The 72,089-nt window shown below is 35.2% G+C and overlaps 2 protein-coding genes across 3 annotated transcripts; one reads left to right on the top strand and one right to left on the bottom strand.

Moving 5' to 3' along the window:
• The first annotated feature begins 25,745 nt into the window (after positions 1 to 25,745).
• LOC125662641 (mannose-binding protein C-like) lies at positions 25,746 to 57,526 on the top strand. 2 transcript variants are annotated; one of them, XM_048894927.2, is made up of 6 exons: positions 25,746 to 26,633; positions 31,920 to 32,010; positions 37,682 to 37,846; positions 39,721 to 39,788; positions 52,741 to 52,840; positions 55,972 to 57,526. In XM_048894927.2, exons 1-6 carry the CDS (start codon positions 26,256 to 26,258, stop codon positions 56,181 to 56,183), a joined length of 1,014 nt encoding a protein of 337 aa, XP_048750884.2. In that variant the 5' UTR covers positions 25,746 to 26,255; the 3' UTR covers positions 56,184 to 57,526. The 2 variants fall into 2 exon arrangements, with proteins under 2 accessions (XP_048750884.2, XP_048750885.2); XM_048894928.2 differs by lacking the exons at positions 39,721 to 39,788; positions 52,741 to 52,840.
• A 2,644-nt stretch (positions 57,527 to 60,170) lies between these two features.
• On the bottom strand, positions 60,171 to 67,588 carry LOC125662859 (perlucin-like). Its single transcript, XM_048895213.2, has 5 exons — positions 67,503 to 67,588; positions 65,577 to 65,677; positions 65,346 to 65,442; positions 61,985 to 62,207; positions 60,171 to 60,258 (listed from the first exon to the last, which is right to left on the bottom strand). The coding sequence occupies exons 1-5, from the start codon at positions 67,552 to 67,554 to the stop codon at positions 60,228 to 60,230; spliced, it is 504 nt and encodes a 167-aa protein (XP_048751170.2). The 5' UTR covers positions 67,555 to 67,588; the 3' UTR covers positions 60,171 to 60,227.
• Positions 67,589 to 72,089: the final 4,501 nt, after the last annotated feature.

Raw genomic sequence — 72,089 nt, 5'->3', positions numbered from 1 at the left:
ACGCGAAATTAAATGTGCAATGATATAAAGCTGAATTAGATATACACGAATAGAACAAGCGGTGACTAGATGTATGCTGCATTGTGTTGGAGGAGACGTTGAACACTGGTTATGTCGTGAGAACGGCAGAATGCGACATGGCTCCATTTCAATATCAAGTAAAATGTTTCTTTTCATCTAAATTGCCGTCATTTACTAAGCCCCATATCACGCAGTTCCATTTGAAGAACATCTCCAAGATCAAAAGTCGTCGCTTGTTCCGCCATGTTATCGAACTTGTAAAGCAGACGACATACACCGGGAACTTCTGTATATTTGTTTACTTCTTCTAGCAGTCAGTGTCCTACTTTATCAAGTTGACTATTCTGCCTAGTTATCACTATGTGTGTTGTTTCTTTAAATTAATCTTGTGTTTTATTTATATCTTTGGATGGACCTCCGTGGCCGAATGGTTAGAGCATCGCGCTCAAAATCACACGGCCTCTCACCTCTGGTCGGCGCGGATCCGAATCCCGCTCGCGTCGGAAAGTGAGAAAGTTTCCCAGTTTACTTTCGGTGGTCTCTTCCCGGGTACATTGTATATGGGTTTTATCGTCCACCAATAAAAACTGGGCGCCACCAGGTAACTCAAAAATTGTTGAGTGTGGCGGAAAACAGCTAAAACAATCAATATATCTTTGGTTGTGCTTATTTTTGCTTGCAGTGAAAGAAAACAACAACAAACGAATATATTTCGTTTACAATGCTAATGTGGAAAATCCAGTTCTATAAATAGCACTAAAGTTAGAACGGGGAAGACGCATTCCAGAGAAAGGTAGTCTCGTGTGCTTAGTGCAGATGAACTCCAGACAAAAACGTTTTTGAATATGAAACCAATGGAATTTGTCATCCAATCAGAATCATTGTTAAGTCATCACTTTCACAAATATGAAATGATTTCCTTGTAAAATAGGAGAAACTAAACCGTGTAATTTAAGAGATATGATATCTGTTAAAACTCAGCCCATGATAAAGATCTTTACAATGCCCTGTTACTACTATTTTATCTTAAACTTAAGACCCGATCGGTAAGCACGCCCCTTACTTCCGGTATAAGGGAAGTAACTGCCAAAATGAAGGCCATTGAGGTCGGTCCTCTGAACTGAATTTTGATATATCCGAAGTAAACTGTATTGTATTTTCTCCGCCGAAGTCGGTTTTGCTTATGGTTTGTTTTCCTCTGTAGTTAGTCGGATCACCTCGGTCGATTCCATCTAACATAGGATACGTCACCAAACTTCCCCCAGAGTTCGTTTGCTCACAAACTCTTCCAGTTAGGCATTATGGGGTGACGTCACTGTAGAATGACGAATAAACATAACGTCAAATTAAACAATTCAAAAGAAGAACGTCAACATCAAGTTCATTACTTTACGCTATAATTTGAACAGTCTCCCTACTTTTTAGTGATCTTTTGATCATTTTATGTTTGAAATAAAATTCATACTTTTATATTAATGCTCTTAATGTCAACTATATTATACAATTATATTAATTAATTGTAATTAATTATATTAATGCTCTTAATGTCGAACTAGTGTTATTTGCCCGCGTGGTAATTGCAGACTCACAATATACAAATCTGTATAACCGTATCCCTTTTTTTCGTATTATACCTCGTATGCAACACCAATATTTAAAAAAAAAGAAATTAACATGTGTTTTTATACGCCCGTCATGAGACGGGACATATTATGATATGGCGCTGTCCGTGCGTCCGTCTGGCTGGTTTTCCCTCCCGGGTCATGTTTTCTGGATTTCTTTCCGTAACGGATGCATCTACAACTTTGATATTTGGTCACAATACACCCCTCCGGCATTGTAAGAGTGAGTTTGCATTTCAGCTGGATTGGCTCTTTCTTGACCTACGTTAGGGCTATAAGTAGGTTAAACAGTTTCCCGGACTTTTTTTCGTTACAGATACAGCTATTGCCCTGAAATTTAGACAAGTTATGTTTGCATTTCAGCTGGATTTGTGTGTCCATCCGTGACCTACATTTAAACTAAAAGTAGGTCAAATAATTTTCCGGGCTTTTTTTCATTATGGACACTGATATTTAGTCATAAGCTTCATCTTGGAAGAATGCAACTTCAGTTTGTATTTCAGCTGGATTGGTCCATCCTTGACCTACTTTTTGTAAAAAAAAATATGTCAAACAGTTTTCCGGCTTTTTCATTATGGATACAGATATTGTCCTGATATTTAGCCAAAGGCTTCCTCGCAGTGAAATACAAGTTCAGTTTGCATTTCAGTTGGATTAGTCCATCATTGACCTACTTTTTGTAAAAATAAATAGGTCAAACAGTTTTCCGGCTTTTTCATTATGGATACAGATATTGTCCTGATATTTAGCCAAAGGCTTCCTCGCAGTGAAATACAAGTTCAGTTTGCATTTCAGTTGGATTAGTCCATCATTGACCTACTTTTTGTAAAAAAAAATTTAGGTCAAACAGTTTTCCGGGCTTTTTCTCATTGCCGATACAGATATTACCCTGATATTTAGTCAAAGGCTTCCTCTTGGAGGAAAACAAGTGCAGTTAACATTTCAGCTGGATTGGCGCATAATGACCTACAGTAATTTAGGGATAGGTCAAACAGTTTTCCAGATTTTTTTGTATGGTCACAGGTATTGCTCTGAAATTTAGTAACATCCTCCCTTTCAGAGAAATAAATAATCAGTTAACATTTTAAATATTTCAACTTAATTGGTGCACCATGACCTACATTAGGGCTAAAAGTAGATCAAATAGTTTCCTGGACATTTTATCATCATAGATAAATATTGCACCAACATTTGTTTTCAACCTCACTCTCGGAGAAATACATAATCAGTTCACATGCCAAATAGATTGGTGCGTCATAACCCACTTTAAGGCTCCATAATGTGTGTTGTATCAATTCAGAGTGTACAATAAGCTTCCAGGTTGAATTTCACTGTCTGGTGGGCGTATATTGTACCGTTTGCGGTACTCATGTCCTATTGATGCAACAATGTATGAAAATGTATAACAGCAATTTTTCAATTAACATAACTTTTGTCGATAAATCAATGATACTAACCGAATTTCCTGTGCCTAAATTAAATCAATTATAACATTTGGTATATACACTGTAACATCACGCAAATTTTCGAATGATTTCACCATGTGAGGTTCAGAGAACAAGAGGCCCACAGACCTTAACGGTCACCTGAGCACTAGTGAAAAAGTATCACTAATACATTTCCTGTTCTGAATATCTAAGCTAAATTCTAATGTTCAGCAACAGTATAAAACACGTGTTCTTAAAACTTCAATGTCCTCAAAAGTGCATACACTGACGAAAGTCTTTACATAATATGATAGGTTTATTAACATTAAAACATCAAAAGATGCGACTAATTTGGACCCATCCTATAGAGTCACCCCTGGGATCATCAAATTTACAAATTTGGTAAAGGAATACCTGCTCTTTCTGAATATCAATTTAATTTCAATTTAGTATCAATAATACTGCTATAGAAGATGCTATTTTGTATTGCTTATAGGAGTTATGAGATTGATCACTGTTCGTTATCTTCACCTTTCATTTAAGTGATTTACAAATAAACACTATATAAGAGGTTTGACCTAGCCCTGGGGTCACAAACCCTACCCCCAGGGATCATGGAATTTACAGTTTTGGTAGAGGACTTCCTGCTCTACATCACTATGCATCAAATTTTTCTTACACATATACAGTTGTAGAGAAGAGTTTTGAAAATTGGTCAAGTTGGGGCACTTTTTTTCCGCCCCCTAGGGACCCAGGGGTACTGGAGACCTGAAATTTACAATTTATGTCTCCCTTCTCAGAAACATATTTCATACTAAATTTGAATAGAATTAGCCTGTTAATTATGAAGAAGTTTAAGATGTTTAATTGTTAACACACGATTCGCGTCGCACGACGACGGACGACAACCAATTGCAATAGGTCACCTGAGTAAACTCAATGGACCTAAAAACTAAATGAACAAAACTTCTGCGGGAATCCGGGTTAGAATAGATCTTCAGTACCCCTTGCTTGTCGTAAGAGGCGACTAAATGGGGCGGTCCTTCGGATAAGACCGCAAAAAGCTGGTTCCCCGTGTCGCAACAGGTCTGACACGATAAAGATCCACCCCTGCCGTAAGCACCGAACATGGGCTTAAATTTTGCAACCCTTTAGCGGCTACATATAAGTGAAAAATTCTTGAGTGGGACGATAAATAATATTCGACCAACCAATATACCCATATGTAATAAAATATTCTGATCAGAAATGAAAATTGATTTTAATATGAGCAATACTTGTATCTAATTGCCTGTCTGGGTAGCGCGGTATTGATCCGCTATCAGTAGACAGGAAACTGGCCAGAGGTACATTAAGAAACTATGCATTCTTAAAATCGGATTTTGTCTGTCGTGTATTACTTGTCATTTTATACATCTGACCTTCATAATTTACAATAATTCGTATACATGTACCTCATGTAGGGTTGAATATACACGTGAACTGATGTAATAAAGTGAACTTATGAACTTAACACAAGGAGCCGTATCCCGGACACAAGACAATAAATACATCTTGCGGTTTAAACATATCCTACTGCTATATAGGGATTATAATGCCTACAAATAACATTTACAAGCATGGTATAAAATTAAGACTAAATAAAAAATTAATAGACACTTCAATTATAATCTGGATAAATTACAAGGTTGTTCTCATGTTTTTTTCTGTAGATGATTAGGGTGTACATAAATCACACGGTAGTTGAATAGAATTATATAATGAGGGGGGAAAGTCAGCAATATGCTGTAAACGTACATGTATTGTATTTGGCGTGTATGATATTTGGCGGAATTCGTTTTTTCAACAAGTTAGCGTAGATTTGATTTAGCGCATTCCTGAATTACTTTAAACTTCTAGATTTACGGATGGCATTTAGCGATGTACTTGATTTAGCGGAAGCTGCGTTCCGCCAAAGGCGCTAAATAGAATACACAGCCAAATGTGATACATTTACAGTATTTGTCCCGTGAGGTTAGAATAAGTCATCGGCACCTGTTACTTGTCGTATGAGGCGTCTAAAATGGGAAGGGGGTCCTTCGAATGAGACCGGAAAATCCGAGGCAACGTGTCACAGCAGATGTTTAACGATAAAGATCCCTCCCTGCTCAATAGCCATAAATGCCGAGCTTAGACCTAAATTTTGCAGCCCTTCACCGGCAGTGGTGACGTCTTCATATGAGTGACATATTCTCGAGTGGAACGTTAAACAATATACAATCAATCTGCGATATATTCTCCCGTCTATCATGATTTCCGGACGAGCATGTTTATTGGGTATGTTATTTATCTGTATTTTAAGGTGGACTACATACAGTTGAATTACTCCGGTGCAACATCTGAGCTGAAAGAAACATGACGAACGAAACGAAAAATATTGTGTATTGATAAATTAATGTCGGATATGTAAGCAACACAAACATCTTTTCTCGCTCGTATTCATAGATGTACACACGAACACGTTCGTTTGCAGATGTTTTCAAATTTCGCAAACTAAAAGAACATTTGGAAGAAACGTTCCAAATACACTAATGAAGTCTATTCCATAACGGAGGTATAAGGGAATTTTTTTTTTTTTTTTTTTGTGAAAGCTGATTGTAAATATCAAATGAGTTCTCACCTATTTTTCCTTTTATCAAATTTTTTTTATCTCCAGGGGCACTTCCGTCCAGAGGATTTAAAAGAGCGAAAGTCAAGTGAATTGGTCAGAATGCTGAATCAACACACATCAATCGAGGAAATTAACATGTACAACTCGTACTATACTTATGACGCAAAGTCTATAATGATCATGTGATATGTTGTCAGCCAATCGATTCAAAGGATATCCCCCAAATTAAGGACTACATATATGCATGCATAGATTCAAAATATTTGAACAATTTGGTCTGTCCTTGATTTATCTCCTACATTTTCTCTGTTTTTACTTCCGACTCATCTCATTATTTATAATTTTCAAAATGTATTGTACTGTATGAAAGGTGAACATCAATCTCACAACTCCTATGAGGAATAAAAAATAATATGGGAGGGGGAGAGGGCTACCCCAGTCCGTCCCTGCAATAATTGATGCCATGTCAAAGCATAGGTGGAGAACGTATACGTACTTTATTGAATTAAAAAGAAAAATATGAGATTAAAAATTATAACTTTGAGCTACCTGTGTATAATTTTTAACTCATTATAAGAAAAAACATGCACAATCGTAATGGACATCTTTCAAAACTCTGAAAAATTTATAAACTGAATGAAATGAAACAGGAAGTAAATTCACAGTAAAGCTGAAATAAAATCATATTACATATAGGTCAACAACCATTGCTGGTACACATATATATTGTCAACTTCAAAATGCTCTTTCCTTTGTAACCTTGTTGTCATTTTACTTTTTTAAGGATAATTTTCGGTTCAAGACACAGTTCCTTTCCTCGCAAAATAAGAATTGCGATCGATTATTCTAACTATTCTAACCCGAATCCCAACGGGATTGAAATCAAAGTATGACAAGTAATGCCTTTAACTTGGTACGGCAGAGTAACCTTGAAATGTTCACACGGACGGATTTACTCACATTCCGGTTAGAAAACCACAAGGTCCTTCCTCACTGGTTATAAAGCCGGATGTGGTCAATTATATAGGTCAATGTTACATGTGCCAAAAGCCTACTCTTATGAAAACCATCTTAAAAACACACCTTGGTAAAATGTGATCAAATCGAATACTGTCAACTAATAGTTACATGAAATACTACCACACGTTCAAGTACATGTTTAAAGGAGGATTTCTTTTTCAAACACTTTCAAGGCATTATCAGTCACCCGAGTATTAAAAGTATCACTAGTCTTAAGGGCTACGAAATCTACAAAAATTAAGTCCACAGGCCTTATCGATCACCTGGGTACTCTCTCTCTCTCTCTCTCTCTCTCTCTCTCTCTCTCTCTCTCTCTCTCTCTCTCTCATTTCTTACGAGTAAAGAAACATTTTGAAAAGAAATAATGCATTTTCACTAAATGATAATATTTGATGTATGGCTACACCCTTGCCCTGTGGGTCATGAAATTTACAATTTTGGTAGGGCCTTCCTTGTTTATCATTACTATACACTCACTTTGTCTGCTAGATGGCCAGGAGTAGAGAAGCATTTTTTAAAAAAGAAATACTGGTTTTACTGTATAACCATATATGGTCATGCCCTTACAAAATGACTCCTGTCCCGGGGTCATAAATGTATAATTTTGGTGGAGGTTTCCTTGCTTATCATAACTATATACTCAATTTGTCTGCTAGGCGTCTAAGTGTAGAGACGAAGATTCTTAAAGAAACAATGTATTTTCACTATATAACCATATATGGCCAAGGTCTTGTACAAGAACCCCTGCCCCGGGGGTCATGAAATTTACAATTTTGGTAGAAGCTTCCTTGCTCATCATTACCATATACTTTCTTTCTCTGCTGGATGTACTGGAGTAAAGAAGAAGAGTTTAAAAGAAATACATAAATTTTACAGTGGTTGCCCCAAAATTAAGGGCTTTTGGGGTGGGGGTCATGAAATTTTCATTTTCGGGTCGCCTTCACCTACAGATGTTACACACCAAATTTGGTCAATATTGGTCCAGCAGTTTCTGGACGAATTTGTTAACGGACGACGCACGACGACCAATAGCAATAGGTCACCTGAGTGACCCAGGTGACCTAAAAATCCTGTTCTGAATATCTAAGTAGCAGAATAAAAGAATTTTGGTAAATTTCTATTGATAGCCTGGCAACATTTAACCAATGCAAAATTGTTCTTTATCTCTATAGCAATTTTAGTTAGAATTTTGTTAAATTTGAATAATATTCAGAGGGAATTAATGGGTGATACTTGAGTTAAAAAGTTTAAAGATAAAAACATTTTGAGAAAAGGTGACATTCTTTATCATTAGAAAAGTTCACTTTGCCTTAGAAATACTGCATTAAATAGATAAGGGATAGTGTTAAAGGTTTTCCTTTATATTTATGTGTGATACATAACTTGTAAACAACTATGATTTAACTGTATTAAAGCTTTTACATTAAATAACAATAAACAAAAGTATCTCAAAGGTCCAGTAGCCTGCTTCGATTTAAAAACTTACCATACGCAGGACAAGCTCTTGCGTATCGAATCTGTTGAGAGATATAAACACCACATGCAGGTGATAATGGAATATTGCTACATAAATATGGGAAGTTGACGATGGGTAGTGTTCACCCAAATTATAGGGTCACCTCTCGTTGTTTTGTCAAAGAAGTCAACTGTTACAACAATTCATATAAATATCTATATTGACATACTTAAAAAAAAATAAAATGATAAATTTAAAACATTAAACAGAAAGTGGGCGGCGAAACAATACTAACTTTAAACAGGCCATTATGACCTGTGCAGATTTTGCCGGGGTAAAAAGAAGCACTCCACTAAATTTATGTGTGCATCTGAAAATGTGCCACACAATAAATAATTGTGATTTTATTCCATAGCATACACAGTATATTGAGAATGTGATCAGTCTTGTATGAAATATCTTCAGTAGTCTGTGTTTTGAGTTATATATTCCATTATCACATGCATATGGTGTTTATGTCTCTCAACTGATTCGATACGCAAAATTTAAATCAAGTCAGGTTATTGATTTGCTTAAATAAGTTGGATGTTACAGGAGTTTCAACAGTCTCGTTTAAGGTATTCAATGAATGATAATGTATATGAATGATATTTCATATCTCGTAAATCGATGGTGCAATTTCTCTGATTATGGTATCATTTGTAAGCGTTCATCAAATGAAAATAATCCACCATAGGAATTTTCATAATATGGATTACTGCATCATTTGTTTCACGTAGAATTTTACATTGAAGTCTATGGGAAGAGCATGTTTTATTAAAAAAAAAACTTAAAATCATATTTTCGCGAATATCTCTTGGTAAATACGCAGCTGTTCCTCAGTGCACTTCGTACCATATGACGTCACAATGAAAAAGTACGAGACAGCATACATGTTCAGATAGTTGTATCGTGGGGAAAATGTCATAATATTTTGTCGCTATTTACTACTGTTATCAAGTGATAATCTGTATACGTGAAAATATATCTTGTCAAATGAATATATATATATAATATATATTATTCCTTTATGATATCAAATCATTCTTCATTTTTAAGATAAAGTATGCACGAAGGGGATATTCATATTATACTGTGACCTTGAAATCGCTCCTAATCTGAATGACTGATGCGTTTAAAAATTCCCTCATGTACATAAATTATCTCATACTACAGAAACTGTGGCAAAGTTCAGGTTCATCTGCTATACAAAAAAAACAAAAAACAATATGAATCTTTCTGCTATATAATCTTGACATATTTATGCGTTTGAAAAGTGCGGGGAGCGATTTCTGACATGTATATTAACGGTATGATATATATAAGAATGTGGACAACCCCGGTAATTCGCTGATGACTGTTATTATGTTGTTAAATTACAGCATGGTTAGTTCAAGTATGCATTTGCTCCAAACACTTTTCATGTTAAGGATTTTAGTAGGTCCTCTTGCTGTTTTCCAAAAAATAAAGTGTTACGTGATATTTAAGTGACGTCACGGGAAATTACCATGGGGGAATTCACAGTAGCTTAGTCAGTCAACATATGGGTAGCATCGTTTCGGTGTTTAACCGTAACAGGTGAAATGGTACCTGTGCATTTGAGGTGCAATTTCACCCCATGATTATTGTGCATTTGACTATGGAAGCCCTTAACCTAGCTGCGTGGTTTCATTCATTTTTTTAAAATGAAATTATGAAATAAAATCAATCATTTACCGCACATATTTCTAGAAAATTTGATTGTTTTGATTTTCATAAAGGGCGAATAACTCTTCAAAAATCTCTCAAGTGCAAAGGGGTCAGCTTCTATTCATCTACCAGTCATGTGAATTCGATCTACGTCACTCGCATTACTATTTAACAATAAACATTTGTTTTGAATTAAATCATACAATGCATTTCCTACAAATCATGAAATATGTGTATCTATCTATCCATTTATTTGTCTATCTAGTATATGACATCGCAGCCTTCTAAGCATTGGTATTAAACTCATGATAGTAACTATCGTTACTATCATCCCAAGATGGCGGTAGGGAATTCTGGAAAGACCACGTTTACTTTTATACGGCTCATATGAACAGAAAATGCGTCGTTGAAAAAAACAAAATTAATGATGATAGTTATGTAAGAACTTTCGTTACTATCATCCTCGCTGTTTTTCAACGACGAATTTTTTGTTCGTATGAGCCGTATAAAAGATAGAATAACACCTGATCGTAATTGTTGCTAGTGTATGATATTTCTTAACTATATAGCATTCGCAAATAAACAAAACAAATAGATACAAGAGGTGTTTGTAAAACACATATGCCCTCCATGGAGCAAAATTGAAAAGAGTTATACACACACATTATTTAATTGATAGTAGTATCATCAATTCAAAATATTGAGCAGACAATATCTTCCTATGTCAAGAGTGAATTGACCGTGTGACCTAAAAATCAATAGGGGGCAGCTACTCCTTATGCTGTACCAGTGTACCAAGTTTGGTGTCAATCAAGCAAATAATTCTTAAAATATAGGAGACAATATATTACTATGTCCAGTTCAACAATTGTCTTTTGACCTCAAAATCAATATGGGTCATCTTCTCCTGAAAATATACCAGTGTACTAAGTTTCATGTCTGTCAAGCAAAAGGGTTCTCAAGATATTGAGCGGACATTATATTCCTATGTCCAAACTAGACTGACCTTTGATATTTGATCTTTTCACCTGAAAAACAACAGGGGTCCTCTTTTACCCATAACCAACCCACATATGAAATATCATTATCAAGTGAATGGTTCTCAAGATATTGAGCGGACAACGTGATCTACCGACCGACCGACCTACCGACAGGTGAAAACCAATAGACCCCTCTTCTTTGAAGGGGGGCATAATAATAAGAAAACGTGGTCTTTCCGGAATTTCTTTCCGCCATCTTGGGATGATAATAACGCTCGTTACTATCATCAGTTTAATACCAGTGGTAAGGGCGTTCCAAGTTTTGGGAACGCGTGCTCAATCCTTTTGTTATAACATATAGACAATAAAATACGTTCAAATCAAAATCACAGCCTTCTCTGAGAATATGCAGACCTATTCTGTACTGGAGTATGTAGCTGTAGAATATACTGCTGTCCCAGATCACGTGACAATTTGCTTCCGTCCACTTATTAATGTAAAATTCCTATTTTTTCCACAACTAAGAGCAGAGCAGACAGACAAGATTAGAGAAGAAAGCGATACATTGTATATAACGAGGTCCTACACGATATGATCATACTGTTTATGCATAGTTATTTTGTGAGTTATATTTCAATATTCGTTTATTGATGTGGAGAAGGGTTATACAAAGAGTCGTCAGATTTTCTAAAAGTGTTCTTGACTGAGACACTTATTTCAATCTGCATTGTCCCACTAATCAGTTAGCAGAGATGATCATCAGCAAGCGGGGGGGGGGGGGGGGTATCATGAATGGGGGGACATGGAAGAATTGTATAGGCATGCATCAATAGATTAATTAACGTAACAAATTTCAGACACAATATTAAAATCTTAATGATATTATTTAACCAGTTTATTGTTTCAAACCTTAACATCTTGATTGCAAACATTACGACAGATTAACGGGGGGAAATCATGGCGGAAATACCAACTTCTGTACAGGTTATTTACACTGGTATTAAATTGGTGTACGTAAATGCAGGTACATACATCCCAAGATGGCGGAAGAAGAAACGGGTAATTTTAGTCAAGTTTGTGTATTTCTTTACGCTTTTTCGTTCAGAATGGTAAAATCCGTTTGTTTCTCCTGAATGGACGAGTTAAACTCCTGTTTAAAAACACACGTGATGTATGTAACTCATTAAAATATTTTTGGTTGATGTACGTAATTTTCCTTTATGATGTACATAACTGTGTAATTCACTCGTAGTTCGACAAACCCTAAAGCTTGCTTTCTAAGCAGCTAAACAAGCAGAGTAGTAAAAATGTGCATAGATATTTGGGAGATGTTGTGGGAGATGTTTTTACCAGGTATTTCTTTAGGATACGTTTACAAATTTAACATGATTTGTTTGGTATTCTTTTGCTGCAATACTACGTAGACTCAATTACACTGCTGGAAGTAACTCTCCTGATCTTCAGAGCTCCAAAATCTGTTTTATCCGAGTACAATTAACACCAATTAATTACCTTCAATATATTATTTTAATATCATTTCACGCGATCTCCTCTGCATATGCATGATATACACAAGGGTTGTAACACGTCGAAATTTTCATATGTCTTCATATAAAATTACATTTTTTCAACAACAAAAAAAAATCTGTTGAAAGCCATTTTCATCCGATTTTTGTGAAAATTCTTATTATTTAATTCAGAAATATATCTAATTTCACTGCTTAATGTTGAAATATTTTTATTAGTAAGGCAATGAATATATATAAATTGGATTTTTTTGTTGTTGCTACATTTATATATGGATCAAAGAAAGCAAAAAGAATAGCCATATTAACAAAGTATCAATCATAGAAAAGATGAAGTGGACAAACCGATCATGCTATTACATTCATTTGATTTATCTGTTATTTTCGGTGTGTAAAAATACTTTTTGATCATTTTGCCAAGGGACCAACCATGTAAATAGCTAGGTTTTTTTTTTTTTGAAAATTTTGTTGCTGACGAGAAAAAAAAATTGGCGCAGAATTTTTTTTTTTATCTGAAACAAGGTTTTGCACTAATAGTAGACCCAGATAAATGTAATGCAAAATTAAACCGGAAAAAATTGTCGCGAAGCGTAAATTAATAAAAATTATTGTCGCCCGCTGATGTAAAAATTCTGCCCCCCCCCCCCTCCAACCAACCAAGTTGAATGAACGGTCCCTTATCCTTTTGTTACAAAAACATGGTCGATGCTGTACTTGCTCATACATTGATGAGTTTGGTTACCGTAGAAGAATATTTGTGGCGTACTTTGAATAAATTTCATCAGTGATTGTGCCATTTTTTTGATTGATTGCTCTTTATCTTATAGCGATATAGGTACTACATCATAAATAAGAAGAGCAATCCTAAATCTTCTTAAAAGAGCTTAAATTGAAAGTTTGATTTGATGAAGACATTCTATCGGGCTTTTTGAATGAACAAATGAATAAAAGTTTAATGGAGATCTTTTGAGTTACGTACATCTTTTATGTGCAAATCGGAAAGTTACGTACATCATATTGTGAAAGTTACGGACATCAATCTACGTATTTCAAATGCCGATTGCAGCAAATTCGGGACAGTATCATGAAGACTGTGGGTACAATTGTAAACTATTGATATAAATAGACATACTCTTTCGTGAAGGGTATTTCACTTTGCTTTCTAAAAGACAAAACCATCGCTATTCTAATTTACCCGTTTCTTCTTCGGCATCTTGGGATATACGTAACTGCAGTTACGTACATCAGTTTAATACCAGAGATTTAGGCCTTTTATTTTTACTGAGTTGGTTTACGGACCATCCCGTCGCACTGATTTTTTGGATGTTGGAAAAACATTAAAATGGTTTTTCACTCCTTCTTACATTTTCGACGCTGTAATTGTTCCTTTTCAAAAAAAAAAAAAAAAAGAACAAAGAAAGAAAAGAAAAAAATAGATTTCGCTGGACTGGATATTTGGACAGTCCATAATATTCATGTGTGGAATATCGGTCAACTTCAGCCGGTGCTAACACTTATTCTGCACCTAAATAACAATGTTTTTTGCTTCCAATAAGTTATCTGTTTATGAAACTAACTTCTAATTAGCATTAGTTATGCATTGCATACCATTTAGATATGTCAATCCCAAAATAAAAACAAATACTTGTTTTCAGATGACATCCATGACGTACGTTGGGTTGCACTAATCATCTAAACAAGTATAACCCTACCTGACCTTACCATGCATACATTTTGCCGAGGATACACTTTAAAATTAAATTCTTAATATATTGAAGGAGGTTGAAAACATATTTAACATTATTGAATTCATTCATTGTATAAAATTTGTTGACTACCAACAATGAATTGATCTGACCTATATGAAATTCCGAATTTTTGGGGATTAGAGACCAAAAACTTCACCTTATGCTTAATAATAACTCTCTCTCTCTCTCTCTCTCTCTCTCTCTCTCTCTCTCTCTCATATTCTAGTTTCGACATTGCGGCTTTTTTTAAAATAGGGGGGGGGGGGGGTGTGATAATAAGCAAAAATATGTATTGACCTTAAAGATTAGTATTTCATTAAGGTCGATCGATCCTCATGTGACTTATCAATAATAATGGTTAAAAGTGCGAAAACTGTATTAATTTCCATTTGATATAGTTAAAGTTAGACAATAACCATAGAAAATGTGTATGTTGCCACATTTTTAAAGATGTCAGACATAAAAAAAAAAAACAACCCAGAAGTATATGTTAACATCAGAAAATCACACATTTTCATTGTATTGAATAATTAAAATAGATAAAATCTTGTTGAAATGACAAATTTTAAATGTCAACAGTTTACGAAAACTGTTAATTCATAAATATGTATAAATTAATTGTGGAGATTAGGGATTTCATGCATAATAGAGTTATTGCCCTTGATAACTTTTTTTTTTAATGATAAAGAAATGATTATCTATAGAAAATATACACTTTTTAATATCAATAATTTTCCATTTTTCTTTTATTTTATGTAGTAGATAAAAGTCTTCTGAAGATATATTTCTTTCATGCGCAAAGTTTAATTTGATAAAGATTTTTTGCAAACACGAGGATCGATTAACCTTAATATATCATCTTGAGACCTCTAAACTATGATAAAACATTATTCTAAATTACACTGTAACATAAGTCAGGATTCGCATAGCTCTTTATGTTGCGATATCTGAATTTCTAGAACGCGGCTTTAATTTGTCTGACGTTGAAAAATATATTACCTTGAAATATAATAACGAGTGTTTTTCCTTAGACTCTTCTCCCATTCACCTCTTCGATTGTTGATATCAATTCTAGATCTGTGTCTTTTGATTGACAGTGTTTGTTGTTTAATCATGTTCTTCTGGCAATCATTATTTTTCGCTGTTTACCATATCCGAACCATCAATGGTACGGATTACCAAATATTGTTTTGAACTTAATCACTCATTATCTTCCCACCATTTTATTCCATAATCACATTGTTTTGGAAGTTTTCCCTCTAAATTTATCTGATTTCTGTAATTTTTCAAGAATAATTCTATTTTCATCCCGACCCAACCATGGTACAAACTCTCTAAACCATAGTCAGTAAACACGCTTTACAACGAAACCATCACCATTTTTTATCACTCAGTAAAACAGTGTATCACACTTGTTACCAATGCAAGGTGAAGATAACGAACAGTGATCAATCTCATAACTCCTACAAGCAATACAAAATAGATAGTTGGGCAAACACGGACCCCTGGACACACCAGAGGTGGGATCAGGTTCCCAGGAGGAGTAAGCATCCCCTGTTGACCGGTCACACCCGCCGTGAGTCCCATATCCTGATCAGGTAAACGGAGTTATCCGCAGTCAAATCAGTGTGCCAAGAACGGCTTAACAATCGGTATGAAACACATCAGACAACATTTGACCCAATGCGAGGTTTATCGATACTTGTCGTTTTTTCGTGTTATTTGTTTATGCAATATATGTCTCTTGATAAAGACGCGGGTTGCGTCAAAAAATTGAGTTTTAAATAACCAACAGTGTCATGCCCTTTTCAGTGCTTTTATGCTTTTATATATATATATATATATATATATAATCAATTAGAATAAATATGAAGTATTCAGCACGTACAAATTACTTTACAGTATTCATTAATCAGCACACGATCAACAGTACTCAGAAACCTCTTAACTATAGAACAGTACACATACACAAACACACAATTAAAAGTACTCAGTAACATACACACAATAAAAGATACTCAAAAACCAAGACACGATAAACAATACTCAGAAACCAACACAATTGATATCCTTTATTTCATCCTGCCTCATCCCCCCCCCCCACTTCTGTCAACTTGAGACGTATCTTGTTTTTGTATCAAGGGAAGGTTTCAAAATATATCAAGTGGACAGCACTATTCATTCCAACTGACAGGTGCAAAACATATTGCTTGGAGAAAACATGAATACGTGGTTGTGCAGTTCCCCTTATTCCTAGCATAAACGCATCACGTATGCTCTAAAAGTTTGGTAATTTCCCTACATTACAGTTAGGTGTATACAACATCAACTCTAACAATTCCCACAGAAGCTGCAATATTCATCGTAACGAAACGGTTATGAGAGATCGCTGAAGCTTATCAAATGTCTGTTTTGTTTTCAAGAATTACGTACTCCTTAAAAACTCAGTCACAGATGAAATATATATTGTTAACTGACATTGGTAAATCAACCGCGATGTTCAAAATGTGTTATTATTTGAATGTGCTCTGCGCTAACTTTAAATAATCCGGCAACATACAAACACAATGTGAGCTCATTAACTTACCTGATTTCTTACACGCTGTAAATATACCGGAATACGCATAACTCTTATCCTTAGACGAAATGCGCACCTGGTGTATCAAATTGGTACCGTACAAGTTTTACATAATAGCTCAATATTTAAGCCTCCCTCCAATTCTCTTACGATTCTAATTTTACTTTCACGTTATCCAGTATAACCAGATATTGCCCTGAAATCTAGTCACAGCCTTCCTCTTGATATAATACAAGTTCAGTATGCATTTCAACTAATTTGGTCCATCCTTGACGTACTTTTGGGCTAAAATCAATCAAACAGTTTCCGGGCTATTTTCAGATATTCTCGATTGAAGTCAGCATTTCGCAAGTTCTATGGTCGTTATAACGATCTAGTTCGTCAGTACAACCTCGCATTGGATCAAATGCTGTCTGACGTGTTTCATACCGATTGTTAAGCCGTTCTTGGCACACTGATTTTGACAGCGGATAACTCCGTTTACCTGATCAGGATATAGGGCTAACGGCGGGTGTGACCGGTCAATAAGGGATGCTTACTCCTCCTAGGCACCTGATCCCACCTCTGGTGTGTCCAGGGGTCCGTGTTTGCTTAACTATCTATTTTGCATTGCTTATAAGAGTTATGAGATTGATCACTGTTCGTTTTCTTCACCTTGCATATTGTCCTGATATTTAGTCAAAGGCTTCTTCTCGGAGAATCCCGTGGAGATCCGGGTTAGAATAGGTCCTCGGTATTCCCTTGTTTGTCATAAGAGGCAATTAAATGGGGCGGTCCTTCGGATGAGACCGCAAAAAACCGAGGCTCTGTGTCACTGCAGGTGTGGCACGATAAAGATCCCTCCCTGCCCAAAAGCCATAAGCGCCGAGTATAGGCCTTAATTTCGCAACCCCTCACTGGCAGTGGTTACGACTCTATGAGTTGAATATTCTCGAGAGGAACGTTAAATAATGTTCAATCGATCTTACACTTTCCCCTGCACATACACATGTAAGTACCAGGATCAGGTCATGATCTCTAATGATAGCTAACTGTATTTAGCATACCTTGTGTTACTGGCTAAGTATTCATACATCAAATATTTCTTGTTTCTTTACAAACACAATATTTTTCTGGATGGCTTCTCTATTTTCAACTCAACACCTCATTTTGACCTTATATATGTTCATAGCAATGTAAGATGTGATGTTATAAGATGTGGTTGATTTGTTGTCCATACAACCAGTTACCGTTATATGTTAAAGAACAAGGGACGTTATTGGCCAAAATTGGCCGCGCTTCAAAAACCAATCATATTTTGCAAGTAGAAAGGTGATAATTTTCTCGTTTCATTCATATATAACATGTACCATTTACTTGTTGCTGATATTGAGAAAATAACGTTACAATATTGCATTGTTAACTCTGACGCTATCTTCCGACGGTCGCTTTTTCGGAACGACGTCATCGACCTTATAGGATTTACAGTCCCCTGATTCTTCTAGAATTTTTTCTAAAAGTTACAATTTTAACTTTTTATATAAAAATACTAATTGAGATCAAAGACAATTGAAAACTGGCATGCTATGGAAAATACATAATTCATTTACATGTAACTTTATCGTGGTCATACACATTTTGCGGAAGAATCTTGTGTTAATTAGAGTGAGGAAAATAATGCGTGTATTTGTCATAAATTGTTCAGTAGAACGCAATCATATTTTCGAAGGTGCTGTTCGATGTCCTCCTATTCAAATGAAATATGAAAAATAAAATGGCTTTTGAATTTTCTTTTTCCAGGTTTTGTTTTTTTGGTCATAAATATTAACACTTTGATTATAAACGTCGATTGAGTCGGATAAAATTACTTGTTATGCCATGTACACCAAGGACTATATAACAGGTCTGCTTACATGTGTATGCAATATACATGTTACAGTACATACGTATAAAATATGCTGTGGGTATTTACAAAATATATTGAATAAAGTGTGGTAAATGTACATATACTAAACGATACAAATTTATGTTGCATGAATGGGATATCATTTTCTTGGGTACAGTAAAACACGTCAAGTAATATGCATTTAACTTCAGATGGTATATTTCATATAGCAAATGCATTTAAAAACCTCACAAAAATGCGTCCAATGTATTTAAAAGCCTCACAAAAATGTGTCCGTGTTTAATCTTTACATTCCCCTAAATGGTCAACAAAGTAGTTCCAACTCTCTCTCTCTCTCTCTCTCTCTCTCTCTCTCTCTCTCCATAAAGTGTTCATCTTTGATAAATGAAAATACATCAGTCAGTGGGCATGTCATTGCATGCACCGACATTCAGTCCAAATGTAGAACGGACTAATGGAAGTTGTTTGAGTACATGTATATACAATGTGGCATATGTAACTGCTTTTCCCAGGCACTTATTTTCATATGCGAATAAGGATATATTGAGTACCCCCCCCCCCCCCATATTCTTGATAGTAGTATTGAATGAGAAAAAAATAGGCGTAAAATTATTAATTGAACCCATGTAGCGAAGGATAACCCTCCACCCCCCGACGATTTAAGAATTCGAAGATTAGGCAGAAAGGTTTTTTTTCATTTGCTAATTAACTACCAACTTATCCTTCGACCCTCCCCCCCCCCCCCCCCCCCCCCCCCCCCCCCCCCCCCGATAAATGATGCCAAGTGTCTGTTTCCAAGAGACAGTATATGTAACTACAACAGACCTTTTATAAAAATGAATTAATAAATATCATGCATGTATTTTCGTTTTTCAATGTGCGGGCCAGGCCTATCCAGAACACCTTGATATGAGAGAGAGAGAGAGAGAGAGAGAGAGAGAGAGAGAGAGAGAGAGAAAGGTGTCTACATCACCTTACGGTTATAAACTCCAGTATTCCTAATCATGGAGGGGGCGTACGTCAATACTAATATAAACTTTTAGTAACAATCATCACAACACATATATTATATATTTTATAAGATTGATAAAAGTTGAAGTGTCATTAGGATGGTCAAGTTGTTCCCATATCAAGGGAATGGTCAACATCACACCCCCCCCCCCCCCCCCTCAAAGTGGAGGGGCAACTCCTCCTCGATACGACGGTGTCTGAATATTTATATCTATACATGCATATATACACATGTTCATCCTGCCCAATTACCTTTGTTACATATGTGTACCTGTAAATGTGCATCTATTACATATACATGTATATATGAACCCGTGGGGATCCGGGTTTGAGTAAGTCCTCAGTACTCCTTGCTTGTCGTAAGACGCGACTAAATGGGGCGGTCTTCGGATGAGACCGCAAAAACTGAGGTCCCGTGTCACAGCAAGGTGTGGCACGATAAAGATCTCTCCCTGCCCAATGGTAATAAGCGCCGAGCATAGGCCTAAATTGTGCAGCCCTTCACCGGCAGTGGTGAGGTCTCCATGAGTGAGATATTCTCAAGAGGGGCGTTAAACAATATTCAATCAATCAATCATATGCGATATAGAAAAAAAATCTGCCACCACAATGGTCGAAGTTTCAAATCGATCACAGGTTTTCGACGTTTTAAAGAAACCACATCTCGCTGGAAGATATAAATAATGATTTGCTGTTATTTTATTTTTAATTTAAACTGTTTTAAGAACCTTTGGATTCAATATCTAATTACTAATGTAGTAATATTTAATTTCAACATGCATCATATATACATACATGCATGTACGTAAAAGATGATGTAAGAAAACTGCTTTAAAAAAACCCGCATTATATTTGATATATTTGTATAAAAGATAGTTTAAAATTTATCGAAAAAAGTAACAGACATCCCAACTATTTAGCTCTTGAGATATAACGTATCAGTACCCATTTTCCGAAAATGAACAAATTTTGGTCCGATTTTTGTAAAAAGAAAATAAATTCGACTTATTAAAGGTCTATGTGTGTCTTTGATTTTATTATTTTTTTAAATGCAATTTATTCTTAAATAATCTTATTTTGAAAAGACAGGACGTCCAAACATATTCCCGTGACCTTTAAAAACGAAAGTTTTTTGATCCGCCTCCGTGACACGAAAGGCAGACATCATCTGCATTTATTGGGTGCAGATTTTTATGGCAAACTAGGTAACGCATTAATTGTTTGACTGGACATACATGTATTTATTAAATCGCAAAGAAAGTAAAAGTTTATGAGGTTAAATGATGGAACAGTTTGCTTCAGTTCTATAACATGCAAAATATTGACTTTGTGTAACGAAAACGGCCGATTTCCGCATTCATTCTTTTTTAAAATTAATATTTTTTGCAGCCAACAACCGACATCATATTGATAATGAAAGAAGAATATTAATGGATAATTAAACATGCAAAATATAAATCTGGTTGTTGCATGCAATTTTTTTTTTTCAGTTCTATAACATGCAAAATATTGACTTTGAGTATCGAAAACAGCCGATTTCGCATTCATTCTTTTTAAAAATTCATATTGTTTGCAGCCAACAACCGACACCATATTGATAATGAAAGAAGACTATTAATGGATAATTAAACATGCAAAATATAAATCTGGTTGTTGCATGCAAAAGTATTAGTTTTTGCTAAAGTTTAGTCGTAATTCATTAAGAAATTAAACTTATAATTCTTTGTTTGATGCATGTATCAAACGAAACCTTGGACGGAAAACTTCATCAATGCGCGTAGCGCATTGATGAAAAAGTTTTGCGTCCAAGGTTTCGTTTGATACATGCATCAAACAGGGAATTATAAGTTTTATTTCTTATCATTTAATTATGTTTTTAAGATAGAAAAACAATTAGTTTCTCCCATCGAAAAACTTGAATTAACGTTTTTGAAATGGCGCGTAGGAATACATATATGTAAGAATGAAACAACAACAAAACGGCATGGCTGTGCGTTTAGGTCAGGAACTGTTACTGTTCAGATTTAAATGGATTATACGCCAAATTAAAAGTACAATGGTTAAAAGCTGAATTAAATATAAAGGAAGATAACAAGTGGTGATTGGATTTCTGCTGCATTGTGTTGGAGGAGACGTTGAACACTGGTTGTGTCGTTGGACCGGTGGAATGCAACTCGGCTCCATTTCAATATCGAGTAAAAAGTTCAACACCTCTTCATCTAAAACGCACTCGTTGACTGAGCCCCATATAACGCAGTTCAATTTCATTAATATTTACCAGATCAGAAGTCGTCACTTGCTCCGTCATGTTATCGATCTCGTAAAGCAGACGATTCATACCGGGAACTCGTGTAATTTGTCTACTTCTACCAGTAAGTGGTCTACGTCATCAAGTTGACTATTCTGTCACGTCATCGCTTATGTATGTTCTTTCTTTAAATTAATTTGTATTTTATTCATATCTTTAGTTGTGCTTATTTTTGATAGCAATGAAAAACAAAAATCAAACGAATGCATGTCGTTCTATAAATGCTTGTGTGGAAATCCCGTTCTGTAAATAGCGCTAAAATTAGATCGGGGAAGACGCATTCCAGAGAAAAGTAGTCCCGCGTGCTTAGTGCAGATGAACTCCGAACGAAATTTTGACAGAGAAATCAAACGAATTTTTCAACCAATGAGCATCGTTGACAAGTCATCACTTTAAAAGTTATTAAATGATTTTCAAATCAACAGATTCCGCTAAACAGCTCATCTTTAGCGTATATTCATGACGTCATAATAAAATATTACGTCATTTTCATGTAAGTGGGATTAGAACATCCTAGTTGTGTAAATAAAAAGAATAATTAAGCATAGTATGAAAGTGGAAAAAATGAAAAAAATCTCGACGGTATATAGGCAATAACGTCCCTTGTCCTTTGAAAAGTATTTCTACTACTTGCCATGCTGACGTCGTTTCAGTCTATCAGAGATGTTTCTGAACAGAACTGAATAAGAAGATGAACATTAAAATCTGAAACGAATATGAGACTAATGCATCCCGATCCCGATGCTTAAAACATAATAATGTTTAATCCCTTAAAATTGTAAATAAATGGATAGTATTCCAGTTTCCTTATTTAGCGATCTGCTTTATAGATTTTGTTAGCTAATAGAGCGGTGTGTAAATCCCTGATATAAGTCTTATGAATGTTTGTTATCCTAAATCAACGCTATACAAAAAAAATGAGTTTGTTCTTCGAACTGCCAAAAAGGCAGAAATGGCTTGGTTCAGGATTTTCAGTTGGCCTTGACCTAGTGCTACATGAGACGGATGCGCTTGAGTCTCTCCATAACCCGTGTTTCTTCAGGGCATTGTCTGCAAATGTTTAATGAGACGATTCAAAAAGGAGAAAAATGTACATACGTGTGTTCTGAGAAAGAGAATGGGTGTGTGGTCTGCGAGAGAGGGAGAGAGATAGAGGATGTGTGGAAGAGAGGATGTGTGGGTGGTGTTTGAGAGAGTGGATGTGTGTGTTTTGTATAGAAGGATGTATCTGCATGGTGAGAGGGATAAATGTGAGAAAGTTTGTTGTATACAAGGAGGTATCTGCATGGTGAGAGGGATAATATGAGAAAGAGAGGGACATGAAAGAGAGGGGAGGATGTGTGTGTGTGAGAGAGAGAATGTATTTTGTGTGTGTGAGAGAGAGAGGAGTGTGGGAGCTATAGGATGTGTGTGTGTGAGAGGGGGTGTTGGAAGTGTGTACATATGAGAGAGTGGATGTGTGCGTGGAGAGAGAAGCAGAGGATGTGTGCTTGGTAAGAGAGATTGAGGTTTGGTAAAACTTCTTGTTTGGAAAATCGAACACACTATCTCCATCCTTCCCCTAATTCCATTGTTACAGAACTGAATGTTTATGAACATGGAATTCTGGTCCTGAATGCCGAGTAATGCCACACAAATAAATAAATGAATGTTAAAGGCGAACTCAAAAACTTGCTGGTTTTAAGCAACTTTCAGTACTGTAGAAATCGCATATCAAAACATTTATGGTCACAGAATGTTAGTAGGTTTTTTGTGTAAGCGGCAAACCTGCATATCATCATCATTGAACTTCAAAAAAGGACTGAGATGCAGGGGGTGAACCACCACACCACCCACCACCCCCAGATACATATGCAGTGTTTAGTATATTTTGTATTTCACAAATATTTAATTCTATTAGTAAAATATGAAACTATAATCAATGCATTTTTTTCATGTAAACCACGAAATTCCCCGACTCACGAAATTCAGACCCTGGATATGCTTTAAATATGGCAGTAACGTTAACTGTACATTTTCAGCCGTTTACAAATTACTCTTATGAATAATAAAATGACTTGTGTTGACAAATCTATATTCATAACAGCTACATATTTGAAAAAAATGATTTACTTCGTACTGTTGAGTTGTTGTTATTTTTAGAGAAGGGGAGGCCGCCAAATAAATGAAGTGGCAGCCGTCAGTTAAATTATATGGCGGCCGCCAGATTGAAGTGAAGATTGCGGGGTAACTTAGGTGGCGGCCTCCAGACAATGGCGAAAAATAAGTGGCGATCACCAGTTAAATCAAATGGCGGTCGACAGGTAAACTAAGTGGCGGTCGCCATATGAATTAACTATCTCCACTTTACTATATCCAATGGTCATATTCTAAATTTTCTTTCCAATCGGGATCGGAATGCAACGGTTTCGTATTCATTTTATATTCAAGTTCATCTTCATATTCGATTCAATTTCAGAAACATCTCTAATAGGATATACATCCCATTTTCAACAACATCGCATAATTTACAAATACTAGATTGTTTGTCCTCCATTTATCCAGTAATTGGTTATATTGCGTAAGGCTGTGTGTAATAATCCATTGTTAAATGATGTTACTGATTTATTAATGATACTGCCCATGTTCGCCGTGTTGATTGATTGTCGAAACTCATTGGAATTCCCTCGATCCTTTGTTTTTGATGATTGAGAATACAAATTTGTGCAGCAGTATTATATTTATATAACGTATTGCTGTCAACTGGTTCATTCTTTTCATGTAGACAGCATTTTGTTTTCTAGATTGATTGGTCTATTGTATCTTAACGTCTCGCTCGAAAAATTTTCACTCATATGGAGATTTCACCAAGACCGGTGAAGGGCTTCAAATTTAGGCCTATATTCGGAGCTTACGCCATTGAGCAGTGGAACTCATTTAGCGTGCCACACCTACTGTGACACGGGTCATCCGTTTTTAAAGTCATATCCGAGGACCCGTGACATTCACACCTGATGCCGAGCGTTTGGCGATGAACTGCCATTTTCTGTTTTACCGACTTAGGTCTGTCGCAGCCATTGTTTTGTAGACGAATCTTGTGTAAAGTGTTGGCATCAAGAAAAACACTGTTTTATCAGCCAATGTTTGTTTTCGGAATGTTTCAAATATTTCAACAATGAAAAGTGATCAATAAAGCATATTCACAAATCCAATTTGTTATAACATCAAGATATCATTGTACGTTGTAAAAATTATGTTCTTTTTATTTTCCTTCTCCTTTTAAACTACCTTTAATATACATTATCTTACTTCGTAGCGTAACAAAACGTCTTACCACTTCATGATATATCTAGGGTCCGTGCTTGCCCAAATCTCTATTTTGTATTACATATAGGAGTTATGGAATGGATCACTGTCTGTTATATTCAACTTTTATAAGAACATTTTACCATTATTAGCTGGGACAGAATATCGTTTGATGGTATATATGAGATGTTTTTGAGAAATTTCCATTTATTAGTCCCCTATTGGATTGTAAAATTGCAGGGGACTAGAGCTTTATTTTCTACTTGTTCGTTCGTCCCTTTGTTTGAGAGGGTATGGAAGTATGATCTCACGATGTGCGATATTACTGGGGTTATGCGAGATCTCTAGTGTACTGAACTGTTTCTTTAGAAAATCTATACTCGGTTTCATCGAAACTATAATTGAAATATCTATAAATCATCAGTTTATTTTGTCGTGTACCAATGTTTCTATCAAACGGACAACCATTTTGATACACTGGTAAAATGCCTTAACCCAAATCTGCAGAATGGTTAACTTTGGACAAGAATGAACCAGATGGTAACATAATTTAACCATTGGTGAAAGATCCACCAGTGGATAAGGAAGTTAACCACCGATTTAATCAATCTTTCATACACCGGTATTTGTGTCTATCATTTAAATATTACCAATATGATGACGTTCTTTATTCCAGTAGAATCCTGCTAGGAAATGTAACATATCTTGCCCATGTTTTAGATTATTTATAAGGTTTTTTTGTTATATAGCATGGTCTTTCACGATTCCAATACCTGCATGAGAGTGCAGTTTAGATAGCTTGTTTTATTCCCAAGTCACTATTCTCTTCTCATGTAACAGGAAGTCATCCATTGTAAACAAAGTACATATTTTCATAATCTAATCCATATTGGAAAACAGTTTTCTGGGTATATGATTACCCCGTGTGGTGAAACATTCAAATGGGAAAGATCAGTCGAGATGAAGCATTTTACATGCATGAATTATAACATATAGCAGAAATCGATATAATGCACCACCAGAGATACAATATAAAGCCTTTGATGCAGCAAGCGATGTTAGAATGCGCAATGGTGATACCGAAGACGTATTACATATGGTCAGTGCTGACGACTGTTATTGCCGAGTCCTGCTCAGTCAGCCTTCAGGAGGGGTACTCCAGATTACGGTATGGATACAGACTGGACAGGAAAATGATCGACTCTTTCGTAGACTACAGCATACTAGATTGTGTGGAGGACTGCTTAAGACGAAAACGCTGTAAATCTGTGAGTTATTACGGAGGTGCCAAATACTGCGAAATCAATTATGAGAACAAAACTACAGCTCCTAATAAATACCTGGAAAGTGCGGGGTGGGTTTACAGCGAGCGGGAAGACTGGGACAAGGTACATGTTCTTTTTTTTTCTTTATAGACCGGCGTATGATAAAATTTGAAAGTCGCGCGCGTTTCTGCGGGACAGATGTCCGTTATCTAAGTCTAATAAAAATGATTTTAATTTTGTTTTAACAAGGTTCATACGTTATTTATTTTTTATGGTGGCGGTTTTCTGATGGGCGGTTCATAGGTTGTGTTTTTATGGTGGCATTTTTTTAATGGGCGGTTGTTTATATTTTCATGGCGGTGGTCTTCTGATAGGCGGTTCATACATTGTCTATTTTTTTTTTATGGCGGCGGTGCGCTGTTGGATGGTTCATAGTTATTTTTTTTTTATGGCGGCGTTCTATTGATGCAGGGTTTCTTGATGGCGGTTGATATATTATTTGTTTTTTATGGTGGCGGGCTTCTGATGGGCGGATCATCTGTTATTTATTTTTATGGTGGCGGGCTTCTGATGGGCGGTTCATATGTTATTTATTTTTCATGGCGGCGGTATTCTGGTTTTGATATTTTGAGTATTGTGACTTTCCGGTGTTCTGATTTCGTGGTACTCAGTTTTGCAATTTTGCTTGTTTTAATCTTCGTATTGTTGTATATGATTCCCGGGTGTTCTAATTTCGTTTGGCTGAAGTTTGCATTCTTGTAATTCCCTGATGTTATGATTTCGTTCACTTGATTTTTGCATTGCAGTTCTATTTCACAGTTTTCATTTTTGCAGTATGATAATCCTCCATATTGTACATTGTAATTCTTTTTCGTTCTGATTTTCGTAGTGTCCAAGCTTAACACTGATCTCATTTCAACGTATTGTAATTTTTCAGTGATCTCATTTCGTAGTTCTGATTTGTGCGATAATGTAATTCTGCAATGACCTGATCTCCTGCTTTGTATTATTCAAATTATACTGTGTCCATTGTGTTGTTTTGTTTCTTCACTGTTGTAATTTTGCTGTTTTCCGGTTTTAATTTTGCAGTATTCTGGTTTTAATTCTGCAGTATTCTGGTTGTAATTTTGCTGTTTTCTGGTTTTAATTTTGCTGTTTTCCGGTTTTAATTTTGCAGTATTCTGATTTTAATTTTGCAGTATTCTGGTTTTAATTTTGCTGTTTTCTTGTTTTAATCTTGCTGTTTTCTGATTTTAATTTGGCAGTATTCTGATTGTAATTTTGCTGTTTTCTGGTTTTAATTTTGCATTATGCAGTATCCTGATTTTAATTTTGTAGTATTCTGATTTTAATTTGGCAGTATTCTGATTTTAATTTTGCAGTATTATGATTTTAATTTGGCAGTATTCTGATTTTAATTTTGCAGTATTCTGGTTTTAATTTGGCAGTATTCTGATTTTAATTTGGCAGTATTCTGATTATAATTTGGCAGTATTCTGATTTTAATTTGGCAGCATTCTGATTTTAATTTGGCAGTATTCTGATTTTAATTTGGCAGTATTCTGGTTGTAATTTTGCTGTTTTCTAGTTCTAATTTTGCATTATTCTGATTTTAATCTTGCTGTTTTCTGATTTTAATTTGGCAGTATTCTGGTTGTAATTTTGCAGTATTCTGATTTTAATTTGGCAGTATTCTGATTTTAATTTGGCAGTATTCTGATTGTAATTTTGCTGTTTTCTGGTTTTAATTTTGCATTATTCTGGTTTTAATCTTGCTATTTTCTGGTTGTAAATTTGCATTATTCTGGTTTTAATTTTGCTGTTTTCTGGTCTTAATTTTGCATTATTCTGGTTTTAATTTTGCTATTTTCTGGTTTTAATTTTGAAATATTCTGATTTTAATTTGGCAGTATTCTGATTTTAATTTGACAGTATTCTGATTTTAATTTGGCAGTATTCTGATATTAATTTTGCTGTTTTCTGGTTTTAATTTTGCATTATTCTGGTTTTAATCTTGCTGTTTTCTGATTTTAATTTTATATTATTCTGATTGTAATTTTGCTGTTTTCTGGTTTCTATTTTGCAGTATTCTGATTTTAAATTTGGCAGTATTCTGATTTTAATTTTCCAGTATTCTGATTTTAATTTGGCAGTATTCTGATTTTAATTTTGCATTATTCTGGTTGTAATTTTGTTGTTTTCTAGTTTTAATTTTGCATTATTCTGGTTTTAATTTGGCAGTACTCTGGTTTTAATCTTGCTATTTTCTGGTTTCTATTTTGCATTATTCTGATTGTAATTTTGCAGTATTCTGATTTTAAATTTGGCAGTATTCTGATTTTAATTTGTCAGTATTCTGATTTTAATTTAGCAGTATTCTGATTTTAATTTTGCAGTATTCTGGTTGTAATTTTACTGTTTTCTGGTTGTAATTTTGCAGTATTCTGGTTGTAATTTTGCTGTTTTCTGGTTGTAATTTTGCAGTATTCTGATTTTAATTTTGCAGTATACTGATTTTAAATTGGCAGTATTCTGGTTTTAATCTTGCTGTTTTCTGGTTTTAATTTTGCAGTATACTGATTTTAATTTGGCAGTATTCTGGTTCTAATTTTGCTGTTTTCTGGCTTTAATTTGGCAGTATTCTGATTGTAATTTTGCTGTTTTCTGGTTTTAATTTTGCATTATGCAGTATCCTGATTTTAATTTTGTAGTATTCTGATTTTAATTTGGCAGTATTCTGATTTTAATTTTGCAGTATTATGATTTTAATTTGGCAGTATTCTGATTTTAATTTTGCAGTATTCTGGTTTTAATTTGGCAGTATTCTGATTTTAATTTGGCAGTATTCTGATTATAATTTGGCAGTATTCTGATTTTAAATTGGCAGCATTCTGATTTTAATTTGGCAGTATTCTGATTTTAATTTGGCAGTATTCTGGTTGTAATTTTGCTGTTTTCTAGTTTTAATTTTGCATTATTCTGATTTTAATCTTGCTGTTTTCTGATTTTAATTTGGCAGTATTCTGGTTTTAATTTGGTAGTATTCTGGTTGTAATTTTGCAGTATTCTGATTTTAATTTGGCAGTATTCTGATTTTAATTTTGCTGTTTTCTGGTTTTAATTTTGCTGTTTTCTGGTTTTAATTTTGCATTATTCTGGTTTTAATCTTGCTGTTTTCTGATATTAATTTGGCAGTATTCTGATTGTAAATTTGCTGTTTTCTGGTTTTAATTTTGCTATTTTCTGGTTGTAAATTTGCATTATTCTGGTTTTAATTTTGCTGTTTTCTGGTCTTAATTTTGTTGTTTTCTGGTCTTAATTTTGCATTATTCTGGTTTTAATTTTGCTGTTTTCTGGTTTTAATTTTGCTGTTTTCTGATTTTAATTTGGCAGTATTCTGATTTTAATTTGGCAGTATTCTGATTTTAATTTTGCATTATTCTGGTTTTAATTTTGCATTATTCTGGTTTTAATCTTGCTGTTTTCTGATTTTAATTTTATATTATTCTGATTGTAATTTTGCTGTTTTCTGGTTTCTATATTGCAGTATTCTGATTTTAAATTCGGCAGTATTCTGATTTTAATTTTCCAGTATTCTGATTTTAATTTGGCAGTATTCTGATTTTAATTTTGCATTATTCTGGTTGTAATTTTGTTGTTTTCTAGTTTTAATTTTGCATTATTCTGGTTTTAATTTGGCAGTACTCTGGTTTTAATCTTGCTATTTTCTGGTTTCTATTTTGCAGTATTCTGATTGTAATTTTGCAGTATTCTGATTTTAAATTTGGCAGTATTCTGATTTTAATTTGTCAGTATTCTGATTTTAATTTAGCAGTATTCTGATTTTAATTTTGCAGTATTCTGGTTGTAATTTTACTGTTTTCTGGTTGTAATTTTGCAGTATTCTGGTTGTAATTTTGCTGTTTTCTGGTTGTAATTTTGCAGTATTCTGATTTTAATTTTGCAGTATACTGATTTTAATTTGGCAGTATTCTGGTTTTAATCTTGCTGTTTTCTGGTTTTAATTTTGCAGTATTCTGGTTGTAATTTTGCAGTATTCTGATTTTAATTTGGCAGTATTCTGATTTTAATTTTGCAGTATTCTGGTTGTAATTTTGCTGTTTTCTGGTTGTAATTTTTCAGTATTCTGGTTGTAATTTTGCTGTTTTCCGGTTGTAATTTTGCAGTATTCTGATTTTAATTTTGCAGTATACTGATTTTAATTTGGCAGTATTCTGGTTTTAATCTTGCTGTTTTCTGGTTTTAATTTTGCAGTATACTGATTTTAATTTGGCAGTATTCTGGTTCTAATTTTGCTGTTTTCTGGTTTTAATTTTGTTGTTTTTTTTGCTTTTAATTTGGCAGTATTCTGATTTTAATTTGGCAGTATTCTGATTTTAATTTTACAGTATTCTGGTTGTAATTTTACTGTTTTCTGGTTTTAAGTTTGCAATATTCTGCTTACATTGTTTTGCGGTATATCGTAAAATTGTATCAATTCCTAAAACTTTGTGGATGAACGGTGAATATAACGAACAGTGATCAATCTCATAACTCCTATAAGAAATACAAAATAGATAGTTAGGAAAACATAGATCCCTGGATACGCCAGAGAGTCAGGTAAACACGGCCCCTGGACTGACCAGAGAGTCAGGTAAACACGGTCCCTGGACTGACCAGAGAGTCAGGTAAACACGGCCCCTTTGATACACCAAAGGTGCGATCAGGTTAATCAGGTTAATCTTTCCTTTATTATTTGTCGGTACTCGGATTTCATGGATTTGCATTGTTAACCTGATCTTTCCTTTATTATTTGTCGGTAGTCGAATTTCGTGGATTTGCATTGTTAACCTGATCTTTCCTTTATTATTTGTCGGTAGTCGGATTTCGTGGATTTGCATTGTTGATCTGATATTTCCTTTATTATTTGTCGGTAGTCGGATTTCGCGGATTTGCATTGTTAATCTGATCTTTCCTTTATTATTTGTCGGTAGTCGGATTTCGTGGATTTGCATTGTTAATCTGATCTTTCCTTTATTATTTGTCGATACTCGGATTTCGTGTATCTAATCATTGCAGTGCTGTACTTTTGTGGTATTTCAATTTTGTGATTTTTGTATTATGTGTTTTTCACGATTCTTAGTTTTGCAGTGTAGTGATTTTCCCGATATTGTGGTCTCATAGCTGTAATAGGTATTTTTTATGTTACTTACACCAATTTAATTGTTTACTATACCACCGAGATCTGCAATATCAGATAATCTTTATCGCTAATCAAGGATCTCCGTGTCTAGCTTGATTACCATTCAGTCCCTCTACCCGATTAAGGTCCTTATGATGAATCCACACACCGTTCCTTTATATGCATCAATGAATCGCTTTTTTACCATTTTCCTGTATCTTCACCAGACAATAACTGGACCCTGTGCCTTTTCGAACTGTGAGATGAACCAGGCCTGTCAGCCACTACCGTTTGCGAAACATAAATGTGTCCTAACTGGTAAGTAACAAACACTTTATCATACATGGATATGTCCTAACTGTTAAGTACTCAAACACTGTATCATACAGGGGTGTGCCCTAACTATTGAGTAATCCGATACTTTATCACACAGGAATGTGTCCTAAACTATTATGTAACAAACACTTTATCATACATGGACATGTTGTAACTAGTAAGTAATCAGAAACTTTATCATACATGGGTGTGTCCTAACTGTTAAGTACTCAAACACTGTATCATACAGGGGTGTGTCCTAAATATTGAGTAATCCGATACGTTATCACACAGGAATGTGTCCTAAACTATTATGTAACAAACACTTTATCATACATGGATATGTCGTAACTAGTAAGTAATCAGACACTTAGTCATACAGGATTGTGTCCTACCTGTTACGTAATCACACACTTTATCATACAGGAATGCGTCATAACTGTTAAGTAATCAGACACTTTATCATACAGGAATGTGTCCTAACTATTAAGTAACAAACACTTTGTCAAAGTTGACCTATACTCGGCCTACGTCACAATGAAATGTAAATGCGGAAGCACGCTTCCGTTTTCCGAAATGTGATATTTTAATTATATCCATTTGATTTGTACATGGCGATACGAAATACGAATATCCGATATAAATTCCTTCCTGGGTGTTCTTATCTTCGGATTAGTCAAATGTTAAGTTGAGATTTTGTGGGGGGGGGGGGGGGGGGGGGGTTAACAAAAGGAGGGAGGTAGAGATGATTATGGCTTTAGAAAAAAATCGGTTGGAGAACAAACAACATTTTGGTGCATGAGGGTGTGTCAATTGCATTGTATATGTCCGTGAGGCATTCAGTGTACATTGACTATCCATGTATGTAAACGTTTTACTATGATCCAAATGTTCAACATATGGAATTGCGGGGCATCAGAAAGTGGGGAAGACAGATGGGGAAAAGTGGGGGGGGGGGGGGTCAGATTTCCACGAGCATTATGATAATATTTCTTTTTTGAGGATCCGGGTTAGAATAGGTTCCAAATTATCATCAACAACTACAAAGTACGCTCGTGTAAACAACAAGTTCACATTTTGCTGCTCCAGTGACTACATATATCGTAGTGGTGTTCGCTGCTACAATGTTACAGATATTGACGCAAACTTCAAAGATCAGCTGCAAATATTTTGTTTTATTTCACCGACCGTCATGAATTTGTCATTTTCCCTCATCCTCTCCCCTTTTTTCAAAATTATTGGGGCGGCATCTATTAGTTTATTTTTGAAATTGCATCTACTTAGACCGGCGTAAGCGGTGTACGTGTACATGTACATACATCCAATTTATGTACATGTAAATGATTCCATCACCTGTAGAGATTCATATAAAACGTTGTCTCAGGATATAAGATATATCACACATTACACGTATACATTAATCATATAAGCAAAGTCATCAACATTCAGTTTGTTACTTTCGTTTTACATTTACATTCTGCAAAGCCTTCTCTAGAATATGTTTTTCAGCTGAAATGTAAAATTCAATTGTAAACCACATGTATCGTATAGTAGTTATTGTTTAGCATTCAAAGTATTATCCAAGGTTGTAAATATGCTCAAACTTCACATGTCTTACGAAGATATGATAATGTATAATTTTTGTAAGATTTTAGGAGGGTGTGTGTGTACTAGTTGTAGAGCGGATAGCTTCTAAAATAATACATCAACATGATTTGCTTACTCAAATCCTTATTCTAAGATAATAATCTGTAAAATAAAAACAATTAATTCAAGGTTTAGGTCATAACAAAATTAGGGAAAAGAGCAATATTGACGTCAAATGGTATTTTCTACAGTGTTTGTTTTAACATGTTTGGGCTCCCAAAGTATACATTATGAAAATATTTATTCCAATTTATTATAATAAATGATCACATATCATTGAATAAAGGGTATATGGTCTATGTTGCTTATTACAGCCCATTTGTGTGGGGAAATAATAATTATTAAGAAAAATAAAGGAGGAGTGCATTTCCCTTAATCTTGATGGGGTGTTTACTTTTGAGAAGCAATAGCAATGAAAATAGCATCTCAACATATATATCTCTCAATGGCTATATATTACTGGAATATATATTTTTCTTGTAAAGGCAAATTTTTTTTTATGATTGAGTCCATTTAAGGACGAGTATAGATCTACCTTAAATAATCAGACACTTTATCATACAGGAATGTGGTATACATAACTGCTAAATAAGCAGGTACTTTATCATGCAGGAATATGTCATCAATGTTAAGTAATCTGACACTTTATCATACAGGAATGCGTCCTAACTGTTAAGTAATCGGGTACTTTATCATACAGGAATGCGTTCTAACTGTTCAGTAATCAGAAATACTATCCATCATATACTCATCTAGACGTATCCAGCAGATCAAACATGATATGCGGGTTATTGACATGGATAACAACCTGATTCAATTAACCTTTACATTTATCCTCCCCTGATTCAGTAAATAATTATATGTTTTGCCCTCTCATTCCTTCAATATCTACATGTATTACCAGGCCCAATAAATATGTACTAAAATTGAATCAGCAAACATTTACATGTATTATACCTGATTCAGTAAATATTCACATGAATTACCCTCTGATTCAGTCAATATTTACATGAAGTATCACCCACCCCCGTTCAATTAATATTGATATGTATTACATATGAAGTAGTAAATATTTAAATTAACGATGAAAACGAACAGTGATGAAGCTCATAATTCCTATAAGCAATACAAAATAGAGAGAAAAGTATTACCCTCTGATTCAGTCGATATATTTACATGTATTACTCCCTCATTCAGTAAATATTTAGATGTATTACCCCCTGATTCAATCAATATTTACATATAATGTTCCTTGATTAAGTAAATATTATATGTACATGTATTACTCTGATTTAGTAATCATTTACTTGTATTACTCTAATCCACGAAATGAAAGGGTTAAGCTAACACAAAAAGGCGTCACCTTTAAGGAGATATAAAATACTCATGACAATGCTTATGCATGGATCATGTAATGTTGTGGTAATAGCGGGTTTTGCATCATGTAGCAAAAAATGTAATCTTCGCATAAAAATAATTTAGGAAAAAAACACCACTAAAAGCACGTTGTACGAAGCATAACTTATAGACATATGTATGTATAAAGGAAATGTAGTTTTAGTGTATTGTAATTAAGGAGAACAAGTGTTTGCAGTTCTGAAATTAATTATGGATATATGAAAGTTGAAAATAGGGAACAGTGATCGATCTCATAATTCCTATAATCAATACAAAATACAGAATTGGGCAAACACGGACCCCTCGATATACCAGAGGTGGGGTCAGGTGCCGATGAGAAATATGCATCCCCTGTCAACCGGTGACACCCGCCGTGAGCCCTATATCTTGATCAGGTAAACGGAGGTATCCGTAGTCAAAATCAGTGTGTCATGAACGACCTAACATTCGGTATGAAACACGTCAGACAGCAATTGACCAAATGATACGTTGTATTGGTAAACTAGATCGTTATAACGTCCATAGAATTTGCGAAATGCTGACTTTCCACGAAAATGTTAGAACCCCTGCACCATCAACTTATTTGTCAGAAGCCTGCTTCGATTTACAACTGACCATAAGCAGAACAAGTTCTTCCGTATCGAACAAGTGAGATATGTAAACTCTATATACAGCGGACAATGGAATATTGTTATATCAATATGGAAAGTTAACGATGGAGAAAATGAAATCATCATGTTTGTCATAAAGTTGAGTTGTTACTTTGCAGTTAATATATACTTTCAATAACATATCTAAGTATGAAGCAGAATTAGACGACTCTGTGATGTCTTTTATTTCGAGTTCACAGAGATATATCGAATCAACATATGAATGACAATTATTGTTAATAGATAAAACGTCGTCGAATTATCTAAATGGCGAATTGAATGCCACATTAAGATATTTTGTTCTTCTCACGTAGAAGTTTTTAAATAAATTCTGCTTCATATGGATATAAAAACAGGTCAGCTAACAAAGGAGCAGAATTCATGCCAATGGGGATTCCAACAAACTGTTGGAATACCTGATCACCAAAAAACCACGAGAATAATGTCAATGAGGAACTCCAGCATATTTTGTATTTCAACTTCAGAGCACTTGTGCGTGGAATTAGAGTGGCGTTTAACAAAGTAATTATTTGGATGACTGATCAATACATAGGGATATTGCATTTTCGAATTTTGTTGAAGAAGGGACTCTCTTTGATGTCAAAAAGTCTAGTCTTGAATTTATCGTAAAAAATGGTCATGTAAAGTGTTGAAAAGTCATTGATTTGAGAAAAGTTTTGTGATGTCAAGTTTACTTAAATTTCTTTGGATTTTTTATAGAATGCACAGTTGACTTACACCACTTCTGGAACATGTAGTCGCAAATTATCCTTCACAGATGTTAATATTTTCATGAGGTGCAAAGATAAGGACTTGGTAGAACAGATATCAAGTGAAAATCAATGGGTTTTTTTTAATGAATAAATTGGAATATCTGATATGAATGCGTATGCCTACATTATGTAATGTTATGGTATTGACAGTTTTCCTTCAAGCAGCAAAAATGTAATTTTAGCATGAAATAATTCAAGAAAAAAAATTAAACACTTCTGCAGGAGTGAAAGCACGCTCTACGATATATATATATATATATATATAATTTTAGTATAAACAAATTCGGGGAAATATCCAAACTTCAGCTTGACTGAAAGCACGTTCTATGAAACTTGAATTATAGATATATATAAAGTACAAATCAATGTAGTTAGAAATGAAAGAATTACTGGTAATTTTCAAGGATATATTTATATTACAAATCACATTCTTCTCTATGAACCAACCAATTTTAGCACGCGACACAATCCGTTCATATTGACTATGAATGAATTATGAACTAGTTTAAAGAGCGCGACTGAGATAGTGTAATTATTAGACAATAATACAACATGTTATACAAAGATCTCGCAAAGTCACACCTCGGATTAAGATCGTGAAGTTATGTGGATTACCATTCCAATATTGTGATCTCCTAGCTCCAAAATACAGTACACCGTGCAATGTTAATAAAAGACAGGGTAAGACGAAGTGTGACGTCATGTACATGTTTTGACATAAGTCACAATACGACTGCGACAAAGGCTAGGAGTTCGCTTTATGCAACAGAAATATTTCCTGATTTACATAAGCAATGTAAATAATGGTGATGTAGTAAATGAATATAAATATAAGAACTGAACAGCACTTTTGAGCTGTGCATGATCAATATGAACGAATTTGGACTTGGGGACAATTTTCTGTGAATCGGTAGCGCTAGCTCAAACGTGCTGTTCATTTCTTATATAGTCAAACACTTTATAACCATAGGCACTGAAGTGATACAGACATCTTACCTAAATAAGTAAAAATTTAAAACTACAATACCCCATAAGGAAGAACAGTTACCATCTTCACAGGAGTACCTTATCCTCCCAAACGACAGTTACATCCACAATAAATCACGCCAGGACCATCTGATATTAAAATAATCTACAATAAATTTACTAATTAAATTTGAACAGATATGGAGAGTATTAGTAAAACAGGTGTGTTGTTGTTCCTAGATTGTGGTATCCCAAAAATGCATAGGGCGGACATGGACGAAGTAGGCAGATGGGACGCCATCGCTATAGGGAGGATGGTTCACCCGAGGTGTATCAATCAGGACAAACATATCGGACGACTGCTGTGTTCTAAAGAGGGTCATTGGATAGTGGATCGGAATTGTGGTAACATTTCTAATATACAAATGAAAAAATTCAGAGTAGTAGACAGTGATCAATCTCTTAAAGAACAGAACATTGAGAGTAAGGTACACACGGTCCCAAGAAACACCAGAGGTGGAATAAGGTGTCCAAAGGGAGTAATTATCATCGGTTGACGGAACACACCCGTCGTGACTCCTATATCTTGATCAGATAAACGGAGTAATCCGTAGTCAAAATTAGTATATAATGAACGACCTACATATTAGACAGCATTCGACCTAATGGCAGCTTGCATTTGGTAAATCAAATGGGTATACAGACCATAGAGTTTGCGAAATGTTGACTTCAACGAGACTGTTGAAACCCCTATAACATCAACTTACTTGTCAGTACCCTGTCTCGATATCATAACAGATCACACACAGAAGAAGCGCATGCGTATTGAATCAGTTGAGAGACATAAACACCATATGCAGTTGATAACGGGATATTATTTTACATCAATATGGAAATTTAAGGATAGAGTTAATGAAGTCCCCCGCCCGTCATAAATTCGCCATTATTATCTTTGTTCAATATAATAGAATATGTAATGCATTATATAATGTAACATAAAGTATATGTTTTAGTGTTTTTCTGATCACCCGTTGTCCGTCGCCCGCCTCTCTGTCCGTCTTTCAGACATCAAAATTGGTACATTGTATGGAGTAGATCACCCCTATTGATTTTAGGTTATATGGGCAAGGGTCTAATTGAAAATAGGAATATACTAACCGCTCAATGTCTAGAGAAACCTTTGCTTGAGAGACATCAAACTTAGTACATCTTTAGGAGAAGATAACCCCTTTTGATTTTGAGGTCACATAGTCAAAGATCAAACTGGGCATAGGCATTTACTGTCTGCTCAATGTCTTGATAAATATTTGATTACCATTCATCGAACTTGGTGCAGTGGTACATCCTAAGGAGCTGATGACCCCTACTGATGTCACATTGTCAAAGGTTAAGGGTCAAACTGGATATAGGAATATTCTGTCCGCTCAATATCTTGAAAACCCTTTGTTTGACAGACACCAAACTTAATGCACTGGCACATCTTTAGGAGAAGATAACCCTTATTGATTTGGGGGCCACGTGGTGAAAGATTAAGGGTTAACCTGGACATATTAATATATTGTCTCCTACATTTTAAGAAGTATTTACTTGTTTTTTTAAGGAGCTCACTACATTAAAGCTTATACTCTGTATGACACGACGTCAGAAGATGGCGATTTAAATGTTTTTGAAATTATTTGTATTGGTCGATTCGTTTGTCGATCATAGTAACTCAGTGGTTAAAGCATTGGGCTAGTGAACCGCAGATCTCGAGTTCAAATCTCCCGAGACTTGTGTTCATATGTGTTGATTTTTTTTTTTTTAAATTCATGTTTTTATCCAGATGTGTATACTTTTGCCTTCTTGGCATATATGCTTATTGTATATCATCATATATTTTATAATTAAATCAATTCGTACTGATTTGATAAACTGTTTCTGGGTGTAGTGGACCACCTTAATTAAATATTGACAAGGTTGGGGTCGATTAGAGATCATACGTACATCGTTATAAAACGTAGCAACGTCAAGTATATGTTTTTTTTTAAATATTGACAAGGTTGGGGTCGATTTAGAGAAATACACATCGTTATAAAACGTCAAGTTTATGGGTTTTGTTAAATATTGACAAGGATGGAGTCGATTTAGAGTTCATATACACATCGTTATTAAACCTAGCATCGTCAAGTATATGTTTTTTTTTAATATTGACAAGGTTGGGTTCGATTTAGAGATCATATACACATCGTTATTAAACCTAGCATCGTCAAGTATATGTTGTTTTTTTTAATATTGACAAGGTTGGAGTCGATTTAGAGATCATATGTACATCGTTGGTGATTCGAAGAGCGACTGGAAATCAGCTGAGGTTGGTATCAGTGAGGCGCATGTCATCTTCGTTAGTTCAGCCCTAAATCGTGCTACTACAACTCCAAAGCGTTCTGTTCTGTTCCTTGCGAACCGTTCACCGTACCACGTTCTTAGAATCTTATAGACCTGACCGTGCATGTCACCCCCCTAGGGCGTTGCAAAACACGGAATAGAAAAAGAAACGGAAGTCGGAACGCAAAAAATCTTGTAGGCAATGAAATTAAGAGAAGGTCAGCATTTTGCGAAATAAAAGGCTTATCATAAGCAATTGAGGCAAGGATAAGTTCCTATGAGTGCAGGGATACTGGGGTTTACTATTTTTGTCCCAAAGATGTTTCATACTAAATTTGGAGGGAATTGTAATGGTACTTATTAAGAAGTTAAAAAAATTATATTCACACATCCAATAACTGACCGTTTTGTCCCCACTCCCATACAAAAATCCCTACCCCTAGGATCATCAAATTGACTATTTTGGTAAAGTACTACCTGTTCTTTCTAAATATCAATTTCGGTTAAATTTAGTATCAATGACACCGAAGAATATGTTTGCTATTTCAGTATTTTACACATAAACGCTGTATACCAAATTGGGTCCCACCCTGAAGTCAGAAACTTTAACCCGGGGATCATGAAGTTTACCATTTTGGTAAAGGCCTTCGTGCTGACATACATTGATTGGTTGGGGTTTTACGCCGTTTTGGCAATATTTCAGCTATTTTAAGGTAATTAACTAATTCAAATATGTTTGGTTGTGAGTGTTTGAGTTTCCCTGACGGCCCCCAGTGAGTCAACTCTTTTTCCAGCATCAGGAAAACGATCTTTTGCGTGCCAAGGGGGTTGTGATCCTTGACACGGGACACCATTTAACGTCCCATCCGCCGGACATAAACGTTAAAAATACATGGAAATAAACAGGTTAAAAAACAAAAAAATGATTCGGGTTTATAAACAGTTGTATTATAAAAGTTTTCATTTTTTCTGTAAAAGTCGCATTCTTGTAAATATTATATAATATAATGATTGTCGATACTTGTAGAAAGTTCGTTCATTGATTGCACACTATTAAAAAGTATATTTCGTATGGGCGTAAAATCACTACATTCTAAAAGAATGTGATGTATAGTTAATGTACACTTACAATATATGTATTCAGGCTGAGGTTCTCTGTTTAGTACGTAAGAATGGGTCAATTATGAATGTCCAATGCGTATTCTTGAAATAATCATTTCGTCTTGGCGTTTCATTGCGATGTTACACGCTTTGTTTACTTTCTTTTGAATAGGATAAAGTTTGCTTGTATCACAGAAATCCCTATATATTTGCCAAACAGAATTTACATATAGTTTTATGAAATATTTAAAATCAGTGCATGGAGTGTACAATATCACATTGACGTGCATTGTTGGCCGTTTTGTCTGCTTTGGTGTTGACATGGATTCCAATGTGGCTTGGGATCCAGCAAAACTCAACTAGTTTACCTCGTTTAGTTAAAAGATAGTACCGGTGGAATATATCTAAAATATATGGATGATCAATATTCATGTTGTTTATTGAATGAAGACATGATAGGGAGTCTGATGATACAGTAAAATGTTTGTCATTAGAAGTTTGTATGTAATCAAAAACAAGCTGAATAGCCTTTGCTTCGGTGGTATGAATTCTTGCTTCATTTGCAAGTCGTGCAGAGAAAACGTCGTTTGCGATTACTGCATCAGTATCGACTTTATGTTGGTCTTTTGAACCATCTGTATAGATCTCAATTGTAGTATGTTTGGATTGTTTTATTTCGGATAGTTTTTGCTTGAAAATTGCGGACTTTGTTTAAGACTTTTTATATTCAGAAAGTGATGTGTCTACTTTGGGTTTTAGTAGTTTCCATGGTGGTATTTCAGAAGGTGAGAGGGTTTTCCGATGTCAAATGGTAAGTTACAATCACATATATGTTTTTTAACTCGTAGACCGATTGATTTTATGCACTTCTTGTTTTTGTCATATAAATATTCAAACTGCGGATGGAAAACGCCGTTAAATACAGGATTGTCAAAGTTAGCTTTTAATTTAACAATATATTGTAATATATTGTAATGTAAGTTTTATTCTACGTCGATCGAGGGGTGGTTTGTTGGCCTCAACATATAAACTATCTACAGGAGAGGTTCGGAAAGATCCTGTGCACAGTCGAAGTCATTGATGGTGAACTGCATCGAGGGCTTTGATATAGGGTGTTCTTGCAGCACCAAATACTATACAGCCGTAGTCTGGTTTATACCGGATTAGAGAGCGATACAGATGTAGAAGAGTGTTTTTAACTCCGCACCATTTTGTGTTTGCAACAACTTTAATTACATCAAGAGCTTTTGTACATTTCTCTTTGAACATTGCTATATGAAGAATAAAGTAAGTTTATTATAAAAAATTCACCTAAAAACTTTAACTCTTTGACGACTTTAATTGGAGTACCATCTAATTGCAGAAATGTATGCATGCAGTTTTAATTTTGGAAAATTTAAAACCATTTACATCAGCCCAAGTTTGAATTTTGTTTAGACATAACTGTAGTTTTCGCTCAATGGAGTTCATGTTTTTAGATTTATAACAGAGAACAAAGTCATCAACATATAAACTTCCATGGAAGTCATTTTTAAGAACATCAGTTAGACTGTTTATTTTTAGACGAAATAATGTAACCGATAAAATACTTCCTTGTGGCACGCCCATTTATCGTTCGAAATTGTCTGAAAATGTAGATCCTAGGCGAACATTGAAATGCCTATCACTTAAAAAATGATTGGTGAAGTTTGGCAAATGCCCTTTAAGGCCTATATTATGAAGATATTTCAAGATACCGTATTTCCATGTGGTATCATATGCTTTTTCTAAATCAAAACCTATAGAGACGACATGCCCTTTGTTAACAAAGCCATCTCGGATATAGGTTTCAAGTCTTACTATCTGGTCGACTGTGCTTCGATTTTTCCTGAAACCACATTGTATATCAGTTAGAATGTTATTGGTTTCGAGAAACCATACCAAGCGTTCATTGATCATTCGTTCCATGGTTTTACATACGCAGCTTGTTAAGGCTATTGGTCGATAATTATTAGGATCTGGGTGACCCTTTCCCTGTTTTGGAATAGGGATGATTGTAGCCTGTGACCAAGGAGATTACCACTTCAACATATCATGTTAAAAATTTACAGAAGACATTATTTGGTAGGTTTAGGAAGATCTTTTATGATTTGATAATGGATCTGATCCGGACCTACAGCTGTATCATGAGACTTTTCTAAAGATTTTAACAACTCATCATAAGTAAATTGTTTGTTATAACACTCATTGGTTTCAGATGTAAAATCCAGAGTTTTCTGTTCTTCTTTACTTTTGTTTGAAATAAAATGTCGGCTCGTGTTGTCTTTTGATGAGTTTTTAAAAATAGTATTAGCTATACTGTTACATATGTCTTTCTTATCTGTGACTATTTGATTCCCTACTTTTAGGTGTTGATATGCTTTACCGGAACCTTTTCCTTTTATTTTCCTTATCGCATTCCAAACTTTATTCATAGGAGAATGCGAATTTAGATTTGATACAAATGTTTTCCAGGATTTTCGTTTACTTATGTTCATGGTTCTACGAGCCTTTGCTAGATATATGTGAAAAATATTCAGATTTAAGGAAGTTGGTGATCCATTGAATAGTCTTTCTGCCTTTTCCCGAGCTTTAATTGCTTCACTACATTCTTGTGTAAACCATGATTTTTGATTTTGGTAGAATTTGTCGAGGTTTTAGGTATGCATTTATGTGCTATTTGAAATAAAGTTTCAGTAAATTTTTGAATGGGGTCTGGATGGTTTTCAAAAGTTTTAGCTGCGATACCTTGCATACAAAGAACTTCAAAACATGGCCAATCAGCTGTGTCGAGTTTTCGGTTTTTAAGAGGATTGTTTTCTGGAAGATTATTTGCTTTAACAATAATAGGGGAATGATCGCTTCCGCACAGATCATCATGTACAGACCAGTTTAAATACAAAAGTAAAGAGGGATCAGAATCGATTGAAGAATATGAATCATTGCCTGGGTGAAGATACTCGTTAGAGCCGTCGTTTAAAATACAGATATTGTGGTGAGACATTTCATCTTCCAGTTTTTTTTTTTTTTACCTTTATCTGTTATTTTGTCACTACCCCATAGCGGGTTATGGGCGTTGAAATCGCCCAGCGGTAAGAAAGGAGCTGGAAGTTGTTGTATTAAATATACAAGTTCCCGAGATTGTAGTTTATAGTTTGGAGGAATAGGGGCTGTAAGCTCGCAAACGAGATGACGCGATATTTGAGTATTTCCGGTGACAAACAAACCTTTACGGTTTGCATGAAATCATACAAGTTGGAAATATCCTGCAGTTTTTATCGTTGTTTTGGACGATGGAAAGAATTGGACGTTATGGAGAAAGTTTTGCAGGTCAGTATAAATGCATTCTAATACCGGTAGTAAACTTGATTTCCATTAGATACAATGTAAATATAAATATCTTGGTTTTGTTTGTTACCACATCTAGGGCCTTCATACCGATCATCAGTCTTTAGTTACATATACGCTCAAGTAAATATAAATAGATTTACATGTATTTATTTACAATCCACAAATCAAAATGTATACAGTTATACGTCACATGCAGTCACGCTTGAAATTGTATAAATGAAATGTTTATAGGGGAAGGGAGCCTGATTTTACGATCTATAGAGATAATTTTTACAAAAAACATTCCTAGACACAGCAGCTGTAGCACTACTAAATAGTACTCTTTCCATGACATATACAATAAAACTTCATCACTGATTTCTTATCGGCGTCGTGCGTGCATGACCTTGATTAGCTGCAATAATATATCCCTCTCCTTAAAAAAAAGGGGGGGGGGGGTCAGATTAATAAACTCGGAGAGGGCTACATTATTGCAGCTAAACCTTGATAAATGTAATATTTACACAATTTTCAAAAAGAAGTGATAGTATTTAATATTAAAAAACAATAAATTATTGTTTTTAGAAAGTGGATTCATTGAGATTCGGTTGGTACTTGTGGAAAAAAGGGGTGTGTGTGTTATAATTTGATAACATTCATGTAATATGTTATGTTTTAAGGTTCGTACAACTGTATTCACAGTTTACTGGGAATATTATTATTAAACAAACTTTCTCCATCTGCATTGAATTTTTTCTATCCTCTCTCCTAAACCAGTTTCAAATTGTATAAACACAGTTTTATGTATAGAAAAATATTAGTTTAAACTAAATTCAAGAATGTGGCATTGATTTAAGACTTACAATAATTTCCTTGAGATAAAGAGAAACGTATTGCATGAAAATGATTTCTATTTCATTTTTTTAGTCAGGTTAGATGCCATTGAAACCAGTCTCTTGAAATATTCCCGGACACCTTGATACCCACACCATGACATACATTTCCTGTAAGTGCTGACTTACCGTCAAAGCAGTGACTTGTGTAACACCTAATGGTGCAATCACTTATTTTTCAACTTTGAATAGTATACAGGATCAACATGTGCTCCACAGCAGAATTCCCACAAAACCCACGACTGGAATTAAGCACTGTTTTTTTTTTATTTGATATAATTTTCTTCATTTATTATTTTTTGCAAATCCTTTATGAATAAAATAAAACGTGTGTGTCAAATAGTTTAGTATAGATAAAAATGCACTACTGATTGTTATTGTTTTATTAAGTATATTTTATCATACATGTTGATTTTAAATCCATCCAGGAATGAAAATATTGAAAGTATAATTCTGTTAATGGTATGTGTCCATTCAGAGTCCTTTATGATCCCAGATAATTCTGCAGTCAGCTGTTCTCCAAATAATCAAGTTGCAGCAATAAAATTATATCACTTTGCAATGTTCTTTGTCCACTAAGAGTCCTTCATGATCCGGAGAATTCGCATGCAGTCGGCTGTAGTCCAAACAATCGAAACACAATGATGCATATTGCACAAAAGCTAGTCCTGTATCAGGTGATAATAAGATTGGCTGGACTTGAGGGAGAAAATACTCTTCCTGAATTCTAAATGTAAGAAAAAGTTTATATATAATGTACAATGAAGACTATAAAAATAGAATCCACAATAAAGAGGCGTCAATTATTCTCGTACAGAAGATACACATTCTACAAATTATCTACCACTGAAATTACTCTCTCTGGTATTTAACTCCTTATATCTTTAGACAAGAAGTGCCCGCCCCCCCCCCCCCCCTCCCCTGTAATTTCTTGCTAAATATTTACAAACATAATCAAGCCATAGATAATCAAGTTATCTTAATAATACTATTTTCTCCACATTGCTTAAATAATAATAAAAACCAGTGAAGTAAAGGGCAATAATATAACCATAACCCACCCCCCCCCCCCTCAATTTTAGCCACATCATAAAATTATCTACTTGAGTTACATTGTACATTTGTATGTCTAATTAATAACGATAATAGGCCTAGTTGTTTGAATTAAAATAGAAGAAGTAAGTTGAATTAACAGTACAAATGAATTGCGTAATTATCGAATAATCATTCATGAAGGTGGAAATGAACGTATACTTGCAGTTACCTGGTTGTTCTCCATCGACACTTGAACCACTGTATTGACAATATACGTCAACTTGTTAAACAGGAACATAACAAATGGTTGTGGTACACAGCGTTCTCTGATTTACGCATAAGGATTGGTTTTTCGGACGTATAGTTGGCATGGCCCAATTCTATACTCGTATATACTGAATCTGATTTGTTTGTCACCGGAAACGCTTCACCGGAAGTGACGAGAAACGAGACTTACAGCCCCTATATATACAGAACAAGGGTAATTGTTTTAACAAGGGAAAGACGGATTGCTATTGCTTGGAGATTTGTTTTCAAGTTAATTTGGCTATGAATGTAGTTGTTATGGACTGCTATTGAAAAACCACCAGAGGCTCTGTCTGTTTGAGCGTAATGGTTATGCATAGTATGTTTTTTTTTAAAATTTATCTTATATGTATCTTTCAGATGTATTTCTTGTAAACATATGGCCACCGGGTTATGGTTCTGAATGATTAACGATATTTCATTGAAATTTACTTTAGAACCTCGACAATTCCATTGAATAAATGTTAGATGATTCATGATCTCTTGTTTGTTACCGAAGATATCCCCCTTTGTTATTTTTTTGGAGAAAAACTCCGGGTTCGTGATGATGAGTGTGATGGAGTATACTCCATTTCCTCCGAAACTCCAAATTCAGTATGCATAGCGACGGGATCTTTCGCATGCCTTGGGCACCCGATCGCTATGCTGTTTTGATTTATTTTTTTAGGAGATGAGTTACGTCTCCTAGATGGTATCTACAGCTACAGGCTCCACAGACGTTGCAGCTACAGACTTTGTGTTGGTCACAACTACAACCTTAGCTGCGAACCCTAAATGTGGTGTACCTTTGTTCTTAGAAGACAAAGACACTGTTTTTGTTGACACAGAGGTCTGTGGGAATAAATCATTCTCAGAGACTTGATTCGACACTGAGGATGATTTTAACACTGTTGCATATGATGCCAGATTCGGTTTAGGAACAGTGTACATATTGAAAACTTTTTTGGCCTCGTAGTAAGTTAAGCGTTTGTCTGCTTTAATCTTTTGTATCTATTTTTCTCTAATCCAGATTGGACATTTTTTAGAGGAGGCCATGTGGTCACCTTTGCAGTTTTTGCATTTGTGTTTCTTGTTGCAACTTTTTCCACTATGTCCCTCTTCACCACACCTGAAGGAGGCTTCAGAGCCTTTACAATTTATTTGCCTATGGTCAAATCGCTGATATTTAAAACAACGCAGCGGGTTTGGTAAAACAGTTCCATTTTCATCTGGTAAAACCCGACTTTGATATTTGTTGAGAGTATTGGCATTCCAAACGTTAATAAATAAGTATTTGTTGCTTCAATGTTTTCATTCCGTTTTTTGTAAACCTTTTGACATTGATCACTCCCTGGGGTTCCAATTCTTTTTGGGTTTCCTGTTCAGGAATGTCATCTAGGTAGTGATCTCTGTCAAAAAGGATGCCTTTACTTTGATTTAGTTCATAGTGGGGTTTACCAATGACACGTATACCTGCTAGATCTTTGAAGCTCAGCAAGGAAGTAGAATGCTGGTTTTTTTTTAATTCTATAAGAAGAGCTCCATATTTCAACTTTTTGACGGATTTTGCAGTTCCAATTATTCCTTGTAGAACCGTTTTGTATAACAAAAGGCGAGACCTTTCTTAGAAGTTTTGTCTGCTCGTCTGCTATTTCTGTTTCAAATGTGATAAAACGGGTCAGTGCTCGGTAACAGGGTTAATCTGCTCATCATTTAGAGTGGTCTCTAAAGATGTTGAGAAACAACGGTTTTTTAAGTAGCCATAGTAGAATTGATAATATTTCAAATTCCTTGCTCCTCGCCCGCCTGGGAGTGCCAGCATGGACGATGTCAAGTCAAACGGACTTAATGTAAGACTGACACCAAGAGGATACAAAGAATCTATACTCAGATAAGATTTACCTGATTGACCCTGAACCACCGCTTGATATATACATATCGACATGAAAATGTTGGTGTATTTGGACAATTGCAAAAACAGGAACGCTAATTATACGGGTATTACACGTACATTACCCGCAACGTTATTCTTGACATTCATATCGTGTTCTATCGTGCGTGTATCTATCGTATCATGCGCGTATCATATCATATCGTGCGTGCATCCTATCGTATCGTGTTTTGCGTTTATCAGATTTTCCGTTTTCTATCGTGTTTTGCGTTTATCAGGTCTATCGTGTATCGTGTTTTGCGCGTATCAGGTTTTCCGTTTATCGTGAATATCGTTTATCGTGTAGCTTCGGAAAATATCGGGATTGTATATTAAATCTAATGAAAAAGTACGATACATTTCGAAAGCTTTATTTCTTTTGTTATAGAAGCTATTTTTAGGAATCGAGACAAGACAGTATATTTGAAGGAGAACATAAAGCTCTCGATTTTAAGGCTGAAGAAGAACTATTTGTCCTGAGAGAGTGAAAGTTTATTACAATTTCATTCTAAGTAATATGAAAAGTAGGCAGTGGTTTGCCGAGCAAACCGGGGACAGTAAATCTGAAAGTTCCTTCATCTGAAGTTCATAAACATTTGCTTGTTTAGAAATTTGTTTTTGTAATTAACTTTATCAGATAAATAGGACGTTCCGATTTGAAAGGAAAAATCAGTAAATTACGTTGTGTATTACATATACATGTATTTTAATAAAGGCTCTTTTTCTTCCGATTTTCCCCACCTGTGTTCTATTTATATACCCATTACTGAACTTGTGCGCGTCTGTGTATCACCCGTGTTTTGACTGCAAACATTCTCAGGGACATTGTATTTCACACATTTAGAAGATTACGTTTTAAAAGGGTGAAATGGTGTTGCATCTCCAAAAAGTCTGCTCAACTCGGCACGACTCAGTTGTTGTCGTTGTTGTTTTTTACTTGCACTTGTACTTTGTACATGTACCAATAGTCGTACGGGTAGATACTGGAAATTAATGCCGGTTTTGATGATTATTTGAATTTTGGTTTTTTTTACATACTAAACACACAATATTTTTAAGCGTTTCAAAATTGTAAATTTACAAAAAGCCGGATTTTGTTTATTTTTCCCCGTAGTTTATTTATTTTTTTTGTTATTATGATATCAATTCAAATACATATGTTCCAATTACATATGACTATCAAGTATCACTCATGGTGTAGACATATCTAACGTATGAATATTTGGTGCAGTGCAGTGGATTTTTCTAAGCGGTCATGATGAAAATAATTGTAATTGTTTAATGACCGGTGTATTTAGAGTTTGATGCAAGATAACCCCCTCCTCGCTACACACAAAATAGTACTTGGCTTTATATCACATTCAAGATAATAGACATTAGAATAAGAGAGCTACTGAAGCATGATACCACTGCATTATATTACATGTAGTTAATTCCCTGTGTTTATTATTAAACATTAGGTGACAATATAATTTTAGAATCATTGGCTGGGGAAATGCATATAAATATCAAATAATGAATTAAAAACCGTATATAGTTTAGTTTTCTGATTTTAGCTGTGATGGCGTAAAAAATTGAATTAAAAATTATTATTTTTAAAGTACGACCGTGTATTAAAGAAATTATAAGATTTAGGTGTATAATGAATATTGAAATCCTTCAGTATTATTATCAAGGTAACAAAATTTCGTTCTGTCTAAATTGCTTCTAAATTTACAACATTTCTATCAGGTTTTCCGTTTATCGTGAAAATAATTTATCGTGTTTTGCGTTTATCAGGTCTATCGTGAAGATCTTTTATCAGGTTTATCATGTATCATATATCGTGCGTGTATCCTATTCCATTGTGCGTGTATCGTGTTCTATCGTTTATCATGCCAAGAATAACGTTGCGGGTACATCAATACTATATTAAGAAGATATCATCAGATCGGCATGACCAGCCGATTGATCAATTCGGGTCAAACTTGACCTCCCGTCTAGTAGAAGTCGGGGACAAAGTGGAGTGTTGGTCAACAGACAATATCAACCCCAGTGTCTGTATACCTCGGCCACCAGCCTCCCTCTCTCCGTCCTTCGGGTTGCAAGCCACGGTAAACTGGTTGCCCCTATTTTGTCGCCTCTTACGACAGGCAAAGGGGGTGCTGAGGACCAATTCTTTTCACACCCGTGTCCACATGGTGGGCACACATACAAGGGGGATATATTGTAGAATTTAAGGTACCTGCACTCGTGGGGTCTTAGGGACGGTGGAAACGGTCAAACAATGACACATTCTCAAAACTCTTATTTCTCTACAACCGTACATGTGTAAGGTAAACTAAATGCATAGTGATATAGAGCAGGAAGGTATGTACCAATATTGTAAATTTTATGATTATTGTGGCACAAGTCTGACTTAAGGGCGGGGTCAAACTTGGTGAATAGCCTTAATGTGCAAAACATTCAAAAAACATCTTCTTTAACGCAATTGATATTAAATTGAAACTTGAAAAAAATATTTGTGAGAGCAGGTTGTAGATTTGGTGATCCCAGAGGTATCATGCTGGGGTCAAAATGGTCAGTGATGAAACATCTTGGTATCTACCATTCCAATTATTTACAAATTTGGTAAGAAGAGTCTTTATGGTAAGGATATCCTGACTCGAAGGAAGGGATAAGCATGGTATTTATAGTGTATATGTTGAAAAGGCAACTGTTTAAAATATCAAAAAGTCTAGTCTTGAAGTCGACGTGAGGAATGGTTGTGCAAAGTGTTGAAAATTCATACGTTCTGATGTTGTTGATTTGAGAAAAGTTTACTAAAAGTTCTTTAGAATTATTTAGAATCCATATTTGATTTACACCACTTCTGACCTATGTAGTCGTACAGTGCGTTTGAATGCATAGGCACCTGAGCCCACCTCTGGTGTGTCCAGGCGTCCGTGTTTGCCGAACTATCTTTTTTTGTATTGCTTGTAGGAGTTATGAGATTGATCACCGTTCGTTATCTTCACCTTTTATTTAGGAAAAGCAGAAAACTATGGACCAAAATTGTGAATTTGGCAACTCCAGGGTAATTATTCTGGTCCGAGAGTGTGCGATTGGTTGTGATGTTGCCTCGCTTTATTCTGAAAATTGTCTGATTCAAGATTAAAATCACGGATTAAAGAAATGGACAGGCATATTTGTTTATTCAACAATTATCAAAACTTATTTCTTCTATAAGATCAAAATCAAGCATCGGTAACAACTGATTAATTTCATCTCACATTATCTGAAGTTGTAAATTAAGAAAAGAAAAGACAGTTGGCTTAGATCCGCCACTTTACTCCCATTTTTTTGCAATTTTATGCTGATCATGCTGTAATCGAATCGGCCAGTCGATTCGATTGCAACATGATCAGCATAAAATTGTGGTCAGTGTTAATTATACTTATAATGGTTTTGACTAGGTCCATATTTACCATGTTATGAAGATTTATAACTATAGTACTTATATACATCTCATTCAACGAAGGACACCCACCCTCTCCCGAGACCAACGATCTGAAACATCGATATTTTCTGATATTTTGAATGTTCTTAATTTTTTCGTGATTATAAAAATCACTGTTACGACTAACTTTTAGAAATAATTTATTAACAGTGACTGATATGTACAAACATATGGATAAACACAACTTTTTAAAAATTTTGCTTGAACATGTTTTGTGTTGACACAGATCCTGAAAGTAAGTAATAAATCGAACACTGTCCAGTATGTCAGATATTGAATGTTCCGGACTAATCTGGGAAGTTTGCGACTTATATAACTTAAAACACTTTACCGAAATTAGGTGGTACACTAGATGACAATGTCCAAGAAATCAGTCCACTGTTTACAATATAATTTTTTTCCACTATTCAATATTATTTGATTTTGATTCCAGGCGTTTGTGCAGGATTTCATGTAGTTAATATATAAAACAGGAATCTTTCTCCTAGATAGCATAGGTCATGGGACAAGTGCTAGATATAACTAATATTTAGGTGACCGATACGGCATGTGGGACTCTTGTTTTAATTAGCAGCAGCTGTTTCGTGCTTAAACCACCTCCAGAACGAACCAAATGATACCCCAAAAAAAGCAAACGTACAAGCCACACCTACCGTTTACAAGGCATGCCCCCGTGTCGCGCAGACCGTTCATAAGCGGGCAGCGTTTTGTGCAAGGCGTTCATCTCCCGTGCAGAGTCGTTTCGTAAATTTCCGTGGAAGTGGAGTAGTAGCTAGACTCGGGGTCTATAAAGCATGCACATTTCCGAATCACATTGGTAGTTACATCCTCATTTTTATTACAATTTAACACAAATCGTTCATTACAGAAACAATGCCGCTCTGACGGTGGATACTTAGCAGAAATTAACTCGATTGAGGAAAATTCATGGATTCGAGATTGTATCATGAAAACAGGTTCGATAACCGGTGAGTAAACCAAACAATCACTCCTGGTAACACCCTGCATCACTGATTGGTTGTATACTTGATGAAGTTATAGGGCTCACGGCGGGTGTGACCGGTCGACAGGGGATGCTTACTCCTCCTAGACACCTGATCCCACCTCTGGTGTGTGCAGGGGATCGTGTTTGCCCAACTATCTATGTTGTATTGATTTTAGGAGTTATGAAATTGATCACTTCACCTTCCTTTTAATTACATATTGGCAGTTTTAGAAATGCTGTTTTTTTAGCGTCTGGTCATTGTCCATTGATGGTCGTACTTTTTACGTAAAATCGCCATTCGTTATTCATGAATAAAGTCCATAAGTTGTTAAAGAAAGAAATAGTTGCCCTTTCAGAAACAGGACTAGGAGTATATATTGCGTAAAGTTTAAATTAACAAATCAGATCAGTTGATAAACTGTGCAGCTGTTTGGAATTTGTCCCAACTGATTGATTCACTGTATCTTGGTTAACGTCTCTCTCGAGAATGTTTCACTCATATGGAGACGTCACTAAGATCAGTGAAGGGATTAAATGCCTTTGTGTGTCGCTTACGGCCATTGAGCAGTGAGTGTTCTTTAGCGTGCTACACCTACTGTGACACGGGGCATCCGTTTTAAGGTCATCTCCGAGGACCCGTCACATTTCCACCTGATGCCGAGCGTTTGGTGATGGAACTGTCACTACCTGTATTAACGACGTAGGTTTGTCATGGCCGGTATTCGAACCCCGGTCGTGACAGACCCAACCGCATGCGGGGCGAACGCTCCAACCTCTAGACCACCGCGGCGGTGTAATTAAAGATTGCAATATGTTATTGTTCAAAAGAAATGGGTATCAATTTAAGTTTATTATATCTATCGTATTTCAAACATTCTCTGGGTAAAATGTGTCATCTAAAAGTCGATATTTTTGACTATGCAACATCAAGATGCTTTATATTACAAAATTGATATCTCACTGGTTTGTTTGTTTACATAAAACGACTCGAGTTTTTGTTTACATAACACATAGTTAAGGTTAAAATATTGCATTTATTATCCCATCCAGAAGTGTAAAAGTTTGGCTGTTAACATTAAATGAGTTATATTTTTAATGTTTAACATCAAAAATGATATTTTTTTCAACAATCGTGAATCAATCTGTTTTTAGCATTAACAAATCTTACTAACATGGACCCATCTTAGAGTAAAAAACCTGGGCTGTGAAGTTCACCATTTTTATACATGAAAGAATATAACGAACAATTACCAATCTTAAAACTCCTAAGCAATACAAAATAGAGTGTTAGGTAAACGTGGAACCCTGGGTGGAACCCTGGACACATCAGAGGCTGGATCAGGTACCTAGGAGGAGTAAGCATCCCCTGTAGACCAATCGCATCCGTCGTGAGTCCTATATTCTGATCAGGCAACATCATTTCTTGATATTCCTAAGTATGCATTTAGATTTTATAGTGTAACAGTAAACTTAAAGAAATCCTTCACATCGGTATTCTAATTTTTGACACAACCCTGAAACCAATCCCTTACCCCCTAGAATCATGAAATTAACAATTTTGGTAAATGACTACCTATTCCTTCTAATATCCATTTAGTTTCAATTTAGTATCAATAGCACTAAAGAAGATTTTATTTGAATGTTTTACACATAAACACTATATTCTAAGTTTGATCCCAACCTAAGGTCAGAATCCCTACAATTTTCTCTACATCACAATGCATTTAGATTTTTAAAAAATGGTCTTTTTCCAAAGATCCTTCAGATCAAATTTGAAAAGAATTGGATTAGTAATTTATAATTTCAAGAAGTTAAAAAAAATTCAATTGTGAACGCAAGATGACGGACGACAACCAATTGCAATAGGTCAACTGAGTTTACTCGGGTGACCTAAAAAATAATTTCATTTTCCATTGGCAATGAGGCAGCACTATCTGATGTTTCTCTGGCTTTTTTTATGATTTTGATATTTACTGTGCCAGGAAAACGTCAGAACCGACGCCATTACGTAAACTGGAAAATTCACCGCCTCCAGCCAGAAGAGGCATTCTCGGGCTAATTTTAAATACTTGCAAGTCGAATTCAATGTTAAACTCATACCTAATCAATAAAACGATGTTTTTTTGTACCTACTAATATCGATTAAAAGAAAATATCACTCCAAAATTCGATAACAGAAGCATACAATTGTAGTCAACCGGATTTCGGGACCACAATATGGAATCAACGTTTTACATACGAATGTATAGGGAAAAGTTTTAAACAAATTTTGTTTTCAGAACCACTAGTCCAGACAAGTTCAGTGTACATGGTAGCATTGTGATGTATATATATATATATATATATATTATATATATATATATATATATATATATATATATATATATATATATATATATATATATATACATGTATAAATATATATAGTGCACGCTCATGTTAGTAAAAAGCATGGTACCGGGACAAGGTTCGTGCCACAATAGGGAATCACAATTTTACATGCGAATATACATGGGGAATTTTCAAATATGGGTCATGATGACTCAGGTGAGCGATGTGGCCAATAAGCCCCTTATTTTCATATTGTAAAACAAATGTCACATCGGGCGAGGCATTCAGACACTATGAACATATTTCTTGTGCATCTATTGTTGAAGGAAAAAACGTTAAACGTTATGCAGGCAAGTTATCATGACAAGCGTTACTCAAGTTGTTTGTACATCGATACTAAATAGAAATCCATAAACATGTTCGTGGACTTGTTACATAAAATTGGTTTAATCGGACATACCCTACTAAAAAGAATTTTATTGAAAACTTCCCTGCTTCTGTTTATCTGAGCCTCATATTATCAGCCTGGTAATATTCTTGCCAACTTCTTTTGGTGTAGATGACACATTAATTCATACAATAATGTATGTGCTTAAGTAAAGGTTATATAGTAAAAACGTTGATTGTATGATTGTTCAGAGTACTGAGGTTTCTTGTTATCATCAACATGATATTCGGTATCAGTATAAACAGTGTGTGGTAATTAACAGTATGTATATTAATTATCTACGTCTTCAGATGCGTGAATTTTCGTTAAATGCTAATATTGTTTTATTTATAAAGCTCTCTGGATTGGTGCCAATGACCTGGACAAAGAGAACGAATTTACATGGAGGTCTAGCAAAACGCCTCTGCTTTACTCGAACTGGAATAACAAGCAGCCTAATGATAGTAATGATAACCAGGTCTGTGCAGTTCTGAAAGAATCTGGGAAGTGGAATGACATAAAATGTGAAAGACAGAGGAATTTCATCTGCGAGAAGGCGTTGAAATAAAAGCATATCTTCCTTCTTGACATATCCAGAAAATATGTATAGTCTTGCTTGTGCTATAACCTGATATCCTGAAAATGAGCCGCGGTTAATATTCAGTTTTGATAAGAAGCGGAGGCTTTTTAAAAGTATTTTGTTTTCAAATCACGGTTAATTTTCAAAGAAAAAAAATCTGCATTTCTGAACTGAATTGAGAGCATTGTGTTAAAAATCGAGTTTACCAGTATCAAACATCAAACAACAAAAATCGTTTTTATGAGGAACAAATGTTTCCCCAGATCCCCAACTATGAAACCTTCTTCCCTTAATTCAATGCACTGTATGAAAGGTGAATATAACGAACTGTGATCAATCTCATAATGTCTATGAGGAATATGAAATAGAAAGTTGGGCAAACAAGGACCCCTAAATATACCAGCAGTGGAATCAGTTACCAAGGAGGAGTAAGCATCCTCTGTCGCCCGGTTATAACCATCGTGAACCTTATAACTTGATGAGGTAAACGGAATTATCCGTAGTCAAAATCAGTGAATCAAGAATGACTTAACAATTTGTATGAAATACGTCAGACAACATTTGACCCAATGGTAGGTTGCATTGGCAGACTAGATCGTAATAACAACCATATAATTTGCGAAATGCTGGTTTGAAACGCGACTGTTGGAACACCTGCATCATCAACTTGTTTGTCAGTAGCCTGCTTCGATTTCGTTTGTAACTAATTGTTAAACTAAAAACAAAGGCCTAACAATCGGTATGAAACACTTCAGACAGCATTTGACCCGATGATAGGTTGTATGGGCAAACTAGATTGTTATAACGACCATACAATTTGCAAAATTGCTGATTCCAACGACTGTTGAAACCCCTGCACCATCAACTTCTTATTCAGTAGCCTGCCTCGATTTAAAAGCTGGCTGGTGTTATATTCCCCGCTTTAAATGAATAGGCGGATCCTGTAGAACTGTTATCCTCGTATACCCCCTTTAATATTTAGATGTTAGTGGGCGTTTAGTGCTAGGAAAAATGCATAAGTGATACATATTTTGAAATGAATTATTGTTTATAATTGTTTGGTTTGAAAAACGAAGAAAAAAATCGAGGCTACATCTGACGTCACTATGCACGGTTAACGTCGGCTGGTCCTATATTCTCCGCGTCAAAGGAATAGGCGGATCCTGTAATTATCCTCATAGATATCCACCTTTGATACTGGGCGTTTAGCGCAAGGGAAATTTCATAGATAAAACATATTTTTAAATGAATTGTAATTTACCGTACTGAACAGAATTGTGACTATCACTTGGAACACGCCAATGACCATATCATGCTTCGCTCGGTCCAACGGTCAAACCATATATATATATATATATATATATATATATATATATATATATATATATATATAATTATTATTTTAAAAAACAATTACCGTATATTGGAATCTTTTTTTCTGTTTCTTCAATTTTGCGGTGGCTATGATACTTGTTGCTTATTCTGTTTAGTAATTTGTATCATTCTCTGTGGCATGCAGATTTCTTGCACCAAAATCCGCAGGATGTAAAATGTAGCTTCTTAATATCAATAAAACTTCTTTGGACATTGTTATTCGTAAAAATGAAATTAAGAACAATGAATTTTTTATATAAAAATTATGAAATCCCCTGACCCACTAAATGCAGATCCCGGACTTGTTTTGAATGCTACATTAACGTTAACTGTACTTTTTTCGCCGTTTACAAATTACTATATGAATAATTAAAAGAACCTCTGTTGATAAACTTATATAAATTGGGTATAGTATACAACGGTTCCTATACCCTCCGATTGCCCCTCCAAAATACTGGATTCGCCTCCGTCGGTAAGGTATATGTAATGATGTATATTTGAACCAGTTCGTACGGAGACCGGTAGGTACCAAGGCATATAATCAATATTAATTTAACCCAATTGCGGTCGCCACTGAATTTATCGATGACGACTGAATAATTATTTTTGAAAGAATTTAAAATAGTACGCAGACACGTAACATGGTATTCAACCGGAGGGCGAATTATCTTCTAGAATGTCGACAAGCAGAAAAGGAACCTAAAGATTTCTTTTTGCCCATAGTTCATATTCCTAATTTGAACGGAGAGGTCTTCGTACGTCTTTCAATTCATCAGTCCATTCAAGGGTACATTTCTCACCATTCATTACTAAGAACTACCAAATGAGTAGGGTTGGGGCCAATCCGACAATATATATGATGTTTCGTTAAAATAAAGGAAAATGGAGGTTGTAAAGAAAATGAAGGGGCAGTCTCTGGTTTTGCGCGCCCTGGTATGCTTGTAAATGTGTACTAGCGGAAAAAAGAAACTGCATTATAATATTTAGTATAATTTTTCTATATTTATTGTTTATATTTATAAAATCTAAACAATCTATAAAGGTGATGTTTTTTTAATAATATCGGTAGTACCCCACTCAGATGTACGGATTTTTTCATGGCTAGTGAACACATGTTGTTTACTGAAGTGTTCGTACGCACGAGTTTTACTGGCCAATACTGTTTGAAGTAAAAAGTGTTTTGTTTGGACACTATTCGTTACGGAAAACACTTTAGTTTTGACAAAATTTACCCTTCTGTCATGCCACAACTCAGCGAAAACCAACGCAATCGTGTTGTTGGGATGCTTTAAGGTGGAATGGCACAACATATCGTAGCAAGACACTTTGGAGTTCATCGGAACACCATCCAGTTATTATGGAGACGTTTTCAACAATCTGGTAACACTCGGCATCGACCACGTCCTGTGCGTTTCCGTATGACGTCGCGTCGACAAGACAACCACATTAGACTTGTGCACTTGAGAAATCGTTTCCAGACAGCAAGTTTGACAGCTCGTAGCATTCCAATCAGTCCAAGAACTGTGCATAATCGTCTGAGCGAGCACATCAGACTAAGACGTCAAGCGGTGCGACCAATACTGCTTCAACGTCATCGTATCGCTAGACTAGCGTGATGCAGACGACATCTGCGATTCAGAATACAGGACTGGGCCAATATTCTATTTACTGGTGGATCCAGATTTCATTTGGATAGCAGTGACGGCCGTTGTAGAGTGTATTGTCGCACTGGGGAGCGGTACTATGACACTTGTGTTGTGCAACGTCGACAATTCGGTGGAGGTAGCGTTATAATGTAGGGTGGAAAACAGCACGTGGAAGGACCCCTCTACAAATTGTCAATGAAATTCTCACCGGCGTACGCTATCGGAACGAAATTCAGCGCCATGAGATGCATGTACCCTTCATACAGAGATAGCAAAATGACATCACTCTGCAGCAAGACAACGCAAGGTCACATGTTGCACGTGTAGTCAGGAACATTTTTGTTCAACAGAATGTCGATGTTTTGCCTTGGTCAGCTGTTTCCACCGATTTATCGCCGATCGAGCACGTCTGGGATGAAATGGAACGACGTCTACGCCGTTTAGCAAATCAGCCAGTGACATTGGTGATTTATACCAGGCTTTAACCAACATCTGGAATAACATCCCTCTGGCTATTCTGAACACTTTAGTAGCATCAATGAGGCGCCGTTGTCAAGCATGCGTGCATGCAGATGGTGGTCACAAGCGTTATTGACTTTCTTAATTCAAGTTAGATTACCAGTGTCTTTCTAGTGTGCTAAAATTGACGTTATTCGACGTTAACAATAATGGATTATGAAATGTTTTACCGGATACATTTTTAACAGTATTACAACAACAAAAAATAAAATAAAAAATCATTGTAATCTTTTTCATATATTAAATACTGTAATGCAGTTTCTTTTTTTTCCCGCTAGTATATATCAATTACACGATGACCATTCATTTAAGAAATGAACATCACTTTTGAGCTACTCATGGTCAGTATGAACGGATTTGGATTCGAGGCAAATTTTGTGAATCGCGCTAGAAATCTCTATTAGAAACAATGCGAAATGATACACAATACAAATGCTGAATATATACCGTGTGTTTATTCCATGTACAGTGATTGCTATTAATATCGGGGAGTTCAGCCGATGATATCTGGCGGGGAACCCATTCTGAAAGAGATAAATGACGATGTAACAATCAACATCTCACTAACTTTCCCCGGATTTAGCAAAAGCGAGGGATATTTATAAAGATATATTTGTCCGCCTATCTGACCCATTTAGGCGGATTTCCGAATGACCTGAACATTAATTTATTCGTGCACATTCATAGTAAATACAAACAGAAATAGGATTCCCGGGTGATATCTCAATCATAATTCAAGCTATAGTAATACAACTTCATATGACGGCTGTTGGTGTTATAAGGACGGGAATATTGAATGGTAACACATTCGCATATTTATATGACTACATATGTGGAAATAAGAATAAAACTATTAGTGGATCTATTTTAAACAGACGTGCCTTATAATTAATATGAATTATTAATTATAAGGCTCGTCTGTTTATTTTCACAACATACAACTGATTCTGCTTCTGTTACTTTAAACATTATAATGTAAAATATATTTTGCATTGATTTCAATGATTATTAATTGGTACGATGAAATTGGTATTGCATCTCTTGTTGAAAAAATAGTATGCAGATTATGAGTCAATACATATTCTCCTTTAATTGTATAGTAATGTGAAAAATATATCGAGCAGCTTTTACATGTTCCCTGTAAAATCAATCTCGACAATTTGTATTAAATCTATTGTGGATAAGGGTTACATTGTAGTTCTGAAGAGTGATTGCTTATTGTTTAACGGACGCTCGAGAAAATTTCACTCATATGGAGACGTTACCATTGTCGGTGAAAGATTGCAAAATTTTGGCCTCTGCTCGGCGCTTACGGCCTCTGGGCAGGGAGGGTGTTTATCGTGACACTCCTGCTAAGAAACGGGTACCTCGGTTTCTGATGTCTCATCTGAAGGGCCTCATTTAGTCGCCTCTTTCAACAAGCAAGAGGGACTATTCTAAACAGGATCCCCACGGGTTTCTGAAGACTGAGACCTTTTGTCTAGAGTAAGACTTTTAGTTTAAGTCAAATTGCTAAATTACTCTATCAGCTTAAACTTTCTATATTAGCATCCATGTGTTTTTCTACGCCCTGTAAATATGTAGGGACGCCAGCAGCATAAGGTGAAGAGTAAATTCCAGATGAATTGGTTGCTCATTAGAAGAGCTCATAAACAGAATGTGACATCATATTTCAAATTAGTTTAGCTTTAGTGCATATTTGCCAACACAAAATACATGTATAGCTACGTACAGAAATATGTGTTATGTACACTGGAGCTGACCAGCATCTGTGTTGTATAATTTGTGTGAACCTCAATATGTACTATTGCTCGAACTGGAAAATTATACGTGCTAAAATCATTACAATTATTAAATAAGAATTTTATTAGTTGAATAATATTGTAGAAATATATCAGATAACGTTATGCAACCAGTTCAATGAGGGTGTTCTTTGTCATCTTGAAAATGGTAGTATATTGCAACTGATAAGATACATGTATATATTTAATTTGTTTAAATTTTAAATTTTAATAGATTGGTTAATTTATGTGTCATTGACCCAAGCATCATCTAATCGTAAGTCTGCCTGGTAATCACACACACCATTGTGCATTGTAATACACATACAAATTCATCTTCCGGTCTCTGAGAGGCCGTAAGTTGTTTTTTTATCATTGGAATGTTTGTTTGCGGAACGACCGTAAGTTTATTTTTTTTTTTTTTTATCTTTAAATCGTTTGTTTGCTGGAACGAACAAAAGGTTCTTACGATTTCTCACAGATAAACAAGTGCGAGTGATTGCAAGTTTCATCGTGCCACTTAAAGTTGCTGACTCCGCGAATCTCCACACAATCCTGTTCCGCCGGATCAGGCTGTCCAGTCATCCAGTTTGTATACGTAAACGGCTGCTCCGATCCGATCCATTTGAAATTTCCTTCAGATTCAATATCATTTCCACCGGTCCAGTAGTCAGCTGCTGTTTTGTCAGCATCTATGTAAATGAGACTAAAAGTGACCTTTGATAGTGTAAGTAAACCCCCTATCAAATGTTGTTGCAAACACCTGTTTTTAAAATTCGGTTATGATGAGTAATATACCTTTATAGCCAATTCATTACCGTTTGTGGTAGTTATGTTTATATGCAGATTTAGAAGCTTAAGGACAGATGGGATATTTAAAAGGTTCAACTGTAGGAAATAAAATTTGTTCCCGACAAAATAGACTTTGTTCCCACGAAATAGAAATTCATGTCTCCTGTCAAAGAAAGTATTAATGCCATTTGAAAACAGGCTTGGATCATTTGAGTATCTTCTTCTGAAGTACCAGTTGGCCAATTTCAACAACACTTCACAAAAACCATTTTGGCTCTCAACTTCATTCATTTCCTGTTCCTCGACCCCTCTATGACGTGAGGGGAGAATTCGTAATGTGGTGAACAACAAGGGGTCCATAGGCCTTATCGGTCACCTGAGTACAAGTGAACAGGTTGAAATCTAGAAAAAAAATCCGCTTCCGAATACCTACGCTAAATTCTAATGTTCATCAACTCTATAAAACAAGATGCGTTCTTAAAACTTCAATGCCATAAAAAGTGCATACACTGATGAAAAGTTTTACAAAATATAATGGGAGTATTAACATCAAAGCGTCAAAAGATATGATTAATTTGGACCCATCCTACAGGCTAAACCCTGGGATGTGAAATTCACAATTGTTTGTACATTCCTTTCTGCTATTCCTCATTATGCATTTAGATTGTATACAGTATCAACAGACTTACAACTAAATATAACATACTTACTTTGGTTCCACCCTGGGGTCACAGCTCCTTCCCCGGGGATCATCTAATTTACAATTTTTGTAAAAGACTACCTGCTCTTTATAAATATCCGTTTAGTTTCAATTTAGTATCAATAGCAGTAAAGATGTCATTTAAGTGTTTTACACATAACCTCTATGTAGGAAGTATGGTCCCACTCTGGGGTCAAAACCTCTACCTCGTGGATCATGGAATTTACAGTTGTTGTATTGGTCTTCATGTTCTACATCATTACGCATTTTAATTAATCTTTCTTACACATCTGCGGTTCTAAAGAAAACCACTTTTGAAAATCATTTAATTTTGGGCAGTTTATGCCCCGCCTTAAAAAAAGCCCTAGGGGTGCAGGGGTCCTGTAATTTGCAATTTAGGCCCCTTTTTGTTCCAGAGATGCTTCATAACAAATTTGAAAAGAATTGGAATAGTAGTTATCAAGAACTTTTAAAATGTTCAAGTGTTAACGGAAGACGCACGACGACGGACAACATCCGATTGCATTAGGTCATTTGAGTAAACCCAGGTGACATAAAAATAGGGAGGGATCATTTACAACACAGGATGGGCAGGTTGTTTTTTTAAAATCCTTTAAAGCAAAATAAAAATACACTGTAACATATCCTTAGATGATACCCGAGTTAGAAGAGATCCTCGCTACACCTTGCTTGGCATAAGAGACGAATGGGGCTGTCCGTCGGATGAGCCGGCAAAAATCGAGGTCCCGTATCACAAAAGGTGTGGTACAAAACCAAGCTTAGGCCTGAATTGTACAGCTCTTATTCCATAATGATGAGATATCCGCATAAATTCTCGAGCTGAACGTTGAACAATATACAACCAGCCAACCAACAGTTTATTGAAATGACGGCCGTTAAACTCACGGAGGGCACAATAGGGGTCCCAAAATAATATAAGTTTACTAAATAAGAACAGTGAATGAGAAATGTGTTATTATTTTGAAATTATCGTTATAAAGGCCAGCTGTTGAACTCCTTTAATATAGCCTGGCATGAGTCATGTGGCCCGTGAGCCTCTCGTTCAAGCCGCCCTAGTCAGTTAGGTAAAATAATGATATTGATCGGCATCAATCATCGTCTGTTAACGATCTTTTTTGATTTTGGAGAGTAAAACAATACTTCTGAAACATAGCTTTTATTTTTTTTTGCGAGAACAGAAATGTAAATTGTAAATTTCTGGAATCGTGCACCACAGGTTAGTTAAAGGGCCACGTGACTCATAAACGACCCAATGTTCTTTTCTCATTCCGCTGGTAATGAAATACAAAAAAGTTATCAATATGAAGAGGTGGCATGATGCCGTTTAACAATATACTTCGAGGAAACGATTTGATTTCCGGGAAACGAGAATAATTTCATTAAATTCATCATGCGAACAGCGTGCTCTTGCGTATCAAATCAGTACAAAAGACAAAGCAAAGCCTAGACTGCGAATCGTGTACCGTCGGTGGAATTTCCCTATCCCACATTCGTATTACATGTAATAACTATTTTCCTCACATTTTACCCACAATTTAGGGTTTCAATTGAGGAGTTTGGAGAAAAATCAAAATTACTGAATTCTTCATTTGAACTTCTACGCAAAAAAAAAAAAAAACGAACAACAACAACAACAACAAAAAACAGGCAGAACGAGCTTACCCGAAAATGGTTTACACGCTGTGTGTAAACTACAAAACATCAGAAACCTATATCAAATTGACAATTAAAGAAAACAATTTAAAATACTTTACTTCATCATGTAAAACTGATACGGTACCAATTTTGATGCACCAGATGCGCATTTCGACAAATAATGTCTCTTCAGTGATACTGAACTGAAATGTTTGAAATTCGAAATAACAATGAAGTTTTAGAGCTATTATAGGGAAAAACAGTGTGCAAAAAAAGTGGAGTCAAATTCGTCTAAGGGTAAGAGGGAGATAATCCTTAATTTTTAAATGAATATCTAAATTTTATAACAGCAATTAAATATACATCCGTATTTTCAAGCTAGTAACAGAGTACTTAGCTACTGGGCTGTAGAGACCCTCGGGGACTAACAGTCCACCAGCAGAGGCCTCGACGCAGGGGTCATAATGTAAAACTCATTCGGTACCAATTTTGATGTAACGTAAATCATAGAAACTTTATGCCATCAAAATCATTGACTTCGCAGCAGTGTGAGACAGAAAAATCTCGCATGAGTAAAATCTATATCACACTGGTGATAATGAGACAGAAAAATCTCAAATGAGTCTAATCTATCTCATACTGGTGATAATGGATAAATGTAAATATTTCTCTGTCATCATACCATGCGGATGTTTGTTTTGTAAATGTCCCTCTATTAACAGGTTTTCGTCATTTGATTCTATAGACACAAGATCGGCATGAAATCCTCTGCAGATTCCCTGTAAAGCAGTTAGCATATTTTATTGAAAAGCATTGACATCAAACTTTCGGAAATTAACAAATCTCTCAAATTAAATTGCGATATTAGTAAAGTGGACATAATTCATTTCATACTATGTTATGACGCACTAACCATTGCAGCACCCCATGTAGCTCTGGTGTCGGAAAAAAGATAGCATGACTCTAAAAGAGGAACCCAGTCTCCACATTGGTTATTCCCAGCAGCAAGTATCCCTGTAAATAAATGCATAGTAGTTGTCTGTTTCTTGTACGTATCGTTGATGTTTTTACAACTCATATTGAAACGTTATTAGTTAATTTAAACCTATGTTTAGCACTCGGGAATTCCGTTTTGTGTTCCTCACTTTTAAACACCAGTGTTTGGCGAATGAGAAACAACTGCCTATGTGAAAGGTTTAGGTTTGAAGCGGTCATGGCACGATTGGGGCTCAAATTCATGACCGGTCCATGATGGCATGTAAATCATGTGTATGGAAATAATCAACATAACACCACCGGTATTTAGCATCGTGTTCCAAAAGAAGAGGGAACTCAGGGAAATTTTCTGCACAATTGTCTGATAATAAAGAACAAGCAAACATATGTTCTGCACAAACCTCAAACGTTTGAATATATGTGTAAGGGAGGAGGAAACATGGTTCATTCCTCACTACCATGCACTATTTATATAACAAGATTGGTGGATTGAGTATTGTGTAACATACCTCTCGAGTATAGTTCACTCATATTGATACGTCACCACCGACGGTGAAGGGCCGCAAAATTGAGGCCTTTGCTTATGGCCATTGAACAAGGATGGATCTTTATCGTGCCACACCTGCTGTGACGCAGGACCTCAGTTTTTGCGGTCTCATCCGAAGGACCGCCCCATTTAGTCGCCTCTTACGACAATCAAGGGGGTACTGAGGACCTATTCTAACTCGGATCCCCTCGGCATTCTATAACAAGATAACCAGTAACGGGACATAATATGTAAGGCCTTTTCTTCAGCCATAAGTTGTATAACTTATGTTAGGATAACGAGCAGTGATTAATCTGATAACTCACTACAAGAAGTACACAATTAAGATATGGCAAACACGGACACTGGACACACCAGATAATGTGAAATGAAGAGGTAAAACTCCTACAAGGGATATTGAAATAGATCAAAACTGCAACATAATCTAGATAACTCTCGGTGAATTTACACAGGGAGTTTCAGGTCGATATGTGAAAGAGAAATACGAATAAAAGGACGGACTGACACACATCACTGCACTATAACACGTACCCTCTACCGACTAGCGTATAACGAAGGGAGCAAGCATCCAATGAAGCGAACTTTGAATTTGTAATATGAGAAAACCATAGAGTAATTTCTGTTGAAAATCAATTGTTTCTAAACCAAATCACTTTATCTGTATTTTCTTCTGTCTATATTGTTTTCCGACATATTGAAAATAAAACTATTGCCAAGTGTTGTATGAACTGAGGAACTGCACCGTCATGTATAACCCTGTTATTTATGTACGAGCCTTTTTGAAACCACTAGAAGTACAGCTGTTACATATCCTCAGCTCATGAATGTGTTTTCCATACTTCCGGGATCGTAGATTCAGAGGTGGAGTAATTGCGTGTGTGTGTCTGACAGAAAGTGAGCGGGAATAACAAAGGCAAACTAAATCTCAAATATGTTCTCTCCGTAACTCTGTGGCAAAAGGTAGATATGAAAGGTGATGATAAGGAAGACTGATCGATACCGTTCTTCTCAGAACAAACATGTACACATTAACACTTGTTATACGGAAACAATTGAAAGTGATTTCCAATCAGGTTACGAAATATTTCTATCATCACCGGGTATTGTTATATATTATATTAGGACAATATTGTCTTCCATTTGATATTATGACTGAATTGTCTGTAATCGACGTTTTGTGTATACCCAACTGTTGTCCACTTCTGTTTGATATCCATACGAAGGAAGGGACTGGATATATGAACCCCTAAACATTAATGACGGTATATTCAGTGTTTTTGAAGTAATATAACTTACGTTTATGTACACAGAAATACAGTACTGTCCATATCACACGTAGACGAGTCATGATTTTCCGACTGATAATGAATATCGGTCATCGTGCACTTTTGAGAAATGGTTGGCGTATTGTCTTGAGCGTTACAGATCGGGCGTATTGTAATATCTATTGATAATAAAGTGTTACAGATCGGGCGTATTGTACAATCTATTGATTATAAAGTGTTACAGATAGGCCGTATTGTAAGCCTATTGATTATAAAATATTACAGATCGGGGCATATTGTAAAACCTATTGATTATGAAGCGCTACAGATCGGGTGTATTCTGAAACATATTTGTTATAATAATAATAATAACTAGCAATCCTAATTGTTCGCGAACAATTAGAGGGCTTTCCACCTACAATGATTTAAAAAGAGATATTTAAGAATATTTAAAAGACCTTGAAAATAAAAAAAATATAATTTTTACGGTGACCTTGACCTTTGACCTTGACATCATTTTGAAGGTCATCAGTCTTAATGCAAGTGATCCCGTGTCTTTATCTATATTAATAATGTAAAAGCTATAAGCTTAAAACATGTTAATCAAAACATTCAGGGGCGATAATTTGTTATGGGGTTTTCGGTTACTATCGGTTATCTTATCAATGCTAAAAATACGTTGAAAGACCTTGAACATAGAAAAAAAATAATTTTGATGATGACCTTGACCTTTGACATTGACCTCATTTTAAAGGTCAAAAGTCATCGGTCTTAATGCAAGTGATCCCATGTCTCTAACTAAATATAAAAGTTATAAACTTAGATAATGATATTGGAGACTTTCAGGGGCAATAACTATGCTTAAGGGTTTTCGTATCCCTTCCATTAATTTCTCAGTGCAAGGGGCTTTTAATCTGAAGTCATTAGCGAATGTTTCATGTCTCTATGACTTTTGCTTTAGTAGGAGTAGCGATAACAAGCTTTTCAATGCAAGTCTCCGAAATTCACGAAAGGGTCAAAGTTCAAAGTTATCATGCATAATATTTGAACCAATCATGAAGTCAATACTTACCGATATAATATTGCAATGCTATCTTAAGCAGGAAAAAGGGAAAAAAGTGCTATTTTCTGTCCTTTTCGGGTGACCTTGACCTTTGACCTTGACCTGATTTTCAAGGTCAACGATCCCACTCCAGTTGGCCCCGTGTCTCTACGATAAACCGTTCTCATGTTGGACATTATTTTCGAATAAATCGTAAAACCTAAGGGGCAATAACTCCCCTGAGGGGTCTTCGAATCCTTTTGATTAATGCCCATATGAATCCATTTAAGTCTCTTCTATGTTTCAGCAAAGGTTTGATGCTCCTATCTTTTACGATTAAAGAGGAGTAGCGATAACAAGGATTTTTACGTAAAGCCCAATAACTCCGTAAAAGGTCAAAGGTCAATTACGCAGGGTCACATGTGATCATGTTTCGAGAAGTTGAATATGATGGGCTATAAAACTTTTCGATAAGTCTAAAGATGTCAAATTATTTTTTGGCGGAAAGAAAAGAAGGAAGAAAATAATAATAATAATAATAATAATAATAATAAACAGAACAATATCAATAGGACTTTCCACAGGAAGGTGGAAAGCCCTAATAATAGCCTTTATTTATCCAGGATAACACAAATTAGCATATAGTTAGTTTCCGTTGTGGTCCTGCATTAAAACACATATACAAACATAAAATTAACATCTAAAATTAGTATCTAAACATGAATACGATATTAAAGGAAAAGGGGGAAAATATAGCATAAGACACACCTAATTAGTAATAAAATTATGACCTAGATATGAATACGTGACATAAAAGGAAAGACGAAAACATAGCATAAGACAAACGCACACACTGTGTCATATCACCACTACATTGGCACACCTGAACAAAAAGAGGAAAGCACGATGTTTAAGTGTTACTTCTATGAAAATATTCCATCAAATACATAGCTTTAAAAATGCCAACCGAACCAGAGCTTCGAACGTTTTGAGACAGTTTGTTCTGAAGGAATGCAGAAGAGTAGCTGTATGAACGTTTAAAAATTTCAGGTTTAGCTCTTTTTGTAAATATAATAAATTAGACGTATAATCATTCAATCTGGTTTGGAGGCAACTCAGATCTCTTGCATATTTAAACACGTATATATAATTTGGCATTTGATTATTTAAAACTTTGAACAGAAAGACAACCTTTCTAAACATAAAATAAACCTGATTGGCATCCAGTTGAAACAAGAAAATAAAAGCCAGAAGAGGCCCCGATATCTCGAATATTTAAAAGTATTCTTGCTGCCCTCTTTTGCAGCTTGAATTGTTTTCCTAAATATAGTATTTTTACGTTACACCAGACAGTACAGTAGTAAGTAAACTGTGGAAAAACAATACTATTAAAAACCTTGATAAGTGGATTTGGTGGCATAACATAACTCACTATCTTTAAATACAACAAGTTTTCTTACAATTTTCTTTGAAATAAACACTACGTGTGCATCCCATTATAAAGTGTTATCTATATAAACACCTAATAGTTTAGCCTGTTTCACAAATTCAATTTGTACACCATTAAAATCTTTATTTAACATTCGACATTTCCGAAACCTTTGAGACGTGCCAATAAGCATACATTGTGTTTTTTGAAGATCTATAATGAGTTTATTTTTAGGCATCCATTCTGTACCCAACTTAAGGTCATCTTGCAATTTTCATTCAATTACATCAACAGATTTATCACTCACATCCTGGGAAGTGTCACCTGCATGCATTGTAACTGAAGAGTGTTTAAGACATTTTGGATAATCGTTAATGTACAAAATAAAAAAATAATGGTCCTAAAATGGACCCTTGAGGAACTCCTAACGATATATTTTTTTCTCTAGATAACACATCTCTCCAACTGACACTTTGCATACGATTTGTAATATATGATTGAAACTATTTAAAAGCACTGTGACAAATTCCAAAAGACATAAGCTTATGCAAAAGTACTTCATGGTTGACTGTATCAAAGGCCTTACGCAAGTCAATAAACAGAACCCCTGTAAGCCGTCCATCGTCAATGTTTTGAACCATTTATCAGTAAGACCACTCAACGCTATCTCACTTGAATGAATTGACCTACACACAGATTGACTATCTGTAATTAATTTGTTTGTGGATAAACATTCATAAAATTAATTGAAGACATGTCGTTCAATAATCTTACTGACAACTGGTAAAATAGAAACTGGTCTGTAATTATTTACCAAATGCTCATCACCTGCTTTATACAATGGGATTACCCTAGCTCTTTTGCAAGCATCCACAAATGTGCATGAGGATATGGATCTGTTAAGAATAAAATGTAAAATATCACCGATATGAGTAAATTACAACTTTAAAAAGTTTTACAGGCAAACCATCAATACCTGTGGCTTTCGAAAATGCCATTTTGATAATTTCATTTGCAATAAATTCAATTGTATTTTCTGGGATTTTAAATGAACCTGGTGGTTTTAGATGTTCCACATCCAGTAAAGAAGAATCAAAATGCTTTCCTATTTCATGTCCTACATTACAAAAGAAATCATTAAAACAGTTAGCCATTGATTCAAAAGAGGTAATTAATGGTACCGTTGTCAGTTTGCAAATGTGTACATGCTGTCGAATTCTGCCTCGATGGTAAAAATGTTATAAAATGATACAGATCGGGGCATATTGTAAAACCTATTGATTATAAAGCGCTACAGATCGGGTGTGTTCTAAAACCTTTTGAATATAGTGTTACAAATCGGGGCGTATTGTAAACATATTGATTAAAAAGAGTTACAGACCGGGGCATGTTGGAAAACCTATTGATTATAAAGCGCTACAGGTCGGATGTATTGTGAAACCTATTGATTATAAAGAGTTATAGATCGAGCATATTGTAAAACCTATTCATTATAAAGTGTTACAGATTGGGGCATATTGTAAAACCTATTGATTATAAAGCGCTACAGGTCGGATGTATTGTAAAACCTATTCATTATAAAGTGTTACAGATCGGGCGTATTGTAAACACATTGATTATAAAGCGTTACAGATAGGGCGTATTGTAAAACCTATTGATTATAAAGTGTTACAGATCGGGCGAATTGTATAACATATTGATTATAAAGCGTTATAGATAGGGCGTATTGTAAAACCTATTGATTATAAAGTGTTACAGATCGGGCGAATTGTATAACATATTGATTATAAAGCGTTATAGATAGGGCGTATTTCATAATATATTGACTATAAAACATTACAGATACGGTCGTATAACATTTTGATTTTAAAACGTTACAGATCGGGCACATTGTACAATATATTGACTATAAAGTGTTACAGATCGGGCGTATTGTACAATATATTGATTATAAAGCGTTACATATGTTGATATTTAGACTAGGATCTTGCAGAAAAGACAAAAAGTGACTGACGATTAAGTTAGATCAATCCTCATGTGATGTCATAGGTTTTGGCAAAACTCTTTGAAAAATATATCTTTCAAAAGAATTTTATTCACTGGATATTATAAAAAGGTAAACCATTGATTTTGAAAAAGCTAATTTT

The sequence above is a fragment of the Ostrea edulis genome, chromosome 8 (genome assembly GCF_947568905.1).
Source record: "Ostrea edulis chromosome 8, xbOstEdul1.1, whole genome shotgun sequence".
NCBI lineage: Eukaryota > Metazoa > Mollusca > Bivalvia > Ostreida > Ostreidae > Ostrea > Ostrea edulis.
This window is presented reverse-complemented; position numbering and strand designations above follow the sequence as displayed.

Excerpts from the sequence above, each read along its gene's own strand:
- LOC125662859 (XM_048895213.2), bottom strand. The coding sequence starts at position 67,554 with ATGACTCGTCTACGTGTGATATGGACAGTACTGTATTTCTGTGTACAT. Across the intron at positions 65,443-65,576 it reads CTACATGGGGTGCTGCAATG|GGAATCTGCAGAGGATTTCA; the intron begins GTTAGTGCGTCA and ends ACTGCTTTACAG. Across the intron at positions 62,208-65,345 it reads ACAAAACAAACATCCGCATG|ATGCTGACAAAACAGCAGCT; the intron begins GTATGATGACAG and ends TCATTTACATAG.
- LOC125662641 (XM_048894927.2), top strand. The coding sequence starts at position 26,256 with ATGCACCACCAGAGATACAATATAAAGCCTTTGATGCAGCAAGCGATG. Across the intron at positions 32,011-37,681 it reads ACATAAATGTGTCCTAACTG|ATTGTGGTATCCCAAAAATG; the intron begins GTAAGTAACAAA and ends TGTTGTTCCTAG. Across the intron at positions 39,789-52,740 it reads GCGACTGGAAATCAGCTGAG|AAACAATGCCGCTCTGACGG; the intron begins GTTGGTATCAGT and ends CGTTCATTACAG.